The 72,089-nt window shown below is 44.4% G+C and overlaps 1 protein-coding gene across 1 annotated transcript; it reads right to left on the bottom strand.

The window, feature by feature from the left end:
• Positions 1–36,427: 36,427 nt before the first annotated feature.
• LOC109889536 (teashirt homolog 3-like) lies at positions 36,428–57,484 on the bottom strand. Its single transcript, XM_020481026.2, has 2 exons — positions 57,136–57,484; positions 36,428–41,021 (listed from the first exon to the last, which is right to left on the bottom strand). Exons 1-2 carry the CDS (start codon positions 57,173–57,175, stop codon positions 37,456–37,458), a joined length of 3,606 nt encoding a protein of 1,201 aa, XP_020336615.2. The 5' UTR covers positions 57,176–57,484; the 3' UTR covers positions 36,428–37,455.
• Between the last annotated feature and the right edge of the window lie 14,605 nt (positions 57,485–72,089).

Genomic DNA, 72,089 nt, shown 5'->3' with positions numbered 1-72,089 from the left:
ATGTAAGTGTGTACTGCATGACAGAGTAATAGACCGTTTCGTCAACATGAAAGAGAGGAGGATGGCATTGGCGTTTCTCTACAAGTAGGGTGAGTCAACATGTTTTTCTACTTGCACGAACGTGCTCGCACGCACACACACATGTACACAGATATCAGAAACATGGACAGTTACATCATATGTAGCTTACGTTGATTGGACTAAATTGCTTTTGGTATCTTTCAGTTGTCACTGTATTTGACTAAGAATAGGTGATTTGAAAATGTTGAAGTTGAAATGGAATAGTGGCGGCAGCTCCTGTTTTCTTTGCAACTTGCGGTAACTCTCCATGGTTCTAAATCAATAGTTGTTTAGTGGTCAGAAAATGTTGTAAACATGAACTTGCTTGACCATGCTGTACGTCATGTAACTGTTTGTTAAATGCAATATGCTTTGTGGTCTTCACCGGGGTTGTTCTCCGGGTTTTGTGATGAAACAAAGGTGTGGTTGAATTTATGTATTTTTATTGTCTCAGCCTTTAGGCCTATATATCACGGTGGCAAGGCAAATGAACTAACAGGTTATAGAGCAAACAACGCAATTGTCACAACAACAGTAGAGGGACAAGCTCAGACGAACAGTGCAGTCCATCCCTGCCTTGAAAACACTGGTCTGGGGAGCACCAAACATCTGAGGAGACCAGAGCGAAAGAGGGATGTCACAAAACACTGCACTAAATTACACAAAAAAAACAGTGCGCAAACAAAACACAAGCATGTAATACAGGGTGTAGACTCATATACACAACACAGGTATCCTACACTACACACACACTTGCATATACAGACCCATTACTCACTCTCAACAAACATACACAAAGAGAGAGACTAGGTGTGTGTTTACCGTGATCCAGGGTGGAGGAATATCATCTGGTTGTCATCATCAGGCATGGTGTTGGCACAGCGGCTGTTTGTTGAGATCACACTGGGACGCATCACTGTCATCAAAACCTCTTTCCACTGGTCCGGTAACTACGCCAACACAACAGGTTCATAGACATTGGAGTTTGATACCCCGGGTCAGGACTGCGCTGAGGAAGGTGGAGGGATACATACAGTATATAAGGAGTTGTGTAAGGCACAAGATGAGTTAGGGAACATTCATTACCCCAAAAGCATTAGAAGAAAGTTACGTCAAGGTCAAAGGAGACTCACAGGTAAAAGGTGACTCCTCTGCCTTGTAAGTGTAGTGGTACAGGGCTATGAAGTAGAAACCTGACTCCACGTTGTCAGACATATATTCTTTACACACACACTGACCCGTCTCCCGAGAACAACTGCAGAGAGAGAGAGTAAAAATAGGAAATGTCATAGAGTTCAATTGGAGTTGAAATCTTTTAACATCTTAGTGTCACTTTTAATACTGATGCCGTATCAAAAGAGGCAATATGGATTATCATTTAGCCAAATAAGTGATAACATACTGCATGTTGGTCTGAGCCGAGCTGTACCAATCCACACCTCTAGTCAGTCAGTATGGCTCAGGACTGAACAGCCAGCCTGAACATGCCCAACCCTCGTTGTGGAGAGTTATCCTCCTGTAGGTTCACTTCATCCCTTATCTAACCTACTTCTACACAGTCAGTATAGAACCATCCTCTGTATAGAACCATCTTTCTAACCAAATAGACAGCAATTGGTTAACTTCAATAACTATACTTGACAAATGTCTTAATAACAATGCCTCCATACAGCGTCAAAGCAATTAGAGTATCTCTCAGTACCACTAATGATTCAGTTATGGGGGTGATTGATAGAAGTCATGGTTACCTGCAGGAAGTCCCCAGAGCGCTGTGCATAGAGGAGAGCCAGGGTACTTGGAATAGAGTGGACTCCTGTATCTCATATCTCTGTCATATCTCATATCTCATATCTCCCACCACATAGTGAAGGTGCTCCTGTATGGAGGGAGGGATCGAGAGAGAGAGCGAGAGCGAGAGCGAGAGCGAGAGAGAGAAGGTTAGAGGTCATTCTCTTTTATTGTAACTGCACAAACAACGAGTAAAAGTAATCAAATCAAGGGCCTCCCGGGTGGCGCAGTGGTTAAGGGCACTGTACTGCAGCGCCAGCTGTGCCATCAGAGTCCCTGGGTTCGCGCCCAGGCTCTGTCGTAACCGGCCGCGACCGGGAGGTCCATGGGGCGATGCACAATTGGCCTAGCGCCGCCCGGGTTAGGGAAGGCTTGGTCGGTAGGTCTGTCGTAACCGGCCGCGACCGGGAGGTCCATGGGGCGATGCACAATTGGCCTAGCGCCGCCCGGGTTAGGGAAGGCTTGGTCGGTAGGGGTGTCCTTGTCTCATCGCGCACCAGTGACTCCTGTGGCGGGCTGGGCGCAGTGTGCGCTAGCCAAGGTGGCCAGGTGCACGGTGTTTCCTCTGGGGCATTGGTGCGGCTGGCTTCCGGGTTGGATGCACGCTGTATTAAGAAGCAGTGCGGCTTGGTTGGGTTGTGTATCGGAGGACGCATGACTTTCAACCTTCGTCTCTCCCGAGCCCGTACGGGAGTTGTAGCGATGAGACAAAATAGTAGCTACTACAACAATTGGATACCACAAAATTGGGGAGAAAAAGGGGTTAAAATAAAAAAAAGTTATCTGTATTTCAAAGTATGCGGTTAACAATATTGGTTATTTAGTTTGATCACATCTTTACTAATGCTGCAGAAATGTGCTTGAAAGCAGTATCCAGATCCATCGGCTGTAGTAATCACAATATTGGTTTTCCATATCTAGGAAAACCAAAGTTCCAAAGGTTGGGCCTAATGTATTGTATAAAAGGTCATACAATACGTTTTGTAGTGATTCCCATGTAGCCGATGTAAAGAATATTTGTTGGTCCATGGTGTGTAATTAGGAGCAAACAGACTTAGCGGTTGACACATATATAAAATAGCTTATCTCAGTTACTAATTAGCATGCAACCGTTAAGAAAATCACTGTAAAAACTGTTAAATCCCTGTGGATTGATGAGGAATTGAAAAATTGTATGGTTGAGAGGGATGATGAAAAAGGAATGGCAAATAAGTCTGGCTGCACAGCCGATTGGCAAACATATTGCAAATTGAGAAATTATGTGACTAAACTGAATAAAAAGAAGAAGAAACTACACCATGAAACAAAGAAATAGTTCATTAAGAATGATTGTAAAAAGCTATGGAGCACCTTCAATGAAAAAAGGGAAAATGGCAAACTCAACTCCATCATTCATTGAAACAGATGGCTCATTCATTACAAAACCGACTGATATTGCCAACTACTTTAATAATTTTTTAATTGGCAAGATTAGCAAATTTATGCATGTCAGCAACAAACGCTGACACATTTCACATTCAAGTATATCTAACCAAATTATGAAAGACAAGAATTGTTATTTTGAATTCCGTAAATTGAGTGTGGAAGAGGTGAAAAAAGTATTGTTGTCGATCAACAATGACAAGCCACCAGGGTCTGACAACTCGGATGGAAAATTACTGAGGATAATAGCGGATGATATTGCCACTCCTATTTGCCATATATTCCATTTATGCCTACTAGAAAGTGTGTGCCCTCAGGCCTGGGGGGAAGCAAAAGTCATTACGCTACTTAAGAATAGCAAAGCCCCCTTTACTGGCTCAAATAGCCGACCAATCAGCCTGTACCAACTCTTCGTAAAGTTTTGGAAAAAATTGTGTTGACAACAGACTTTCAGCACACTTATAGGGAAGGACATTCAACAAGCAAATTACTGATGATTGGCGGAGAGAAATTGATGATAAAAAGACTGTGGGGGCTGTTTTGTTAGACTTCAAGTCGGACTTTTGACATTATCGCTCAGTCTGCTGCCGGAAAAAACTTATGTGTTATGGCTTTACACCCCCTGCTATATTATGGATAAAGCCTTACCTGTCTAACAAAACACAGAGGGTGTTCTTTAATGAAAGCCTCTCCAACATAATTCAGGTAGAGTCAGGAATTCCCCAGGGCAGCTGTCTGGGCCCTTACTTTTTTCAATCTTTACTAATGACATGCCACTGGCTTTGAGAAAAGCGTGTCTATGTATGTGAATGACTCAACACTATACACGTCAGCTACTACAGCAACTGAAATGACTGCAACACTTAAAGAGCTGCAGTTAGTTTCAGAATGGGTGGCAAATAATAACTTAGTCCTAAATATTTCAAAAACTAAAAGCATTGTATTTGGGACAAATCATTCACTAGACCCTAAACCTCAACTAAATCTTGTAATAAATAATGTGGAAATTTAGCAAACTGCTTGGAGTAACCCTGGATTGTAAACTGTCATGGTCAAAACATATTGATACAACAGTAGCTAAGACTGTCCATAATAAAGCGCTGCTCTACCTTCTTAACAGCACTATCAACAAGGCAGGTCCTACAGGTTCTAATTTGGTCACACCTGGAATACTATTCAGTTGTGTGATCAGGTGCCACAAAGAAGGACATAGGAAAAGGGCAGCATAGCTGGCCCTTGGACATATACAGAGAGAAACCATTAATAATATGCCTTTCAATCTCTTCTGGCTCAAAATAGAGTATAGATTGACTTCATCATTATTTGTATTTGTGAGAGGTACGGGGTACATGTTGAGAGGTACATGTTGAAAGCACCGAGCTGTCTGTGTAAATGACTAGCCCACAGCTCAGACACCTATGCGTACCACACAAGACAAGCCACCAGAGATCTCTTCACAGTCCCCAGGTCCAGAACGGACTGTGGGAGGTGCACAGTACTACATAGAGCCATGACTACATGGAACTCTATTCCACATCAGGTAACTGATTCAAGCAGTAGAATCAGATTTAAAAACAGATAAAATATACTTCATGGAACAGCTGACTGTGAAGCAACACAAACATAGACACATGCATACACACACATGATAACATACTCACTATACACTCACGTACACATTCATTTTGTGTTGTAGATATGTGGTAGTGGAGTACGGGCCTGAGGGCACACACTTAGTGTGTTGTGAATTCTGTAATGAATGAATGTATTGTAATGTTTTTAAAATGGTTTAACTTCCTTAAAGTCCAGCATATTAAATACAAATACAAATTTAGTTTGATCTCTCTTCACCCCATCTCATCTTCCCCAGTGAGCCTTCCCTGTCTGTTCTCAATCTCCCTCTCCCTCCTCCACCACTCCCTCCCAGTCATGCTGGTCTTGCAAATCCTCCTACCCTACTAACCCCTCGTTAACTTAGCTACCAAGCTACAATGCTCTTGGTTAAACCAAAGATACTGGTAACTTTTATATGTGGTTAAGCATTAGCTAGCTACTAAACTGGCTAGCTAGTTAGCTCCTAGCTAGCCACTAGCTGAGACCAAATAACACCTATTTCAATTTCAACATTAATATCATAATTGATTAGTTGGTTCGTTATGTTCTCTACTGAAAAACTATAAAGCTTACCTTTTTATCGTCGGCCATCGTACCTACTTCACGACCATCACCTTGCCTTTTACCATAAACATCCACAGCCACAAAATCAAAATTGTCAGTATCGTAAAAATGAATGAAAATAAAAATGTGCTTTTTGTCTTATTTTAAGGTTAGGGTCATGCATAAGGTTAGCAGTGTGGTTAAGGTTAAATCCGATTTTAAGAAGATAAATTGTAGAAATAGGCAGGATTTTCCTTACTGAAAGAACTGGCTTCTGTCAAACAGTTGTGGCAAACCTTTGGCCAATCTTTGCAAATTTGCTCATAGCTCATATTTTCACATGCAAATGGGTTTTGTAGCAAACTGTTGCAGTAAATTTGCGGCAACTTGTGAACTTCTGGCAAACAATTCTGGCAAACATTCTCTTTGCTGCAAATTCAGTATGAATATGCTAATTAGATCAGGTTTTTGGTTACTCTGTGATAAACAACATTGAAATGTATCTACATAAACCAAATCACAAAAAAGAAACGTACTTCCCAGAGAAGAAAGTAAACATACCAAATGTAGTAAATATACTAAACAACGTATATTCAATGTCTTTAACAGATTGAAATGACCAGCATGGTAATAAAGAAAATAGCCAAAGGCTGGATATTTCCCAAATAAATGGTTTCATATTTTTATGTAGCTACGACATTTACATGAGAGAAATGTGAACACTACAGAGATGTTGACCTTAGGATGTTTAAAGGGGAAACGTATCACACCCTGATCTGTTTCACTTGTCTTTGTGATTATCTCCACCCCCCTCCAGTTTTGTTTCGTCAAACCTACCAGCAGTTTCCCCTCTGTTCCTATCTCTTGATTATTCCTGTTTTCCCCGGTTTTGACCTTTTCTGCCCGCCCCTGAGTCTGCCTGACTTCCTGTACCTTTGCCCCACTACTCTGGATTATAGACCCCTGCCTGCCTTGACCTGTTGTTTGCCTGCCCCTGTTGCTGTAATAAACATTGTTACTTCGACACAGTTTGCATTTGGGTCTTACCTGAAACGTGATACAACTACAGAATGTATTACAGAGCCAAGTGATAACTAAGCAATAGATTGACCAATATAAGTTTAAAAAATAATGAACAATATTTTCATCATTAAAACAAAAAAAAACTAAATCAAACCCAGTTCAGAACTATTGCCTTTTTGAATGAACTGTGGAAGTCCTTCGTCCAAAGCTTGATAAATGAATCAGAAAACAAAACTAGGATACTGAAAACAATGTATATTTTGGCGTCTTAAAAGCTAAGTTTAGTTATGCCTAATTTGGCAATTCATGTTATTTTTCCAAAATGTATTATTATTACTGAAAGAAATGCTGGGTTAAAAATACCCTATTTCGGATCTGTCACGGCTTTCTAGTGGTGAAGGAGAGTCGGACCAAACTGCAGCGTGTCGATTGCGATCCATGTTTATTTAAACAAACGTAAACACGACTAAACACGAACACTACAAAAACAATAAACGAAACGAAAACCGAAAACAGCCTATACTTGTGTCAACTAACATCAAACAAGGACATCAAGACACTCAGGACAAATAGGACAATCACCCACGACAAACTCAAAGAATAATACGCTACAATCCCAATACTAACACCAAAACCCCAAGACAAAACACACCCCAATACAAAAACCCCATGCCACACCCTGGCCTGACCAAATACATAAAGATAAACACAAAATACTTTGACCAGGGCGTGACAGGACCATTTCGACAACCCAGCACTGGGTCAATGTTGGACAAACACAGCATTGGGTTAATTCAACCCAGCCTTGGGTTGAGCACTTGACCCAACTGCTGGGTAAATGAGACTATATTGCTGGGTTAAAACAACCCAGTGTGACATAAACCCAGAGCATTTTGATGAGGGATTGAGTCAGCAGTTAGGTGATACTTTACGTAATCCTGGGGTTATTTTCATTGTCATGCTAATTTCTATTTTGCTTGCATATTTTTTGTCATCGCTACCATCCCAGCCCCTCCATTTCCTACACACAAGATCAAGATGCAATGTTGAATTTCAAATAATTAATTTCTATTCCCTGCTTTTCAGAACATACATCACATCAAAGAATGTACAAGAATGATATGCCATTTTTAAGTAGCACAATGAAACAAAGATAAATATATTATTTCAAGATAAGATTTTATAAGATAGGGTTGATTATTAGAATTTGTTTATATTTTTCATGAACCAAACAGTCCGAACATCAGACTAAAGCCTCAGTTGAAATTGATGTGCACACTCATATTGCAATTTGAGAAAAACAAAGCTTGCACGTGTGTGACACTGTCTGTCTTAAGTGGTATTAACACAGATCTGTCTATCAGACAGTGCCAGAGCTAATCAATAGATATTCACATTCAGTGACACACTTTGGCTATCTTACTGTAGCTGACAGCACACACACACTCACAATGCTGTTTTGTTGTACATTTGGATCGAGTTAAAACCTTGTTACACAGAACAAGTATAAAAGTATAAAATATTATATTTGAAGGTCACTCTCCTAATAACATGGACTAATGACTCATTACTTAATAACTGGATTTCATTCATAAAGCACTTTTCACAATCCCCAAAATGTAACATTTTAATTTAAAATGTATTGTTGTGATAGAATGAAAATGTACCAGAAAGCGCTTCAGTAGTTGAACAAAAGGCAAACGAACCGCATACCTTTACTGTAGGCAAAACGCAGGTACAAATGTATTAAAAAACAAACCTAAAGTCAATCTGAGAAAGTCAAACGGACCTACTGTATAAATGGTGCCCTAAGAGCATATTAGCATCAAAATGAGACGCTGGCTCATCCATCCATGGATCTATTAATTCACTGAAACACATCAGCCGGAGGTCTGTGCTTCCTCCTGTCACTTTTCACACTACATACAAGAGCAGATACTTATCCATTAATGTTCAGTGGAAAAAAGACATGCTTGCAACAGTCTTCCTGTGGGGGATTCTGTTCCTGGCAGCTGATACACCATGGTCTGTAGGAATTCCCATGCTGGGGCACAGTGGGAAAGTTGATATCAAACACATAATAGGACTTGAAGTACACATCCAGTGCCCCAAGCAGTGTACCTTGCTCTGATGCCTGTTCACTAATGGCTGTAAACACCTGTGAGCAGTCCCCAAGAGCCAACACAAATGGGTAGGGTCTGGTCACCTCTGCCTGGTGCAGGTACTCAACCATGTTGGTCCCAACCTGTTAGAGAAATCATTTGATTTTAGAATATGAGGACTTGTGCAAAGCATGGAGGCACACTGACAATACCATCACACAAAATGGATTTTGTATTTTTATGCGAGAAATGGCGGTGGAAAATCCGTTATGCGCAAATATTGATATAGTAACCATCATATCAATGTAAACTTGAGGTCACGTAATGATATGTTGTGTGGTCCTCCCACTATGACTCGGGAAAGCATGCAATTTATTTGGCTACAACTTAAATAAATTATGATGAACTTCAGAGGATAGTGAATCTGCAAGGTGATGAGCTTGACTCTCCTTTCCAATAAATATTGAGGGTCTTATTCTCCAATCAAATCAAATCAAATTGTATTTGTCACGTGCGCCGAATACAGCAGGTGTAGACCTTACAGTGAAATGCTGAATACAGCAGGTGTAGACCTTACAGTGAAATGCTGAATACAGCAGGTGTAGACCTTACAGTGAAATGCTGAATACAGCAGGTGTAGACCTTACAGTGAAATGCTGAATACAGCAGGTGTAGACCTTACAGTGAAATGCTGAATACAGCAGGTGTAGACCTTACAGTGAAATGCTGAATACAGCAGGTGTAGACCTTACAGTGAAATGCTGAATACAGCAGGTGTAGACCTTACAGTGAAATGCTGAATACAGCAGGTGTAGACCTTACAGTGAAATGCTGAATACAGCAGGTGTAGACCTTACAGTGAAATGCTGAATACAGCAGGTGTAGACCTTACAGTGAAATGCTGAATAGAGCAGGTGTAGACCTTACAGTGAAATGCTGAATACAGCAGGTGTAGACCTTACAGTGAAATGCTGAATACAGCAGGTGTAGACCTTACAGTGAAATGCTGAATACAGCAGGTGTAGACCTTACAGTGAAATGCTGAATACAGCAGGTGTAGACCTTACAGTGAAATGCTTATTTACAAGACCCAACCAACAATGCAGTTAAAAAAATACAAAATAAATAAGAATAAAACAGAAAAGTAACAAATAATTAAAGAGCAGCAGTAAAATAGTAGCGGGGCTATATACAGGGGTACCAGTACAGAGTCAATGTGAGGGGGGCACCGGTTAGTTGAGATAATTGAGTTAGTATGTACATGTAGGTAGAGTTATTAAAGTGACTATGTATAGATAATAACAGAGTAGCATCAGTGTAAAATATGGGGGGCAATACAAATAGTCTGGGTAGTTATTTGACTAGATGTTCAGGAGTCTTATGGCTTGGGGGTAGAAGCTGTTTAGAAGCCTCTTGGACCTAGACTTGGCGCTCCGGTACCGCTTGCAATGCGGTAGCAAAGAGAACAGTCTATGACTAGGTTGGCTGGACTCTTTAACAATTTTTAGGGCCTTCCTCTGACACCGCCTGGTATAGAGGTCCTGGATGGTAGGAAGCTTGGCCCCAGTGATGTACTGGGCAGTACGCACTACCCTCTGGAGTGCCTTGTGGTCGGAGGCCGAGCAGTTGCCATACCAGGCAGTGATGCAACCAGTCATGATGCAGCTGTAGAACCTTTTGAGAATCTGAGGACCCATGCCAAATATTTTTTTCTCCTGAGGGGGAATAGGCTTTGTTGTGCCCTCTTTACGACTGTCTTGGTGTGTTTGGACCATGTTAGTTTGTTGGTGATGTGGACACCAAACAACTTGAAGCTCTCAACCTGCTCCACTGCAGCCCCGTCGATAAGAATGGGGGCGTGCTCGCTCCTCTTTTTCCTGTAGTCCACAATCATCTCCTTTGTCTTGATCATGTTGAGGGAGAGGTTTTGTCCTGGCACCACATGGCCGGGTCACTGACCTCCTCCCTATAGGCTGTCTCGTCGTTGTCGGTGATCAGGCCTACCACTGTTGTGTCATCGGTTAACTTAATGATGGTGTTGGAGTTGTGCCTGTCCGTGCAGTCATGAGTGAACAGGGAGTACAGGAGGGGACTGAGCATGCACCCCTGAGGTGTACCCGTATTGAGGATCAGCGTGGTGGATGTGTTGTTACCTACCCTTACCACCTGGTGGTGGCCTATCAGGAAGTTCAGGATCCAGTTGCAGAGGGAGGTGTTTAATCCCAGGGTCCTTAGCTTAGTGATGAGCTTTAAGGGCACTATGGTGTTGAACGCTGAGATGTAGTCAATGAACAGTATTCTCACATAGGTGTGCCTTTTGTCCAGGTGGGAAAGGGCAGTGTGGAGTGCAATAGAGATAGCCTCATATGTGGATCTGTTGGGGCGGTATGTAAATTGGAGTGGGTTTCTGGTTTCTGGGTTAATGGTGTTGATGTGAGCAATGACCAGCCTTTCAAAGCACTTCATGGCTACAGACCTGAGCGCTACTGGTCGGTAGTCATTTAGGCAGGTTGTCAGAGCGGTCGTCGTTACCGGCCTACTAGCCGCCACTGATCCCTTTTTCGTTGTCTGTTTGTTTTGTCTTATTAGTTTCACCTGTGTCCTGTTGTATGTGCTTGATGGGCTTCCTTATTGAAAGTACGTGTACCCGCCCTTGTTTTGTGCGGGATTGATTTTGTGTTACGTGTGTGCGTTAGTTAGAGGTGTTCATGTTCTGGACCTGGCACCCTGTGTTTTAGTTCGTCCATATTATTGTCCGCGCCCTGTTTTGTGGGCCTGTTGTTTTGTGCCGCATTAAAGTGCACCTTTTCCCTGTGGAACTCTCTGCGCCTGATTCCTTCCTCACCAACCTAGTCCCGCGTGACAGAATCCTGCACCTCTCATGGAATCAGCAGGAGCAGCCGCACCTCCTCTCCCATCGATGGACGAAAGTGTCCTCCATCATACCAGTATTCTCCACTGTATTGGATCGGCGATGGATCTGATGATGGAGAGGATGGATCGATGGGAGAGGAGTGGCCTTCCCACCTCATCTCCAGCACCCCCTCCACCAGCACCTCCTACCCCTGCTACCGCATCCGGCTCCGGGGCTCTTCGGCTGGCGCTCCCAAGGGAGTATCATGGCCTCTCCAGCACCCCCTCCACCAGCACCTCCTACCCCTGCTACCGCATCCGGCTCCGGGGCTTTTCAGCTGGCGCTCTCAAGGGAGTATCATGGGACGAAGGCTGGGTCTCAGGGGTTCCTCCTACAGCTTGAACTATACCTTGCGACCATTTGTCCTACTCTCTCAGGAGAGGAGAGCGTGAGCGTCCTCGTCTCCTGTCTGACAGGACGAGCCCTAGAGTGGGCAAATGCAGTGTGGAATGGCCCAGATTCGGCGAGGGATCACTACCCCGAATTCACCCGCCGATTCCGAGCTGTATTCGATCACCCACTAGAAGGTCGTGTGGCGGGTGAACGGCTGTTCCACCTGCGACAGGAGATGAGGAGCGTGCAGGATTTTGCCCTGGAGTTCAGGACCTTGGCCGCAAGGAGCGACTCTGGCCGCTCCGGACAGGGGGGCGATTCTGGCCGCTGCGGACAGGGGGGCGACTCTGGCCGCTCCGGACATGAGGGCGACTCTGGCCGCTCCGGACAGAAGGGCGACTCTGGCCGCTCCAGACAGGAGGGCGACTCTGGAAGCTCCGGACAGGATGGCGACTCTGGCAGCTCCTGACAGGAGGGCGACTCTGGCAGCTCCGGACAGGAGGGAGACTCTGGCCGCTCCGGACTGGAGACAGGCACAGGACTCACCAGGCTGGGGAGACCTACTGGAGGCCTGGTCCGTGGAGGAGGCACAGGATAGACTGGGCTGTGGGGCAGCACTGGAGATCTGGTGCATAGCCTTGACACCACTCTTCTAGGCTGAGTGCCCACTCTAGCCCGGCACGTGCGGGGAGCTGGAACAGGCCGCACTGGCATCTCCTGGCGAACTGAGGAAACCGTGCCTAGAGCCGCCGCGGGATATCCTGGCCCGAGGAGACGTATTGGAGGTCTGGAGAGCAGGGCTGGCACCATCTGTCCTGGCTGGATCCTCACCCTAGCCCAGCAGTTGCGGCGAGCGGGAATGTAGCGCACCGGGCTAAGAACGCGTACTGGAGATCTGTAGCGCCAAGCTGGCACAAGACGTGCAGGGCTGGGGAGGCGCACAGGAGGCCTGGTGCGTGGGCTGGCAGTCTTCACCAGATGGCTAGCACACACCTCAGGACGAGTATGGAGAGCTGACTCAGGTGACATCAAATCGAGGACATGCTCCGTCGGGCGGATGTCGTGCCTCATGCACCAACACAGCAGCTCTCTCATTACTCTCTCCTCCATTCTCCCCATCAACTCCTTCACTGTCTCTGCTTTGCTTCCTTCGCTCACCTCCAATTTCACTGGCTCTGGTTCCATCCTCGGCTCCGCCGACCTTCCCGTGTGCCCCCCCAAAAAAGTTATTGGGGCTGCCTCTCCTGGCCACACTGCTTGGTCCTTTGGTAGTGGGTAGTTCTGTAACGCTCCTCCTCCGGCGAATGACTGGACCAAAGCGCAGCGTGAGACGTGTTCATGATGTTTTATTAAAACCAGAACACTAGAACAAAAAATAACAAAGAGGAAAATGAACAGTTCTGTAAGGAAACGAACTATACAGAAAACAACAACCCACAAAACCCATGTGGGGAAGAGCTACCTCAGTATGGTTCCCAATCAGAGACAATGATAGACAGCTGTCCCTGATTGAGAACCATACCCGGCCAAAAACAAATACAAAAACATAGAAAAAAATAACATAGAATGCCCACCCTAGTCACACCCTGGCCTAACCAAAATAGAGAATAAAAGCCTCTCTATGGCCAGGGCATGACATTGGAACTCATGTGTTCACCAGAAACAGCTTCTGGTAAACTATTTGCCACTAGTGGCACTAAATATTCCTGCCACAGATTCAAATACAATCCTGAGAAAAATGTATGCCAGAAAAAAACCTCTGGCAAACTGTTTGACACTAGTGGCAATAAATATTATTGTTGCCAAATGTTTGCGGCAGATTCACCACTAGTGGCAAATATTTGCAAACTTATGGCAACATTTTATGGCACACTATTTAGTTAACAGCACATTTACAACAAACTTGCAGGATGTTTGCAGCAACAAATTCATTTTTATAAGGGTTAGCCATACTAAGTATGACTTTGTGGCTGTGTTTTCACCTGTAATAAAATTATAGTAAAAGATTGTAGTTGCGAGAGCAAGATTTTTTGATGTGAGAGTTGTGTGGGGATGTAATGTATTTGTGAGACTGCAGTACCTTCTGAGTCTTGACATGCAGTAAGTATCTCTGCAAAACAAACTCAAATCTCTGCTCTCAAATTCATATTTTGCTTGCAGCAATGATGTTTTGCTCGTTCAAAGTCACACTTGCCACTAAAATGTCCTTTCCGTGCTCCATCTGCCTGTGCTCTTGTGGGACCCATGCTCTGCTCCCTCGACCACATTCTGCTCTCTCTCTTGAGTGGTCTGTGTGTTTGCTGCATGTTTGCTGCACTCATCCTTGGCATTCTTGACACAGTGTTTGCTTGCTCAATGATGTTTCATCTTGCTCGACAGCACCATCTCGTGCAATGGTCTTTAGAGGCTGATTTGACAGCATACAGAGATACTTCAACTATCAGAGCATTATGGGTACTGTAGTACATCACTCTACAACTGCATTAGCATGTACTCCACTTTCCTCTCAGCCTCTTCGGTTATTTCCCTCAGCGCATCAGTGTAGGAAATAGTAGTCTCAGAGTGAGTGACAACTCTGACTGAATTACCCTTCACCACCCAAGAGATGCAAGTTTGGGTCAGTTACCATTAACATGCACATCCAGGGAGCTGTGGAATGGGGGTTGGAGAAAGGGTGTAGTTGTGCCCTGTTAATGTTGCTGCTGATTGGGTAGGCACTTTGCCATAGAGACAGAAACATACAGTACAGAACAGTAGGTACCCACCACACCATACTGTATACTATAGTCATGTTCTTATCAAATTTGAGTCATCTCATCAAATTAAACCTAATCTAATTTGAGTCATCTATCATTACAAATAAAGTTGTACCAATGAAACACTGACTATTTCCTGTCACATAATGTACTATACATTATGAAAGATATTGGAAAACGAATTAGGCAATAGGCATACAGGAAGATGACTTCTTCTTTTCAGAATTATGAGACATTGTTGAAAGGCAACAAAGCTTCAGTGAGTGAAAACATTGCCACATTGCATTCTCCCAAAAAGACAATTCTTTGGCCGACCTTATTGATTTCACAACGAAAGGCGGAGATCGATGAAAAGAAACAGGCTGAGACAAAGAATGGCATTTAAGGAGGGGGAGAAAGAGCTGACATTTTCTCCATCACTGTCATAACCCTCCGCCATAAAGCAGCCGCAAGTATTAAAACATTGTTCATCTGCGCGGGAGTATTGGTGTGATACTGCGTCTGAACTCCCAGAGCGCTCCCTAGGGAAGGCAGATTGGTGCCTGTGACATATCAGCGCCAGCATTTACACACACCTGCCACTCATCCTACTCAGCCCTAATATTCACTGTGGAGTCTGGAGAGTCTGTAGAAGGCAGATAGAAGGAGCACAGGATGTCTGTTGGACTGACTTCAAGATGCTTGGGTGTGGCATTGCTTAATCTGTATTGTACTTGAGTAATTAGGTATGCTCAGTACATCCGTGATCAATCTGCAGTGTGTGTGTGTGTGTGTGTGTGTGTGTGTGTGTGTGTGTGTGTGTGTGTGTGTGTGTGTGTGTGTGTGTGTGTGTGTGTGTGTGTGTGTGAGTATGTGCATTTGTGTTAACACACATTTTTAACACATGCATATGCCTGCGCATGCTTGTGCAATGCACATATGTGTGTGCATGATCCTCTCTGCCTGCAATCTGTTTTTAACTCTGTGTGACACACGGGTATTGCAGGCTCTAAGGGCCCAATCCCGAGTTAGAAATGTATGCCTTTCCTACACACTTCTTAGTATTTGGTATTCAGACTTAAAGCCAATGTTGCTTGATCCAGTACGCCATTGTGGAGCCCCCGGAGGCTTGCGGAGGCCAAATCGAGCTTGGTATGACGATGCTGTGAGCCTCCCAAATTTTGTAAGCATGTGGAGGGCTCTGTATAGCTCCACATTGACATGACTGCTTGATGGTAGGAGAGGGCGGGAGGTCCTGTATAAATACAAACTCATTCCCTTGACAACTTCCTTCACAACAGCTCTGCAACCTGCTTTCTGTACATAAAACAAATCAATTTAGTGTTATGATATGTTACGTATGGTATGTATTAATTTGTGGATTTCTATCAACGATTTCAAACAATATGTTACAAATTACAATTCATATTATATGCTACAAATTATATGTTACAAATTTCCCAAACATATGATATATTACAAATTCTAGCTAGGTGGCTAATGTTAGCTAGCTGGCTAATGTTAGCTAGGCTAGGAGTTTTGGTTAGGGTTAAGTTTAGGAATTAAGTTAAATGGTTAAGTTTAGGGTTAGAGGAAGGGTTAGCTAAAAGGGTTAAGGTTAGGGTTAGGGGGAGGATTAGCTAAAATGGTTAAGGTTAGGGGAAGGGTTAGCTAACGTGATAAGTTGTTGCAAAGTAGCTAAAACGTAGTAAGTGGTTAAAAAGTTACTAATTAGCTAAAATCCAACTTCCAACATGGCAATCTAGTTGTCCGTGATGAGGTTCAAACTCCCAACCTTTGGGTTGCTAGACGATCACCTTATATGCCCACCCATCCATTCAACTCAAGTTTTTTGCCTTAAGTAACCATCCATCTTTTGTAACTATACCAAACATAACATATCACACTAATTTGAGTTTCCTGGATTTACATGTACTATTCTAACGACCCTGGCTTTATTAGCTTGGATATCGACTCTGCCGCTTGAGCATGCTTTTGCGGCACAGTCGATAGCGCGCTGGACTTCGGGGTAGAAGGTTGAGGGTTCGAGACCTGCTCCCTGCTGTTTCATTATACTATGTTACGTCTCGTCTCGTCTATGAGACCAGACTGGAAATGCAGGTTGGAAAACGGTACGGTCTTATTACTCCTATGTCAAGTACCAGGAAATGGACTCCAACATCTCAGAAGAGAGGTCTTGTCTTTTCCTTTAGCCAGTTGCTTGTAATTAGCTGGATAGCTATAAAGATTAGCCCTGAATCACTACAAATGGTGTGGGGCAGACCAATTTATTGGATGTGTGTGGCAGCTCCCCGAAGCGCAAGAAGTATGAACGCTCTGACATCTGCGGAGGCCGCATCGCAGTAAATGCTGTACGGCCACTGCAGACGCCAGTTTAACTGTAAAGCATTAAAGGTTAAAGGCCATACAATTTAAATTCTGCATAATTGCAAAGCATTTCATAAACTCTCCTGAGTGAAAGTTGATATGTTGATATGCTTCTGTTTGCTAACATTTGTCTCCAGCGATCATAAGGTAAAACAGATCCAAAACAAGTGTAATTTATATTTACAATGCCCTTATTCAAACGTATTACAAAAAAAAAATGAAGTAATGCTTTATCCACTTTGGGACTGGTAGGTTCGCTAGACTGTATTCATGCTTCCCTCTTATGTAAAGGTGTTGGAATTGAGTCAAGGTAAGAATATGCATAGAGACAAAAGAGCATAAAAAGGGAATTAAGTGCCATTTGCATACTTAACTCTGGTCAGGAAATCCACCCTAAGATAATTACATAGATGATGTGCCCTGGAGTAGTCCCACTCATTGATCACTCATAGTTACTATGTGTTCTTTACAGGCCCTCCATGGTCATCTATGGCCAGCCTGTTTAATGGGTCCTAGTCAACATCTCCATGATGGTCCTCAACACTGAGAGAGAGGCAGGGAGTGAAAAAGAGTGATGATGAGAGGAGAAGATAAAAGAAGAGAGGAGGTTTATGACTGTTAATCTTGGTAGCACTCCTTTTATCTATCTGCTCTCGGTATCTCTTTCTCTCTGTGTAAATTATACCCCCTCTCCTTCTCTCCCTCCTTTCTCCCCCTCTCTCTCTCTCCACCCCCCCTCTCTCCTCCCTCCCTCCCTCCCTCCCTCTCAGGGATGTTTGATATCTCAGGGCGGATGCAGGAGACCACACAGCAGGTGAACCCTCTCTAATACTCCCCTGTACCATCTGCTGTTGGTCACGTGACCTCACCACCAACCCCGCTCTGCCTTCCATGACGCCTCATCAAAGTCTGGAACATCCATCAATCAAAACCAGGAGAGAGCAGTCAAAAGACGAAAAACAGATTACAAAGGTCTCGATAGAGAGCGAGGAACACGTTCAATTAGCATGCTGTTAACCACGGGAAATGATTTCTGTCAAAACTGTCCTTATTGCAATTACGCTATGTTAATTATGTATTTCATTAAGTAAAGTGGATTAGGGGTTGTGTTGATGAAATCATGCAGGGGTCTGCTGGAGGCTCAGGTATAGAGGACAGAGAGGATGGCAGGCATGCAGGGCTGGACTGATGTCTCTGACACTGGTCAGCCACACTGTTCTACACCCTATCATGCTCTACAAATACTGTGGTTTTACTCCATCCAGAGGTCTATTTCATTGCACTCATTCATAATTACAATTGTTTGCTGTTTGTCTGTCTACCTTTTACTACAAAGTGATGCTAGTGCAACTGTACTTACCTATATTGGAGTAAAATGAGTCGAGGAGGACATACATCCTGTAGTGGGATGTAAACGTCATCCCAATCCAGCCAGTCCAGTTTATTCTCAGGTGAAAACCATTGCACAAAATGCAGAGCACATTTCCCATCTCTATCTCCCACACACACTCTCTCTCCATCCCTCTCTCTCGCTCTCTCTGATGTTTTATTTGATATCCCACAATAAAGCCTCCCTTTGAACTGCCATCAATTGTGTATGGATTTTCCCTCCGAGGAGGAGAAGCAGAGAGCTGTCTGAAAGGCCTCCAGTCCCCCAGGCTGCCTGCCCGGCTTCATATTGATGCAGAACACTATTGCCATCCTCATTGCTGGATCAATCAGTCACGTCACTGTTGTTTTATGGCAAGGGCCACTTCACAGAGGAGCAGCCTGACAACATGACCACTGAGGATACTGAGGGTTGCTGAAAACGCTACAGGAGGATAGGGATGGGGGAGGAAGGGATAAGGGAGGGGGATTCAGATTCCAAACTTGTCAGTCATACAATTTTCCTCTCTCTTTCTCTCTCTCTCTCTCTCTCTCAATTCAATTCAAAGGGCTTTATTGGCATGGGAAACATATGTTTACATTGCCAAAGCAAGTGAAATAGATAATAAACAAAAGTGAAATAAACAATATAAAATGAACAGTAAACATTACACTCACAAAAGTTCCAGAAGAATAAAGACATTTGAAATGTCATATTATGTATAAATAGTTAAAGTACAAAAGGGAAAATAAGTAAACATAAATATTGGTTGTATTGACAATGGTGTTTGTTCTTCCCTGGTTGCCCTTTTCTTGTGGCAAAAGGTCACACATTTTGCTGCTGTGATGGCACACAGGTATTTCACCAAATATATATGGGAGTTGATCAAAATGGTGTTTGTTTTCTAATTCTTTGTGGGTCTGTGTAATCTGAGGGAAATACCGTACGTTTCTCTAATATGGTCATACATTTGTCAGGAGGAAGTGCAGCTCAGTTTCCACCTCCTTTTGTGGGCAGTGTGCACATAGCCTGCCTTCTCTTGAGAACCAGGTCTGCCTATGGCGGCCTTTCTCAATAGCAAGGCTATGCTCACTAAGTCCATACATAGTCAAAGCTTTCCTTAAGCTTGAGTCAGTCACAGTGGTCAGGTATTCTGCCACCGTGTACTCTCTGGTTTGCTCAGTTTTTTTGTTAATTCTCTCCAATGTGTCAAGTAATTATCATTTTAAATTTTCTCTTGATTTGTGTTGCTGTCCTGGGGCTGTCCTGGGGCTCTGTGGGGTCTGTTTATGTTTGTGAACAGAGCCCCAGGACTAGTTTGCTTAGGGGTCTCTTTTCCAGGTTCACCTCTCTGTAGGTGATGGCTTTATTTGGTGTTTTACGTTGTACACTGAGGATATTTTTTGCAGAAATCGGCATGCAGAGTCTCAATTTGGTGTTTGTCCCATTTTGTGAATTCTTGGTTGGTGAGTGGACCCCAGACCTCACAACCATAAAGGGCAATGGGTTCTAAAACTGATTCAAGTATTTTTTAGTCAGATCCTAATTAGAATGTCAAATTTTGTGTTCTTTTTGATGGCATAGAAGGCCCTTCTTGCCTTGTCTCAGATCGTTCACAGCTTTGTGGAAGTTACGTGTGGCGCTGATGTTTAGACCAAGGTATATATAGTTTTGTGTGTGCTCTAGTGCGACGGTGTTTCGATGGAATTTGTATTCGTGGTCCTGGCAACTGGACCTTTTTTGGAACGCCATTATTTTTGTCTTAATGAGATTTACTGTCAGGGCCCAGGTCTGGCATAATCTGTGCAGAAGATCTAGGTGCTGCTGAAGACTTTCCTTGGTTGGGGACAGAAGAACCAGATCATCAGCAAACAGTAGACATTTGACTTCAGATTGACTTCAGGTGAGGCCAGGTGCTGCAGACTGTTCTAGTGCCATCTCCAATTCGTTGATATATATGTTGAAGAAGGTAGGGCTTAAGCTGCATTCCTGTCTCTTCCCCACAGCCCTGTGGAAAGAAATGTGTTTTTTTTTGTCAATTTTAACCGCACACTTGTTGTTTGTGTACATGGATTTTATAATGTCGTATGTTTTTCCTTCAACACCACTTTCCATCAATTTGTATAGCAGACCCTCATGCCAGATTAAGTCAAAGCTTTTTTGAAATCAACAAAGCATGAGAAGACTTTGCCTTTGTTTTGGTTTGTTTGTTTGTCAATTAGTGTGTGCAGGGGGAATACGTGGTCTGTCGTACAGTAATTTGGTGAAAAGCCAATTTGACATTTGCTCAGTACATTCTTTTCACTGAGGAAATGTATGAGTCTGCTGTCAATGATAATGCAGAGGATTTTCCCAAGGTTACTGTTGACGCATATCCCACAGTGGTTATTGGGTTCAAATCTGTATCCACTTTTGTGGATTGGGGTAATCAGTCCTTTTGGTTCAAAATCTCTCTCTCTCTCTCTCTCTCTCTCTCTCTCTCTCTCTCTTCTTATATTGGTCACCCTGACCTGGTTTAGCTTAGGATACAGTCTGACATGCTTAAACATTAAGCAGTAACACATCAGACACCACAGGATGTCCCTGCCTTACCATGTGATGTTCACTACTTACCTACATACCTACCCCCTCTTCTGTCACATCGCCTGGGGGGCTGTAGGCACAGCTGGGGCCTCAAGGGCATGAGGAGTGTTTCCTTTCACTGGCTGTCAATCCATCAGAGAGGCAGCTCACTCACGGTGTGTGTGTGTGTGTGTGTGTGTGTGTGTGTGTGTGTGTGTGTGTGTGTGTGTGTGTGTGTGTGTGTGTGTGTGTGTGTGTGTGTGTGTGTGTGTGTGTGTGTGTGCGCGCCCATTCTCAGCCTGGGAGAGGTGGAGCAGAGATAGCAGAGTAGAGGGGAGCAGAGCAGACACCAAAGCCCCTCACTACAGTCATCATTCATTGTTCCTCACTAATGAACTCTGTGTGAACTTCCCCTTCTCTCCCCTGGAATGAAAGGTAAACTATTTGGCACCTCAATGTTTCACCTTTAAAGTGACCGATTTTTTTTCCCTCTACAATGCCTTTTTTATGAGCTTGAACCCTGTTTAGTGATTGGGATTGAAACTACTACCTGAAAAGATGAACAAACATTTATTTTCTGAATTGGTCCCTTTGTCCAGCTATGTGTCGTCCTTTTTCCCAGTCCCTGTAATTCCTCTCCCTGACAGAAGGCAACGGTTGCCTGGAGGAGGGTCAGGACACCAGTTGGCATGAATAGACACATTTTTGTCTCAGCTCCAACTTTCTCTGCTCTGTGTGCCTGCCTCCCTCCACTCACTGTATCTTCTCACTTTTTCCCTCCCTGCAGCCCTCTAAGTCACAGCAGCCATTCTCTACATTTGCTGGCAACTCTCTGTCTGTGACACACAGATAAATAGAAGACATTGTGCCAAAGCCCAGACTTGTATAAAGCTGTTCTTTAGAGTGACGTTTAAAACAACAGATCTATAGTATATGTCCATAGATCTATTATTGTATTGATTTGTGAACTCAGAATGACTGGATGTAGTGACCTGGGAAAGAAGCTTGATGCATTTCTATCTTCTTGCGGTCACTTCAGAATATATTACGTTTCCCCATCATTGGGCTTGGTGAATCAAATTGGCTTATTCTGGTAATAGCTTGAGGATAGGGTGCACATGTGTGTGTGTGTGTGTGAGAGAGAGAGAGAGAGAGAGAGAGAGAGAGAGAGAGAGAGAGAGAGAGAGAGGGAGGGATATCAGAGACATAAAACAAACTTGACCTGAGGGGACAGAGTTCAATGAAAGCAGAGTCTGGACACATGACTTTGAATGTGATTTGTATTGGTGAAAGTGACTCATGGCCAGCTGAAGTGTTATTAGGGAAACTCAGAGAAAAACAAAGACATTAAAGCAGAGAAAGGAGGAGGGAGAGAGTGAACAAATTCATCCTAAACAAGTGAAAAGCTCATTTAACACAAACATTAAAATATATGTCTTTAATTTGCCAATTTAAACGCTACGACCTACTGAAAGTAGCAATGATTATAGGCGGTATTTGTTTATCTAGAATGGGAGTAGGTACAAATACATAAAAAATCAATTATATGGTATGCAATTGAAAGGCAATGAAATGAGAGGCCTCCCTTCAATGACTCTTATCTCTCAAAGAAAGAAGCCAAGTAGGTCTAGTAGATGTCTAGGTAATACACAATGACTGTGGAGGTATACAATTGAGTTAACGTGACAAATAAACAAGTACTGTATACATACAGTAGTCCCTTCACACTCTGACGGTAGGTAGGCATTGTATCCATGTAAATTCCATGAGTTTCTGGACGTGATGTTTTTTCTAGCCATCTCTGTCACCAAGACAGGCCCAAGCCCTGGCACTGATCATGACTGAGTGGCTCTGCACCACAGTAATGACAGTCAGAAGGGATGGCTGGATGCGGAGACACATGTCTGTTCTGGGCTCTTCAAACGTCCACTCTAAACTCCCGCTATGTGTGAATAAAGAGGACAGGAAGTGGCAGTTTGGCAGCGCCAACCAGGAGTGTCACAGTCAATTGCGTCCCCTGCCAACTCCAGACACGTCGCATGGCCGAGGAGGTCACAGCGCTAGCTCCGCTTGATTGCCGCTTTTTTCGGGACACTCTGTCTCCTAGACGAGTCGGCGATGCCACCTACACGACACCACGCAGTCGGGAGGAGACAGACTGACATACGGAAGACGCAGAGGCAGAACGACAGCCCGTTTTTGAAGCTCTGATAAAACATGAGAATGTCTTGTCCGGTTACCCTGACGCACGGCGTCAAAATGTCTGCCTTGTCAAACCACTGTGTCTGTGGTGAAGAGCAGACGATGTCCTGAGCTTGCCTTCTCTCCTTCTCTGTCCAGAAGCTGAAGGATGTTTAAGACTTCTCAGATGGAAAGGGGGAATTCTCCGTTTTGGAATTACTTGGTTTATGCAAATATTGGCCTCTGTATGCTCTCCCTCTGTGGTATACAATAATGTCAACATACAGTAAATGTAAACTTAAAAGAATGTGTAATGCCTCCCTTGTTTATGCATGCCCATCCTTGACCCACATATATCTCGCAAGCATCTGTGCAATAGGCTACATATGTGTGAGTGTAAATAGTAGGACTAAAAAACCCAAACTACTGTAAACACATGCCAACAACATCCCATTGCTTATCAGCAACCCAAACTGGTCCCACATAAAATGCTTCATAATACAGAGGCTCAAGAACAAGGATTCCAAATTCACTGTTCCAAATGTCAGTTGTCTCAAACAGAATATGATTCTTGCATGTAATAATCGCTTGCCAAATAGAAGGCTAGATAAATTGATTCACTGGCGTTCACACTAATATAAGTTGATAAGAGCCTGTCTAAACCATAATGACAGTTGAGATTCATTTTGTCAGCCTTGTAATCGTGCCTTATTGATGTGGTTGCTTTGAAATGGCACATTGGAAAGAGCAGTCACAGCTACAGGCAACAGCTTCATATGATGGCCATGTCACCGGACATTGAATTCTATTCTGTAATGTGCTCCTGCTGCGATAACAGTTTTATACGCACACATACACACACACACGCACACGCACGCACACGCACACACACACACACACACACGCACGCACGCACGCACGCACGCACGCACACACACACACACACACACACACACACACACACACACGCAAGCACACGCACGCACACACGCACACGCACGCACACGCACACGCGCACACGCACACGCACACGCACACGCACACACACACACACGAACACACACACGCACACAGGTGCAGTTAAATTCATCTGATTTATGGAAGGGTAATGCAATTACAACAATGCCTTAGCTAGAGGAATCTTTTTGATCCACAAAAACTCACCAGAAAAACATGACAACAAATCAAATTAATTTATCTGCTAGTTTAATAAAAGTGGCATCAGATAGGTATCCATCAGAGGGGTGGCAGAGTGTGGATGTGGTGCCATGCAGGCAGCGTGGTCCCAGCCAGGAGAGGTGCAAGAGTCGGTCTGAGACGCACCCTCCATGCCAGTGTCCTGAGGGGGTGTGTCCTCATCACAGGTACAGGGAGGTCGGTAGGACCGGCTGTACTAAATCACACGCACACACACACACACACACACACACACACACACACACACACACACACACACACACACACACACACACACACACACACACACACACACACACACAGGCCCAGTGGCTGTCATAGCCAACATGGCAGGAAAACAATAATCTGTCAAAGTCTACACTTCCCATCAAATCAAAAATCATTGATTTGAAAAGGAAATTACTCCTTTAAAAATTGTGGGAAGGAGTGTACATGTGCACACTTCAGAAGGGACAGATTATTGGGATGAATGGAGGGAGGTAGGGATGCAGAGCAATGTGAAGAGTCAGTGTCAGTGTACTTCAGTGGATTGGTTCCCATACTATTGGTTCCTGTCAATCACATCATATCAACTTATCTGAAAGGACACAATAATATATGATATTGTCATGACATCACTTCATTACTTCAGTGCTCATAGCATCAACAAAGCTTAACACGAGTGACTAATATCCCTTAAATGCATTCTAGGCTTTTGCGCAAATATATATCCAGTTTAAAGTAAACAATGCCAGCCATTATCTAGATGTATTGTTCATGTATCTTCGACAGCAGGGCGAGTTGCCTCTCTAAAAAAGACAGCACGGTGAGCTGAGGCAGATTTTCCGTTCAGTCAGCATTTCTGTACCGCTGGAGAGATTGCTTAAGGTACCACTTAATGTGCTAGGAGACAGGATCTAATGGATTGATACACAGGTTTTGACATGCTATTTGAGCATGGAGCTCGCTATAATTGGTCATGTCATTGTGCATTAAACTAACGATATATAGAGTAGTGCCCTGAGATGAGTGTCTTTAGCAAATCTGTCAGATATCAGCGCAAAACGCTTCTGACAGCTATCTCAGGATGGAAGCGTCTTGCCGGGCCTCACTGCAACTCAGCAGCATGAATCCTTTTCCCCGCCACTCACAGAAAATGTGGGAAATCTGATTATTTTCTCCTCTTTGTCGCTTCTCAGCCTACTTTTTTTATGACGCCCTTGGCTTTTTCTTAAATAATGCTAAATCTTGAGTTTTTAAAAGCCTTTCCCGTATTATGAGACAGGCAAATTACCTTGACCCTGGCTATCTTCATAGGATGTGTTGAACCAAAGTTTATCAATTGACCAGTGGTGTAAAGTACTTAAGTAAAAAATACTTTAAAGTACTGCTTAAGTCGTAGTTTGGGGTATCTGTGCAAGGGGTGTGAACATTTAAAAGTTAAAACGTTGAAAAGAAATTAGGATCCTTAACGTTAAGAACAATCCCTAATGGAAAAACAATCACAGTGCAGCTGGCTCGCCTGCTCTTTCTAGTTGCTAATGATGTGAGTATGTGTCCACTCTTCAGTCTGTCGCGTGGAGAAAATCCTTGCCTATTCATTGATGACTGGTCCTGCATTACTGAAGTTGCAAGACATTGAAAGCCAAGAAGTTGCGGAATACAGCATTCCATTGCAAGATACAGCTTTTGATTGCCGATAGATATATATAGTTCTGTCTGCTAGCCCGCTTTGAGAGATGTGAGTGTTTGTGTTCTCGGAAGTTAAGGCAACTAATCAATCGCTTCCATTCCATGCTGAATCCCAGGAGTCAATGACTAGCGGAATATGGGTTGTATTTCTACCACGTCTTGGTAAGTCAAAAGTACTTTTTTAGGAGAAAGTGGTCTGCATGCAGGCAGCAGGCAGTTTAAGATTATTTGATTGACAGTTCTGGTCGCCTAGTGATGAAGTCCCGCTTCAGAAGCGACATTTCTTTGCATACAAGTAAAATGGCCATTCAGTGGAGCTTCAGAAACTATCCCCAGAGAAGGTTTTGTGTCGGTATTTAAAGAGCTGTAGTGTGCCCTTAATAAAGGCTCTGCATGGTCAATCTGTTGTCTGCAGTGGCTGTACAGCATTTCCTGTGATATGGCCTCTGCAGAAGTCATGGCATTCATACTTCTTTGCATAGCAGAGCAGAGCTGTTGTGAAGGAAGTTGTCAAGGAAGTGAGTTTTTATTTATACAGGACCTCCCGCCCCTACCTACCGTCAACCAATCATGTTAATGATGAGCTATACGGAGCCCTCCGCATTGTTCCAAAATTTGGGAGGCCCACAACGATGCGGTGCGGAGCTTGATTTGGCCTCCGCAAGCCTCCGGAGGCTTCGCAATTGCACCACACCCTCTGTACGGAGCCTCCGGACCACATATTCGGATTAAGCATAAATTGGCTTTTACAGGCAAACAAACAAACAAACATGCAATAGCCTGAGGCGCTTTCAAGGCTATGACTGCAGTAGATATAACTTCATTGCATTGTAAATTGATGTATAATTTTCTGGTTTTTGGGGGGGATCGTTTTAACTGAAAATCCCCCCCCCCTCACAATATTTTTGACAACTTCTACTTTTACTCCACTACATTCCTTAAGAAAATATGTACATTTTATTCCCATACGTTTTCCCTGACACCCAAAAGGAGTTACATTTTGAATGCTCAGGCAGGACAGCCATATTGTCAGACCCACACAACTATCAATATAACGAGTTGAATAGCAAATACTGCGTCAGTAAATTAGAAAAGCAAGAAAATTGTGCGTCTGGTTTGCTTAAAGGGATACTTCTTCAGAGCCAGATGAACTTGTGGATACCATTTGTATGTCTCTGTGTCCAGTATGAAGGAAGTTCATGCTAACTAGCGTTAGAGAAATACTAAGAAGTCTATAGGTATCTTCTAAAATGCTAATTGATGTCTAACATTTACTTTTACTTTTAACTTTTACTCAAGTATGACTCAAACCTTTTCCACCACCGTACTTAAGTATTTTTAAAAGCAGATATTTTTAGACTTTTTACTCAAGTAGTATTTTAATGGGTGACTTTCACTTTTACTCAACTCATTTTATATTAAAGAACGAATGAACACGCCAATTGGCAGGTGTGTTTTTCTTTGCCATTAGAAGAACAAGATTTTGGTCAGACTGATTCAGCGTTCGGTTAATGACTTCATCCCCTATGAGACACCGTAGACGCGGAACCCTATTTCACTTCCTTTAATACATTTTGACGTTTTAGCCGAGGATTTTTAGGTGTGCAATTTTACATCTAACTATTGTGTTTGGCAGTGGTGGAAAAAATACTAAAACATCATACTTAAGTCAAAGTAAAGATACCTTAATATAAAATTGCTCAAGTAAAAGAGAAAGTCACCCAGTAAAATACTACTTGAGTAAAAGTCTAAAAATATTTGGTTTTAAATATACTTAAGTATCAAAAGTAAATGTAGATGTTAAAATATACATAAGTATCAAAAGTAAATGTAGATGTTAAAATATACATAAGTATCAAAAGTAAAAGTATGAATCATTTAAAGTTCCTTATATTAGCATACCAGACGGCACAATTCTCTTGTTTTTTTAATTTACGGACAGCCAGGGTCACAGTCCAACAGTCAGATATCATTTAGAATCAAAGCATTTGTGTTTAGTGTGTCCGCCAGATCAGAGGCAGTAGGGATGACCAGGAATGTTCTCTTGATAAGTGTCTGAATTTGACAATTTTCTGTCCTGCTTAGCATTCAAAATGTAACGAGTACTTTTTTGAATACTTTTTCCACCACTGATATTGACAAGATGGTTGAGTGACCACTTTAACAATGGGAATCAACATGATATCATCTGAAAACGTCATCCTGGCAAGTTTTTGCAGAAAGGTGAACATTTTTTCTCAATGCATTGCAATCAATGGGAATAGATGAGGGTCACAGGGTTGATTTATATCTCAATACATTGCAGTCAATGGGAAAATATGAGTCTCACAGCCAGGGTTGACGTTTTTCTTTTTAATCTCATGTCTGTCTCTCCCACTATCTACTTCCTCCTACTCTCTCCCTCCTCCTTCTTTCACCCCTCTACCCTCTCTCACCCTCTCTCTATCTCCCCCTTCTCTCTCTCTCTCCCTCCTCCTCCATTCTCTCTCCCTCTCTTTCCCTCCGCCCACCTCCTCTCATCTCTCTCCCTTTCCCTCCTCTCACCCCATCTCGTCCTCACCCACTCCCATCTTTCTCTCCCCTCCCTCCTCTCTCTTCCCCCCTTCACCCTCTTCCTCTCTCCCCCTCCCTCTCTCTTCCCCTTCTCTCTCTCTCCCTCCTCCCCCTCGATCTCTCTCCCTCCTTCTTTCTTTCTTTCCCTCCCCCTCCTCTCATCTCTTTCACTCATCTCTCTCTCTTCTCTCCCCCATTCCTCCTTCACCCCCTCTCTCTCTCCCCCTCCCTCCCTGTCCCTCTTTTTTCTATCTGCTCCCCCCTCCATTCTTACTCCCTCCTTCTATCCTCGGATGGGGCCACAGTGTCTCCTGACCCCTCCTGTCTCAGCCTCCAGTATTTATGCTGCAGTAGTTTATGTGTCGGGGGGCTGGGGTCAGTTTGTTATATCTGGAGTACTTCTCCTGTCCTATTCGGTGTCCTGTGTGAATCTAAGTGTGCGTTCTCTAATTCTCTCCTTCTCTCTTTCTTTCTCTCTCTCGGAGGACCTGAGCCCTAGGACCATGCCCCAGGACTACCTGACATGATGACTCCTTGCTGTCCCCAGTCCACCTGGCCATGCTGCTGTTCCAGTTTCAACTGACCTGAGCCCTAGGACCATGCCCCAGGACTACCTGACATGATGACTCCTTGCTGTCCCCAGTCTACCTGGCCATGCTGCTGCTCCAGTTTCAACTTCCACCTGACTGTGCTGCTGCTCTAGTTTCAACTGTTCTGCCTTATTATTATTCGACCATGCTGGTCATTTATGAACATTGAACATCTTGACCATGTTCTGTTATAATCTCCACCCGGCACAGCCAGAAGAGGACTGGCCACCCCACATAGCCTGGTTCCTCTCTAGGTTTCTTCCTAGGTATTGGCCTTTCTAGGGAGTTTTTCCTAGCCACCGTGCTTCTCCACCTGCATTGCTTGCTGTTTGGGGTTTTAGGCTGGGTTTCTGTACAGCACTTTGAGATATCAGCTGATGTACGAAGGGCTATATAAATAAATTTGATTTGATTTGATTTGATTCTATCCCTGTCTTCCTCTCCTTTCATCTCTCTCTCCCGCTCCCTCCTCTCTCTCCCTCCTCTCTCCCACAGATAGGCCAACATAAAAACAGGCAGAATGATAAGCAGAAAGACAGACACAGGCAGACATAGACAGACAAACAAACACAGACAGGCAGACAGGCAGGCAGTTAGTCAGACAGACAGGCAGGCATGCAGACAGACACAGACAGTTTCAAGTCAATCTAAAAAATAAAAAACAATATCCTCTCAGAATTAATTCAAGAATTCATAAGAAAGCTCTTCATTTCTAGAACTGCAAGACCATTGTGTCCAATTGAGGTGTGAGAAACTATGAATAACCAGACAGTGACGATGACTTTCGGATTATTTATTTATTGATAATAATGTGGGTTAGAGATGTCTTCTTGATTGATGCTGGTCACCTTTAAAAGATGAGAAACGTGTTGAGAGTTTGCGATGGGCCCAGAATCTTTTTGTTGTGCGTTTCCCGATAGTATAGGCTCTTTCTGGTCATACATTTAGTGATCAAAAGTTACAAGTACAATGTGATATTATTTTCTTATTAAAAGCTGAAGGTTTTAATAATTGTTAGAAATATTTACCTTGTATTTCTTTGGTTATTGAAGAGGGTTCTGTTAATTTCCTTTTAAGAGAATTGACAGACAAATGGATCGCATTTGGAGCGCAATCAGGGGAGCGCAATCAGGGAGCGCAATCAGGGGAGAAGGGCCTTGGTCAGGGAGGTGACCAAGAACCCGATGATCACTCTGACAGAGCTCCAGAGTTCCTCTGTGGAGATGGGAGAACCTTCCAGAAGGACGACCATCTCTGCAGCACTCCACCAATCAGGCCTTTATGGTAGAGTGGCCAGACGGAAGCCACTTCTCAGTGAAAGGCACATGACAGCCCGCTTGGAGTTTGCCAAAAGGAACCCAAACAGAATGAACCCTTTAAGTGCTCTTCAATCTGTGATGAATGGGATATCAGAGACATAAAACAAACCAAGATGAAACCAAGATTGAAATCTTTGGCCATAATGCCAAGTGTCACATCTATAGGAAACCTGGCACCATCCCTACGCTGAAGCATGGTGGTGACAGCATCATGCTGTGGGGATGTTTTTCAGCGACAGGGACTGGCAGACTAGTCAGGATTGAGAGAAAGATGAACGGAGCAAAGTACAGAGAGATTCTTGATGAAAACTTGCTCCAGAGCACTCATGACCTCAGACTGGGGGTGAAGGTTCACCTTCCAACAGGACAACGATCCTAAGAACACAGCCAAGACAATGCAGGAGTGGCCTCGGGACAAGTTTCTGAATGTCCTTGAGTGGCCCAGCCAGAGCCCGGACTTGAACCCGATCGAACATCTCTGGAGAGACCTGAAAATAGCTGTGCAGCAACGCTCCCCATCCAACTTGACAGAGCTTGAGAGGATCTGCAGAGAAGAATGGGAGAAACTCCCCAAAATACAGGTGTGCCATGCTTATAGCGTCATATCTAAGGAGACTCGAGGCTGTAATCGATGCCAAAGGTGCTTCAACAGAGTACTGAGTACTGATTTGATTTGATTTGATTTACTGAGTAAAGGATCTGAATATTTCCGTTTTTTTTATATATACATAAAAAAATGTTTTAACACTGTTATTCGTTATAGAATAAGGGTGTAACGTAACAAAATGTGGAAAAAGTCAAGAGGTCTGAATACTATCCGAATGCACTGTAAATACGTTGTTTATTATCAGAACATGTATGTATTGTATTTAATGTGCTTTGAATGCTAATTGACCAGATATGTGTAAGGGTTTCCTATTGGTCAGTTGCATCATGGGTATTGCTATAAGAAGCCTGTCATCTCATTGTTTGTGGGACAGGACAGGAAACATGTCGGCATGCTGCTCATTCTTGTTTCATTAAAAAGCCTCACTCTTGGCAAGAAAAAACTATTCTGCATGGTTGCCTCCTCACAGTAAAATCCAACCGCTCGGTCACAGGAGGTCAAAAATGCTTTTGGGTCAATTGACTTTCAATTCCATATGTTAGGTCATGATGGTCCCTGGTCACAAATATGTACAATTTCGGAAGATTAAGTATTTTTAACCCTTTGAAACCGCTCCAATGAACCCCAATTGAGTCACTTCCTGTAATCAGACAGAGACAGGCAGACACAGACAAACAGGCCAGCAGACAGACTGACAGGCAGACAGACTGACAGGCAGACTGACAGAGAATTAGGCAGACAGACAGACAGACAGACAGACAGACAGACAGACAGACAGACAGGCAGACAGACTGACAGGCAGACTGACAGAGAGTTAGGCAGACAGACAGACAGACAGACAGACAGACAGACAGACAGACAGACAGACAGACAGACAGACAGGCAGGCAGGCAGGCAGGCAGGCAGGCAGGCAGACAGACAAAGACAGTTTCAAGTCAATCTAAAAATATTTGACCAATATCCGCTTCAGAATTCATTCAAGAATTTATAACAAGGCTCGTAGTTTCTACAACTGGTCAAAAATATCAAAAATGCTTTTGGGTTGACTGACTTACACATTTTTTACATTTGGGGAAAGCTGAAATTCAATGTACGACCCCTTGGGGACACTCTTCAACAATGTCATGAGTTGCAAGTCTTAAAGTCGCAGTACTTGAGGCGTCACTACAGACCCGGGTTCTATCCAGCCGCAACTGGGAGACCCATGAGGCGGCACACGTCCGGGTTAGGGGAGGGTTTGGCTGGCCGGGATGGGATTGTCCCATCGCGCTCTAGCGACCCGTGTGGCGGGCCGGGCACATGCACACTGACACGGTCGCCAATATTCCTCCGACATATTGGTGTGGCTGGCTTCCGGGTTAAATGAGCACTGTGTCAAGAAGCAGTGCGGCTTGGCAGGGTTGTGTTTCGGAAGGAAGAGGGGAAAGAGAGAGAAAGAGAGAGAGGGAGGGAGTGTGAGCGAGAGAAAGTAGGGTGTCATGTCTTTGATGCCTTTCTTCATGCATCCATATTGTGATGCTGTTCTTCCCCCAATGAATGCAATGTATTCACTTAGGCATCAGCCCTGTGACACTCAGCTGTTCTTAATGACTGCAAATGATTGACATAGGATACATTTGGTTGACACTTATCTTTTCCCATTGACTGCTATGTATTGACATAAACATCAACCCTGTGACACAATTTTTTTCCCATTGACTGCAATGTATTGAAAAAAACATCCACCCTGTGACTCATCTTTTTCCATTGACTGCAATGTATTGAAAAAAACATCCACCCTGTGACTCATCTTTTCCCGTTGACTGCAATGTATTGAGAAAAACATTAGCTACTGTGATATTTGACCTTTTTTGTAAAAACATGCCAGGATGATGTTTTCAGGCTGGTAATTGGCTGTGGGAATGCATGTCCTCAAAGATCGAAGGCATGTGAGAGGAGGCGGGATCAGGACTATTCTAGCCAATGAGAGGGCAGATATGTGTGTGAAAAACAGGCACAACACCGATATAAAGTCTTTTTCTCCAAGGTTGCCAAAATGCCACGTGTCCACTTATATCTCCTGAGGGGTCTAAAGCACTGCATCTCAGTTTTTGAGGCGTCACTACAGACACCCTGGTTCGAATCTAAACAGTATCACATCCGACCGTGATTGGGAGTCCCATAGGGTGGTGCACAATTGCCCCAGTGTCATCCGGGTTTGGCCGGGGTTGGCCGTCATTGTAAATAAGAATTTGTTCTTAACTGTCTTGCCTAGTTAAATAAAGGTTAAATAAAAAGTTCATCAAATGTTATTTATCACATGCGCTGAATCTACACCTTACAGTGAAATGCTTACTTACAAGCTCTCAACCAACAATGCAGTTTTAAGAAGAAAAAAGTGCTAAGAAATATTTGAAAAATAACAAATAATTAAGGAGCAATAATAAAATAACAGTAGTGAGGCTATATACAGGGGGTACCGGTACAGAGTCAATGTGCGGGGGCACCGGTTAGTCAAGGTAATTGAGCTAATATGTACAGTACATGTAGGTAGAGGTGGAGTGATTATGCATGGTAAATAAACAGAGAGTAGCAGCAGTGTAAAAATGGGGGCGGAGTGGGGACAATGCAAATAGTCCGGGTAGCCATTTGATTAGCTGTTGAGGAGTCCGGTACTGCTTGCCGTGCGGTAGCAGGGAAAACAGTCTACGACTAGGTTGGCTGGAGTCTTTGGCAATTTTTGGGGCCTTCCTCAGACACTGCCTGGTGTAGAGTTCCTGGATGGCAGGAACAACCTAACCATTACGAAACTTCTATTCAATCAAATAAGCCCCACGTAGCAATTATTTGGGGAGCATATTCAACACTATCATTGACCTCCATACAAAAAATCCTCACTTTGTGGTCTTAGTTTTGTGGACAGATTTTGGGTGGATTAAACCCTCTTCTTCTCTGGTTGAACCCTCCTTTTCAGTGAACAGATGTCAAGGGTCAAAGGTTAAGCCATCTCGGCACTACTCATGACCTCCTCTGTGCTGTCATAAAGCATCGTGTCACCTCGACTGGAGTGGCCGCAGTGTGAAGAGACACACTCACTAAGAAGCACACAAGGGTTCCAAGAAACGCAAAGGTCAGAGTGGACTATGTGACATGGTCGATAATCGAACGTTATCTGTAATCGGATTGGACCCATGAGTCCATTGTTGTCGTCACTGAGATAATCAACAACCAAGTTAGTTTCCTGAAAGTTGTTTAATACTTTAGTATTGTATAGAGTGTATACAATTTTCATCTTTAGGCCTACTTGGCCAAGATGATAAGGATTAATTCAATTAATCAAAGGCCCACAATGTCATTGATTTCAAGAATGATTTAGACAGTTTTATCTCTATGAATTTAGACATGAATATATACAGAAACATAGACCTACAAGAGAATTTCACACTATCACTAACATTTTGAGACAGGTGCAGGGTATCCTTGGCTTTATCAACATCAACCCCTGAAACAATGGCAGCCATTTTGCTTTCCTAAAGACTCTGCTGTCTTCCCTGTCTGTCAGCCTCTCTGTTCAGATTGTTGTGTTGGCTCTGATGCTCATCACACTGTCAGCCTGGGCTCTCCTTTCATTAGTTTGGGCCCTCTGTCCGCCACACTCACACAAATCACATTGACATCCCAACTCGTCAGATACACACAGAGCAATTTAACTGATATTCATTAGAGAGATGACAAGAGCTGATGGGCCTCTCTGGAGGAGGAGAGGGGATGAGGGGACTCATTTCTCCCTCTCTGTCTCTCCGTCTCTCTGCCCGACGCTGAGTGACTTTGTTTTGAGATCAGTGAGGCGCAGCACTGCCCATCCCTTCACCCGGCTCGGGGTTCCTCGAGACAAAGAAAATACATCTCATCTCATCTGAATTACTACAATAAAAACCATCTATAAGCATTCCACTCAATCCCCTGACACACGGAAATGTTGCTTTTCAAGGGTCTTTTTAAATTTAGTCTAAGGGATAAAGCAGTTGCTTATCCTCGCCAACTGTCTGTTTTAATGCTCATTCAAGCAGAAGTCAAACCATTTAGGGCTTTCCCTCAAGCTCCTCATTAACCCCCATAATGTAAACGGTCTTATCTTCGCCCTAAACCATCTTAGCCATCTTTCCCAAGATGTCCATACAATTCACTCACCCATCAGATCATAAGGGATAAACATAGGACCAAAAAAACACTTTGATTTAGGTCTATACCTTTGTCATAATATAAAGGTCTATGTTCACGCTGTAGTAGTATATTCCGCACCACAATGTTGTCAGTTGAATTATAATCAACTACTTAACTATACGATAATCAATGACTTATATGTTACGCCCCATCTTTCAATGTTCAGCCTTTGTTAGCTAAAGGCTTTATTCGGCTAATCTGAAGTGACTGATCACAAGGTTCTTGTGCAACGTTAGTGCAACATATCCCAAACGTCTGAGACGGAGCTGGAAGCAGTTTGAGGCGGTAATGAGTTTGTGTGAGAAGACGGGGTCAGGGCACAGTGTGTGTGTTAATTAATGTGTTCCCGGGTGAGAGGAACTGAAGCGAGATGATGAGATTTAAGAGAGTAAATGGTGTGCTGCTTGAGCCGACTGTCCTTGGTGAGAGAACAGGGGTTAGAGTCTGGGCAACTGCATCAGTCACCATAGTAACCAAGTCAACCTCAACCTAAGATTGCTTCGTTTAGACCAATAAATGAAGATTTTATGGCTTGTCAATGTAGCATTGTATCTGCATTAAAATATATTAATTACAAAGGACAATAAAAAAACTAATTATTTTGGTAACTAAGAGATCTTGTGCAAGTAAGTTCACTTTCTCCATGGCCTCAAGGACACAGTGTGATCGAGCAGTTAGCCTGTTGCAATGTCACAGTGATTCATGCCCTTGAGACAGAATAGGAGTGTTTCAAAAGTCTGTTTAAAAGGTTCAAGTTCCAGCGGTTTAGGTATACAACTATACAGTTGGAGTCTGGGTGTGAGCATCATATGCACGTCTGCCAAGGGATATCAACATTAAACCGGCGATATGCCAGCTCCTCTGCCTCTGTCCCTGGCTGCCTCATGATGATGGCATTGAAGCCCCGGTGGTAATCAGCCCACTCTGCCTGCTGTTGCACTCTCCTCCAGTGGCTTGTTTCAGGAACATCTGGTGGTTGACATGCAGCACCACCTGGCAGACGTCTCGGTGCAACACACTGTCTCTTAGCCACACACACACACACACACACACACACACTACAGTTGGTGTTTGGTAGGACTGTGCCTGTGCAGACATTACAGAGCCTAGACAGGGCTGAAGGCTCTGCAGTAACTAAGTGTGTTTTGTGGATGCCGAATCTGTTTTGTCGTGCTGGGGTGTGTTTGGGACCTGGTAACAATACAATAAGAGGTGTAATAAGCATTTGTGATATTTTAAGAAATACAAAACAGTTGTGTGCAGCACTTCAAGTCAATTTAATAATAGAAGCAACAGAGCATGAACAAAGTTAAATTTTATATATTTTCTTATCAAATAACATTTATAAAACTATTGTGCAAAACAATGTCATTTCTGTCTTCTTCAAAGGCTCTGCACCAGTGGATAGTCATAGTCCTCTTAAATTAGGAAATATAACAAGTATGCATAACTTAAACAGAAAGTGGTTAGCCTATATACTGTATGTACATTTGTACATAGACGTGGTTTGAGGGCCCCTGACATGATGATAAGCAATACTGCAGAGTCGACAAAACCTGCAACACAAACTATATATAAAATGTGATGTTACTGGCTAGTACAATGTCATTTATTTGTTTGGCTAATTCTCCCGAAGAGCACTCCCAGGTTCATGGCTGATCTCAGAGTAGAAATGCTTCATCAGCAAACCCCGCTTAAGGTGACAAAAGCCAACTAAAAACTGGAGTATCAAACTAGTTTTGAACTGTTAACTTGTTAATACATACATACATACATGTAGTTCAAAGAGTCAACAAATTCCAATAAACTTCACAAAAATGTAAAAATAACTACATTACAATATAATAAATCTCAAATGACTATATCTTACAAATGGAGAGTTCACCCAAAATACAAAATGACGTAAATGTGTCCTTATCTTCAGAGATGGAAACAAATCTAAAGTTTGTATCGTGGTCTCTCCTGGCCAATAGACAACTTGTGGTAAAAGGTAAGGAAAAATATGTAACTTAGTAATTGGGCGAACTATCCCTTTAAAAGCTGAATATTCATGATCTATATCTTCAACATGTGAAATTAACATATTTTGAAATGGAGAAAAATACAGACAAGCATAGGCCATGAATGTAAACACGTTGTGCTGACACTTAACAGTAGTTACTTTTGTCACACCTTCAACTGTTTTCTTTTAAGTTCTCTCTTTTTTTTAACAGCTTATATTCCAGTATGTCCAATGCTGGGAGCACTCAAGTGTTTCTATAATGAAATGTCAATTCTACTTCTAGTGTTTCCCCATCCCAGAGACATACAGGAGATGGTCCTCTGGGGACTTCCCATGGCTCTTGCTGAGGTGGAGCTTGATGGCATGCTTACTGGCAAACTTACGGATACACAGCTGGCACCGGTACACAGTCCCACTGCCCTCCTCTTGTGACTGAGAAGAGGGTGCAGAAGAGAAGAGGAAAGGGTCCAGGAGGGGCAGTTCATCAGACCCACCTTTCGAGGAGTCCCTCAGGGTCTGTTTGGGGGAGAGCTTGGCCAGGTCCTTCAGTCGGAAGCCCAGGTGGGCCTCCAGGTGGCAAATGTAGGCAGCGGGGGTCCGGATCTGTGAAGCGCACTCGCTGCAGAAGAACACCGGTTGGCCTGAGTCCAGGTTCTTGAGGAACTTGGTCCTGCCGGTTCTCCTCAGCTGGTACTTGACGTTGGCCAGCCAGTGACTGATGGTGGTCATGGAGAGGCCCGTGAAGCGGGACACGTGCATCCTCTCCTGGGGGCTCAGGTCGGACATGATGTACTTGCCCTCGGATGTCGGCCTGAGGCTGGAAGAGAACTGGGCCTGTAGGAGAAGCAGGTGCTGGGGGTTCCAGTTGGACTGACGGCCCTTCCTCTTATTGGCCATGGACCCCTCAGCCTCCTCTTGGGTGGTGGAGCCCACTACATCTGTGACCCGCTCTGTGATCCGCGTCCTGGAGGGGGGCTTGGAGACGTGGTGTGCTGATTGCGTCAGGTTCCTCAGCATGTCGGAGATGTCCGACAGAGCGTTTTCATGTAACGGGCTGCTGGATGTGAAGGGAGAGACCACTGTCATCTTAGCAGGGGTCACCATTGAGGAAGGGGAAACGGAGGAGGCTGTGGATGAGGGAGTCAGAGGGTCAGAGCCCATAGAGCCCCCTCGATCACGCTTCCCTTTTGTCAGGTCCATGGGCTGGTCATCAATGGACTGACTTATGCCCCGACAAGCCACAGGCTCTGGGTGTCTCTTGGTGTGCGTGGGGGAGGAGGCCACGGCAGCCCTCTCGGCCATACTCTGGCTCAGCCTGGACAGCAAACTGAGAGGGTCCTGGCTGGGCAGGGTGGGCTTGGCTGCCTTCCCCAGGTGGACATTCATCACAGATTGAAGAGCACTTAAAGGGTTAACGAAGGGCTGCTCCAGAGGGGCGTGGCCTGTTATGAAGGCTGTGCTGCAGCTCAGAGCAGTGGCAGGCAACGGAACCGTTTTTCTCCTGCTCGCTCTCGCAGACGGCGAGGCTCTGTCGCTATGGCTACTGTCACTGTTAGCCGGAGTCACCGCCCTCCACTCTCGAAGCAGGGACTCTGCTCCAGTGGACTCTGCGGCGTCACTTCCACAGGGGGGCCGGTGCACCTCTCTCTTGGGGGACACCTCTCTCTTGGGGGACACCTCTCTCTTGGGGGACACCTCTCTCTTGGGGGACACCTCTCTCTTGGGGGACACCTCTCTCTTGGGGGACACCTCTCTCTTTACCCTCCGCTCCACTTTGGCCACTTTCTCAGTCACCTTCTTAACCAGCTCCTCCATGGCCTGGAAGTTGTTGAGGTGGGGGAGGGGGTAGCTCTGACTAGTCGGTGGGGAGATCAGGGGCTGGCTCTTGCTGAGGGAAGAGAGCACCCCCTCTCCTCCAGTGAATAGGTACTTGAGAGGGGAGCTCTTCTCAGCACTACCCTGGGGCAGCTTCAGGGAGTTGGGGAACTGATATGCAGCGTGGATACTGGGGTATCCCCCGCAGCTGGGGTTGCCACTCTGGGCTTTGTTGATGGCCGAAGTCACCGTGTTCTCCAGGGACTTGAGAATGTCGAAGCCGCCCTTGGGGCTCTCCTTCAGGTCCTCCTCGGTCAGATAGTTATACTTGGTGGAGTTGTGAAACTTCTCCTCCACCTCCTCGTCCGAAACCTTGTCATGGCTGACCATGTCCTTGGTACACTCGTCCTCCATCTCCTCTTTCTTAATGTCTTTGAGAGGAGGGGAGATGGCCAGGGCTGAAACGGCAGAGGGTGGAGGGGGGGAGAATGTAGGAGCCAATGGGATTGACTGAACCCCCTCCTGTGTGGGGGGTGTGGCCTGTACAGTGCTGGGGGAGGCAGCCTCTGGAACAGACCTGCCTCCTCTCTTGCTGGGGGGGTTGCCATTGGTGACCCGGAGGAAGTGACCCGTCACCATCATGTGGGCGGTCAGCTCCTGCAGGGTATTGTGGGAACTTCCGCACTCCATGCACTTCAGGATCTGGGACTTGCGCGATTCGAACTGCCACGCATAGCTGGCGCCGTTCTGGTGGCCGAAGCGGTTGCTGGGGGTGATATAGGGGTTGGAGACCTTGTGGGAGGGGTCATTGGGGTCACCACTCAGGGAGGCTTTGGGTTTGGGGGTCACCTCTCTTGAACTTGGGGAGCCAGGGAGGTCCAGGCTCCCAGAGAGTGGGCCTCTCTTCCTTGAGATCATTTTGGCTGCCACAGGGGCCAGTGGCTCCTTCAGAGGCACTTTCTGGTAGTGTTTGGTCTTGATCATGTGGACGCTCAGGTCCTGCAGGGACTCGAAGGAGTGGCCACAGTACATGCACTTCAGCACCTTCGCAGCATCCTCCTTGCCTTCCATCTCCAGCAGGGAGCGCTTGCGAGGCTTGGACCAGTGCCCCTTGGCCCCGTTGGCTCCCCTCTCATGGTTGTCATCGCGGTAATGGCCCGTGTCGTTCATGTGCACGGTGAGCTCCACCAGGGTGTCGTAGGCGGCACTGCAGCCCTTGCAGCGGAACTTGCTGGCCCCGGTGAAGATGTTGCCGTACAGTCTGGGGTTCTGTCTATGGAGCTGCACTGTGCTGAAGAGACTGGGCTCTGAGGGATGAGGGTGGTGGCGGCTCTGAGAGGCCTGCTGCTGCAGGGACTTAGCCACTGCGGACTGGTGCCAGTCATAACTACTGCTGCTGCTACTGCTGCTGCTAGAGCTGCTAGTCCGCGGTGGCTTCTCCACATGTGTCAGTGTCTGAGTTGGCGTTGGGGTGGGGTTAAAGTTCAGGGGCGACCAATAAGTGTTGGTCAGGAAGCTGGAGTAGATGGTCTTCATCTGTTCCAGGGTGTCCAGCGCCAAGGGAGTGTCCAGCGCCAAGGGAGTGTCCAGCGCCAAGGGAGTGTCCAGCGCCAAGGGAGTGTCCAGCGCCAAGGGAGTGTCCAGCGCCAAGGGAGTGTCCAGCGCCAAGGGAGTGTCCAGCGCCAAGGGAGTGTCCAGCGCCAAGGGAGTGTCCAGCGCCAAGGGAGTGTCCAGCCTCACCCCTGCTCCGTTCAGAGGCTCTTTGACAAGCCTCTCCTCGGCGTCGACAGAGGTGGTCTCAAAGTCTGACAAGGGGTCGCTGGCATCGCTCACGTGTGATTCAATGTCCATCTCCTGAGCAGAGAGCTCGGCCCCAACAATGGAGTCCCGGTCACCCAGTGCCTCTTTGGTGAGGTCCTTTTCTGAGCCCTCTCCGTCCTCTTGAAAGTCCACGCCCTCTTCTTCCACCTCCTCCATCGCATGCTCCTTCATCTCCTCCTTCATCTCCTCCAACTCCTCTGGAGAGTAGGCTGGAGGGGAAACAGAAGAGAGGGTGTGTTATATGAAGGCCACTGAACACACTGACTAATTCTATTAATTTCATAATATCTGATCACTTTTTTTCTTTTATTGAACTACCCTCTCCCCTGGTTGGAGGACTTGGTGGAAAGCATGAAAATTATGTTACATTGAAATAATAGAGATTCACAGAGTATACAAAACATTAAGAACCCTGATGTTTCCATGACATTGACTGACCAGGTGAAAGCTATGATCCCTTATTGATGTCACTTGTTAAATCCACTTTAATCAGTGTAGATGAAGGGAAGGAGACAGAATAAACAAGGATTTTTCAGCCTTGAGACAATTGAGACATGGATTGTGTGTGTGCCATTCAGAGGGTGAATGGGACAGACGAAATATTGAAGTGCCTTTGAACGGGGTATGGTAGTAGGTGCCAGGCGCACTGGTTTGTGTCAAGAACTGCAACGCGGCTAGGTTTTTCCCACTCAACAGTTTCCCGTGTGTGTCAAGCACAGGAGTTTGGTGGCACCTTAATTGGGGAGAACGGGCTCGTGGTAATGGCTGGAGCGGAATTGTATCAAACACATGGTTTCTATGCATTTGATTTCATTCCATGAGCTCCGTTGCAGCCGTTATTATGAGCCATCTTCCCCTCAGCAACCTCTACTGGTATCAAGCATGGCCCACCACCCATAGGACATCCAAACCAACTTGACACCTGAAAAGCATTGGAATGAACATGGGCCAGCATCCCTGTGGAACGCTTTTGACACCTTTTAGAGTCCATTTGATAAACTCATGCTGTTCTGAGGGCAAAGGGGGTGCAACTCAATATTAGGAAGGTTTGAACACACTCCGTGTACAAAACATTAAGAGCACCATCCTAATATAGCGTTGCACCCCCTTTTGCCCTCGGCACAGCCTCAATTCGTTGGGGCATGGACTAAAAGGTGTTGAAAGTGTTCCACATAGAGGCTGGCCCATGTTGACGCCACTGTTTCCTACAGTTTGGCTAGATCTCCTTTGGGTGGTGGACCATTCTTGATACACACGGGAAACTGTTGAGCGTGACAAAACCCAGCAGTGTTGCAGTTCTTGACACAAACTGGTGCGCCTGGCACCTACTACCATACCCTGTTCAAAGGCACTTAAATCTTTTGTTTTGCCCATTCACCCTCTGAACAGCACACGCACAATCCATGTCTCAATTGTCTCAAGGCTTAAAAATCCTTATTTAACCCGTCTCCTCCCCTTCATCTACATGTGACATAAATAACGGTTTATAGCTTTCAACTCGATTCACCTAGTCAGTCTCATGGAAAAGAGCAGGTGTTCCTAAAGGTATGTACACTCAGTGTATATGGTTTCTTCCTATTTGTACTGGACTCCAAGTGAATTGTCAAAATCAACCAGTCACTTATCTTAATTCCAACCCTCAGATGTCCACAGACTGACCCATCTTTCCCACACAGGGTGTTAGTTGAACTATTGGAGAGAAAGTTTCTCTACTACGGGCGCCTGAGGACTCGCAGGGATAAATGAGCCATCTGTGCGGGAGGCGAGTGAAAGCCGAGTTGAGAAATGACAGTCATCCCATTTCACCTCATCAGCCGTTAAGGTGTTATTTTCCTCCCAGACAAGCCTGTGTTTATATACTACCCCAGCCACACATATAACTAGCTGATTCTCCTCTACTCTCTCCTTTACTTTGTTTATGGTGAGGTAAAACAAAAAACAATATCTTGGCAAAAACACAATGTGGCATTTTATTTATCTCAGGGCGCAACAGCTTGAAATGAAAGCTAAATCGGAAATTAATGAAGCTCAATCGTGCTGTGGCATTCTCCTCTGGGGTAATAAATGAGTTGGATCAACCTCCATCTGTCAGTTAATATGTCTGACGCCTCTTCAACTGCCTCTCGTCTGTCTGTCCGTCTCCACACACACACACACACACACACAGACAGGGACACACACACACAGACAGGGACACACACACAGACAGACAGACAGGGACACACACACAGACAGACAGACAGGGACACACACACAGACAGACAGGGACACACAGACAGACAGGGACACACAGACAGACAGGGACACACAGACAGACAGGGACACACAGACAGACAGGGACACACAGACAGACAGGGACACACAGACAGACAGGGACACAGACAGGATTTCCACTCATTGCTAATAAAGGGAAATATGATTTATGATGATCAGACTATTTAAAATGTTAGATCGACACCTTTCAAAGTCAACTAAATGGAAGTGAGGCACATGAGATTACCAATGGTGATGAGTATCACAGACAGACTAGAAGTGCCTTTTGGAGCAGGCTAACAGGTGCTTGGTGTTAGGCAAAACACACATACACAGGACATCAGAGACATTTCCTCAGAGAGAAACAGACATAAGAGTGCGAGGTTGAGTAAAAGACTATGGGCAACACATAAGCAACCTGTCACTTTGCATGTGTGCGCCCTCGGCTCACCTTAGACAGGTGTGTACGTTTTCTGGGTACCGATCACAGGGGACAGCGACCCTCCCTCAGCACCCCCCTTCCCGTCTTCAGAGAGTGACGGTCCCCTGTAGTGACAGACCCTCCCTCACTTGGGTCCCCACACACTGTCACAGCTAAGTGGGACAAATGTCTTGGCGAAGGACACGTCACCAGCCTCCTCCCTTTGCCCCTTCCCTTTCTGCCCACTTCATTATGGACCCCACCCCCCCCCAAAAAAACTATGAGCAAAGATGTTCTGAACATCCTGTATACTTATGACAGGCGAGCATTCTGGCTATGCACACACACACCAAATCACCAACCCCTTTACACACAAAAACATCCAGTCTAAAAATGTCATCGCTGGAATAACCCCCATATCCTGCTAACAGCTAATCTCAGGGCGGCTGGGCAGTGGTCTGATGTTGGCCCTGGGGCCGGTGGGTGTCAGCAGGCAGGCAGGCAGCCCCACTGAAAGGGCCAGTCTAATAGGGACCTGGCAGGTGCGGTCTAGTCTCCCATCCTGCCCGTAGATTTAGTTTGTCACTGGGTATCCATTACCTGCCAGTCTCCACTGATCTTCTGCGACAGCCCTGATCAAAAGATGTCACTGGGCCCCGTGCGCTTGGCAGGGCCTGGCACACCGCTCGTAAAGAGGGCCAAGCTGGGTGTAAATAAAATGACATGATCACTTCCCTGGCCTCATGTCCTGGACACAATTATGATAATGTGAAGGAGGGGGGTTCTGAGGAGGTAAATCGCTCACCGCTCGGGGGACAAACCAGCAGGGGAGATATCTCAGTCTTAGGTTTTTTTCTCTCCTCCGATCTCCGGATGGTGTTCGTGTGAGTGTCTAATTTGGAGGAAATACAGTCAGGATGAGGTGGCTACGTTAATGTGTTTGTATCCAGAGCAGCTGGTCACAGATGTCAGGTTCAATCACTGAGGTTATGACTCTGGCATTAGCAAGCAGGTTGAAAGAGAAGTCCTTAGTTCGCTCTTATAGTCTTGATCAATGACCCATCGTGAACATGTTTCACATATTCCTTTGAACCTTTGTTCTAGCTGTATATGACTACTTTTGGTGAGTGTCATTTTGGCAAGCCTTTCCTAACACAAAAATGTTAAAAAATATTAAGAACATAATTCCAATCTCCTAGTCTAGTCTAAAGTCTAGACAGCAAGGCTAAGATGTGGGCTGAAAGGGCATCGCAATAAAAACGGACGACCAGCAGTCAACGCTCCCAGGCAATTTAAAATGCAAAACAGTCATTACATCTGAGCACTATCTGTTAATTTGATCCCCAATGACTGATCATCCATCACCGTGGGTGACAACCACCATCCAATTATTCTCCCAAGCTTGACTGACAACAGAGGTGATTTATCACTCTAATGAAATGTGATGGGTGTGTTGGGTTCATTCTGAGAAGAATGCTGGATTATTAGGAATACACCTGGATGGAGAATTAACAGATAGCTAGCGACACTCTCGAGGATTATCAAAGGGTTATTTGTGGAGGTGTAAGGTTCGACATGGAACCATCTAAAGAACCCTTTGTGGTTCTAGCTAGCACCTTTTTCTTCTAAGAGTGTTCCGACGATCAGGAACAGGGAAGAAACATGGGATAAACAGGCACTGTGACTATACACCAAAAGTGAGACGCAAAACCAGGCCCTCTCTTCTGATGGTAGATGGTACACCCTAGTACATCATCAGTAATCATTTAGTCAAAGGCAGGAGTCACACCCTGTCCGGGAAAGGCTGGTGAGTGATGGAAGCAAGACACAAGAAAAGGTGAAGGCTTCAACTGAGAAAAAAAAGAAAGAAAACAAAAACATGCATCCTGAAGTAATCAGCTTTTAAGAACAGTAAGGGTGGATCTGTTCGCCCTCAGCTCCCTGCACTGCCCAGTGATCACCTCACTCAGCCTCCACACAGATGGGGAAACAGCCAGTTGAGCTGGGAGCCAAATCACACACAACACTGGGGTAAACAGGATGTGTAATCAAGACACTACTACCAGAGTCTGCACTTCAACCACTGAATGACATAGCAGCTTACAGCTAGCTACAGGAGCTGACCACAGAACAGCTTGAAAAGAGGGAGAGGAAGGAGAAGTCAAAAGGAGTAAAAAAAGGAGAGTGTTATATTTGTCGGTGGTCCAACCACCAACTAGCCTAAAGCGACAGACTTAGGCTATCATAGCTGGCACCGAAACAAATGTGGCTAATGGCTATTCATAGGAAAGGGATGCCATCATTAAGCTCTCTCGTTCTGCTACTGTACCACGTAACAATAACAGTTCCACAGATAGGAGGCCAGGGGTTGGCCAGCTAAAACAGCCAGCTAGAGTTAAAAACCGAGGAGGAATAAGGAAGAAGAGAGTGGATTCATTCATTGAACATGATGAGCCTGCCTCTATCCCACACATTGCTTTTGGTGAGAATTGGCTAACAATAGGTAGTTATAGCAGGGCTGCTATTTAAACAAATCCAAACCGTGGATAAATCTCTCCTGTCCCAATAGACTGCTTTTAGGGTAACTAGAAAAATAGGAGGTAAGTCTGAAAAATGTTAAGATATGCTTTAAAGTGGCAACATCCTGAGAGGATCACGAGGTGGTAGTGAACAACACTCTACAGTATGATCATAGATCACAGTAAGGGTACTGAGAGTGGAGAGAGGTAAGCAGGGCCTCACTACCCAGCTGTGGTGTTTCTTATTCCGGACATTTGTTCTTTAACTGGACCCTCTTGCCCTTAAAGCAACACAGTGCCTCGGCAGGGGGGCCTTACTTACAGGAAGGAGCCTTAAATAACACTTAGAACCTCCAGGAAGTAAGTCACCACAGCCTCAAAAATCACACAACCGCAAACCACCGACTTCCACTAGTTCCAGTTTCCCAGCAGTCGACTGACTCCAGGCTTTAAAATAGATTTGAATAATTCCATACCAAAACAGTCTTGTTTGGTTCTATCAAAATGTCCGAAGATCAGTGGGGAAAGTAAAATGAAATGTCTTCATTCCTTAACATTTGTCATGCTAGGCTAACCACTCATTGGTCTTGTGGTGGTATTCCCCTCGTGTCCTCTGTTGCTAGGAAGGAGGGAGTAGCACGAGGTGAAATTATACTCTGTCAGAAAAAAATGTGACTTGTTTCAGGAAACTAGGCGTATGTTACACGTCACTACTTCACAGGGATGCATTTGAACATAAATATATATTTTGTTTTAAATCAAAATGTGTTTTTTTGGGCAGAAACGCCATCTGGAACACATGAACATTCATGTGCCTTAATAACAAACGTGTATTCCAATCTGTAAATACAAATAAAATTGTTAAATTACGAGCCTAGTTGGTTTAGCCACGGAAAAAGTCAGGAACCTTCCCACTAGCCATGACTGGCTGAGATAATGGATGGACTGGACATGCTGGGAGATGAGTTTGGATTGGTCTGCCATGTAGCACGCTTCTGTCTATAAGGTGAGCTGCTCAGTATGTGTTGATAGCCCTTTCTACAGTGCCATTTTTGAAAGATATAACATTAGCCATCGAGAACTACAAACATTTTGCTACAATTCTCAACAGCATTGATGCCTTGAATTTAGCAGGTGCTATCGACAGATCAGTTGGAAAAGATGGAGTAATTTCTGCACACACCACTGTCAGTGTGAACTGGGGTGACTTGACAACACTGGCCAAACAAGATGTCACTACAAACAAAAACAGAGTTTAAATGGTTCCAGTCTGCTGTGAAGCGTTCATCCATTTATACAGGTAAGAGTCTAGCTACATTTTCAGATATTATAAGTCAGAAAGTCATTTTCATTGCAAGTTACGGCATACTATTAGCTAGCTAGTGAACGTTAGCTTGCTAGCTAGCTAATGTTACTTGTATGATCTGTGTAGTAATGTCATTAGAATCAGAAAACCATTTGCATTGCTAGTTGTAGCCTAATGTTTGCTCGCTAACATTAAAACCTAGTTTATTAGCTTTAGCTACCTGCAGATTCATACTACAGCTATGACAATGTTTGTATTGGTAGTAATATAAGTTGGAATTATGCCGGTTCATTGTTGAGCTAGCTAGCTACATGTCTAAACAAAAGACTCCACTTTGCCAGTTGATTACATCAAGTTAGCCAGGTGTGTCTGGGGGTGAGTACAGCCATCTATAGTATTTCATAAACATGAGTACATGTCTAGACATAAGTGACCCATCCACATAGATTTTATTTTATTTACTTTATTTTATTATACCAGAGACAGTAATGTGAACAGCATTGACAATACACCAAAATCAGATTAGGATATAGGGCAAGGGCTAGATAGTGTATTTTTACCTGGAGTTTATCTTATTGTAAGCTACTACTTTTACCACTTTTATAGTCTTCAAATCTTTGATTGTTTACTAAACTACTCACTCTGTTTAGTACATGGCCTCACATGTCAATCCTTAAAGAGATGGGTGGGGCTAATGCTTAAGAGGGTATAAACAATGCAGAAACATTCAAGGGCCATTTTCTCAAAAGTGGGGTTACAAGTTTATCAACTTTCAAAGGAGTTGTTCCTCAACTGCTGTGTATGATGTAAAATTTTCTAGCTCTCTACTTTCATCCAATGTAAAAAAAATAAAAAATAAAATAAAACACAATTAAACATTTTGCTACATAAGACCGAATCGAGGTGGTCGGTAACAGATAGGCTACAGGTAGAGTTTCTCTCAACCGTCAGTGGTGGTAAGACAGCATAGTCCAACACTCAAAATGGTAGAAAAGTGTTGGAAGTCATAACCTTAAGAGAAAGATTTACTAATATGTGGCTGTGTTTGATCGCTCAAAAAGAGATGCTCACGGCAGTCTATTACTGTACATCACTGTTCCTCCTATTCTGTTCCTATTTTCTACCCCCTAATGAATGATTGAATGCACTGTGTCCGCTGATTGTAGTGCAGGATGTGTGCTCAAGGAGATGGGAAAAACAGAGATTCCTCTTGCTCCAGGTGAGGCTCAATGCTGTACCATGTTGAGAGAGCGAGCGAGACTGGGAAAGCAGATAGATCAAACTGTGCTGTACTCCCAGAATGCTGCATTGTTGTGTTATGACTGGACCTACAACAGGCAGCTGTATACAGACCTTCAGGACCTGAGCTACACTGTGTACAAAACATTAAGAACACCTGCTCTTTCCATGACAGAATGACTAGATGAACACTATGATTCCTTGAGGTCACTTATTGAGGTCTTGTTAAATCCACTTGATGAATGAAGGATAAATGAAGGATATTTTGCCCTCAACACAGCCTCAATTAATTGGCGTATGGAATCTACAAGGTGTCGAAAGACATCCACAGGGCTGCTGGCCCACGTTGACTCCAATGCTTCCCAATGCTTTAACTTGTATAAAGTTGGCTGGATTTCCGTTGGGTGCCATTCTTGACACATGGAAATTGTTGAGCGTGAAAAACCCGGCAGCATTGCAGTACGACACAAACCGCCGTGCCTGGCACCTACTAACATACCCCATTCAAAAGGCACTTGAATCTTTTGTCTAGCCCATTCACCCTCTAAATGGCACACATACACAATCTGTCTCAAAGCTTTAAAATCCTTCTTTAACCCGTCTCCACCCCTTCATGTACACTGATTGAAGTGGATTTAACAAGTGACATCAATAAGGGATCATAGCGTTCACCTGGATTCACCTGGTCAGTATGTCATGGAAAGTACAGGTGTTCTTAATGATTTGTATAGTCAGTGTATGTGTGCCATTCAGATGGTGAATGGGCTAGACAAAAGATTGAACTGCCTTTGAACAGGGTATGGTAGTAGGTGCCAGGTGCACTGGTTTGTGTCAAGAATTGCAACGCTGCTGGATTTTTCATGCTCAACAGTTTCCTGTGTATATCAAGAATGGTCCACCACCCAAAGGACATCCAGCCAAGTTGACACAACTGTGGGAAGCATTGGAGTCAACATGGGCCAGCATCCCTGTGGAACGCTTTCGTTGTAGAGTCCATGCCCCGATGAATTGAGGGGTACTACTCAATTTTATTAAGGTGTTCTTAGAGCTGTGGCAGTCATGAAATTTTGACAGCTGGTTATTGTCATGCAAAATACTGACGGTCTCACGGTGATTAACAGACAGGTTTAGCATCTCCATACAAGCCTTTGTAACATCTACATTTAACAAAGTTGACCTACTGTATGTTATTTGGCTATGCACACCCTGTTCTCTCATCAAGTCATCATACTTTCTCAAGTTAATCTTGTCTTTACTAAGATGTCAAATTAGTTTTGATTTAGAATGGCCTATTATAAACATAATATATGTTGGGTACTCCTCTAGGCAGGTAGCCTAGAGGTTAGAGCGTTGGGCCAGGAACCGAAAGGTTGCTGGATCGAATCCTCGAGCTGACAAATCTGTCATTCTGACCCTTGAACAAGGCAGTTAACCCACTGTTCCCCGGTAGGCTGTCATTGTAAATAAGATTTTGTTATTAACTGACTTGCCTAGTTAAAGAAAAGGTTACATGTGCAGGTACAGGGAATGGAGGCCACTTTCTGGGTGGTTCGTTTCACTCATGTCAGGTTGCCTACTTATTATTTGTTGCCTGTTCCTGCAGTTACACCCAGCACTTAATTTGGGAAACCAAGTGAAATCTGTAGTAACATTTTTTCATAACTAAACTGTTAACAGCCCAGCTCTCTGCACACCAGATAAAGGAATATTATATAATGGCACAATCATTATTAAAATATATATATATATATATATATATATATATATATATATGCTTGGCCTTATATAAGCTCTTATATGTATATGGTGTTTTGAATTAATCACCACCTTAGAAAGGCTGTCCATTTCATTGTGTTTGTATTTGCATTGATGTCAGAGTGGTTGGAGGCCTATTTATTGCCTACCTCCCTACTCTTCTACATTTGTACACACTGTACATAGATTCTTTCCTATGTGTTCTCATCGACGGGACTGCAGTGGAGCAGGTTGAGAGTTAAGTTCCTTAGTGTCCATCGAGAGCATGCTCAGGATGCTCTCGATGGTGCAGCTGTAGAACCTTTTGAGGATCTGATGACCCATGCCAAATCTTTTCAGTCTCCTGAGGGGGAATAGGTTTTGTCGTGCCCTCTTCACAACTGTCTTGGTGTGCTTGGACCTGTTGGTGATGTGGACACTAAGGAACTTAACTCTCAACCTGCTCCACTGCAGTCCCGTCGATGAGAATGGGGTCGTGCACTGTCCTCTTTTGCCTGTAGTCCACAATCATCTCCTTTGTCTTGATCATGTTGAGGGAGAGGTTGTTGTCCTGGCACCACATGGCCAGGTTTCTGACCACCTCCCTATAGGCTGTCTCGTCGTTGTCGGTGATCAGGCCTACCACCGTTGTCATAGGCCAATTTAATGATGGTGTTTGAGTCGTGCCTGGCCGTGCAGTCATGAGTGAACAGGGAGTACAGGAGGGGACTAAGCACGCACCCCTGAGGTGCCCCTGTGTTGAGGATCAGTGTGGCATGTTGTTGGTTGCATCACTGCCTGGTATGGCAACTGCTCTGCCTCCGACCGCAAGGCACTACAGAGTGTAGTGCGAACGGCCCAGGACCTCTATACCAGGCGGTGTCAGAGGAAGGCCCTAAAAATTATCAAAGACTATAGTCACCATAGTCAGACTGTTCTCTCTGCTACCGCACGGCAAGCAGTACGGGAGTGCCAAGTCTAGGTCCAAGAGGCTTCTAAAAAGCTTCTACCCCCAAGCCATAAGACTCCTGAACATCTAGTCATTTATACTCTCTGTTGTCAGCTACGCATAGTCACTTTAATAACGCTACCTACATGTATATACTACCTCAACTAACCGGTGCGCCCGCACATTGACTATTGGTGACCCCCTGTATATAGTCTCGCTATTGTTATTTTACTGCTGCTCTTTAATTACTTGTTACTTTTATTCTTATCTGTATTTTTTTGAAACTGCATTGTTGGTTAGAGGCTCGTAAGTAGGCATTTCACTGTAAGGTGAACCTATACCCATTGTATTCATGTGACTAATAAAATTGTATTTGATTTTCACTAACATGTCCAGAGTGCATAAGAGGAGATTACCGTGACTCAACGGTCACATAGAGTTTTACTGTGGTCATATCTCATGACTGCCGGTGTGGCGGTAATATGGTCACAGCAATAACCCTAGGTGTTCTTAATGTTTTGTACACAGTGTATATTGGTTAATCTGACACTCAACCAGCTACAGTACAAAGACAAAGATCTCTCACACAAACAAATCTGAGGAGAAAGAGATAGAGACCCTCTCAGATGTTATGTTCTCACCACATCAAAGGGACAACCATTCAAGGCCCACTCCACTCCCAACAAACAGCTGCTGTGATGATCGCCTAGCAACGAGGAGGTGATGGACGGGGACCTAAGATGGATGGGCACCATAAATCACAACACCAGTGTCTATGTGTGTGGGGCGGGAGAGAGAAACAACCTTTTCTAATTGTGAGAGAGAGACGAAGCAGCGGAGCTGGCCTTGCCTTGACCCCTCACTGTACTCTTATTCATGATTGTGGAGTAACTGCCCGGAGCACAGAGGAGCAGAAGCCTGCTGACCTCTACAGGGCACAGTAAAATGGGAGGGTTTTGGTCAAACATCTAGTCCATTGTATTTCTAATTTACGCTACACTAATCAAACTGAATATCCATTAAAACTAACCATCACTTTTTTTTACGCCTAGGAAGCAAGGCACAATTTTCCCATTAAATGATTTTCAAGCACATTGTTAGCTTATAAAAGACGGGGACCGAGTTTTTTCAGAGGGCCGAACCCTCCAGGCAAAGCAATCTGGGTAGTGTAGTTGAGGGATAAATGTCATATCATCCACTATAGCTGGGCCATATGATTCGGCCCAACTGCTGTGGCCCGGGTGTCTAGTAACACTCCGCCAGAGAGCACGGTCATTCATCACACAGTGAGTGTCTGTCTAAGGCTTTCCACTCTGCTCGTCCTGCTCTCCAGTTACAGCCCTACACGGCCAGCCTAAATAATATTCTCCATGATAAATGGCACTATAAGCCTGGTATCCATCATTAATCTGCTTTTTACTCTTGGGGAGTGCTGGTTAGGACCACAGGATAGCAGAGCAGCTTGGGTTCATTTGGAGGCCAGCCTAGCATGAGTGATACCCATCATCCCGCTCATCAGTCGCGCACACCATCTCCCTCTCTCACACAGCCACACACACAAACTCCATTGCACACACGCAAACACGCAGCGTAACACAAGGTGTAAATTACACACACATATACATATTCACACACACTCAAACACATCATATATTCAATAACCAAACATCCAGAGACTCATGGAAGAATATTCTGTCACTCATCAAAACATCACGTAACTTAATCCTCTGTCATCTAAAAACCCTTCCCGTCATCGTCCTCCCCACCACCTTCTCTCCAGCATTTTGTACAGTACCATACTGTTGGGAGAGTCTTATAACCATGCTTTTTCCCCTTTGTTACTTTCTCTCTCCTCATTTTCTAACTAGACTCACTCTGCCTCTCTTTCTCAATTCCTTCCCCCCTCTCTCTTTGTTTCTCTCAGTCCCTCTCGGTCTACTTCTCTCCTCTTTCATTCTCTTGCTCGCTCTCTCTTTCTCCCTCCCTCCCTGTGTGTCTGCTAAAGCCAGTATGATAAATGACACACGTCAGTGTGTCAGGAACGAAGGGTGGGTCAGTGATAAATGACTCTGTTGAAAAGGAAATCGGCTCTTTGGCATGGCCGGGCTATTCTCCTCCTGGATTTGGTTTCAGGACCCCTGAAGACCAGAGCGGGCTCAGTTTCCTGAAAAGACCACACATCCCACTAGGCTCTGACGCGTTGCCCTCTGGGAGGGGAGCTGAGGGTTTGCGTAAGCAAGACCGCGCCAATTGTTGCCATATCGCAGCTGCATCTATCACAACAACGAATGGCGGGACTATTTTTATAAAGTATCTACGTAGGCCTACTCCACTCACATACATGAGGGCACTGAAACCTGATCTGAGGAGGGTAGAGCTGTGAAGATGCCAGTAGCACAATATTTTTTTCCATGGCAAAAATGAAGAAAAAAAATGAAGCAGATCAAGCTGGTCCTTTAAAAACGTGCTGCATGTGAAATATTGTGTGCTATAGCTTGGAAAATAAATCAATGTGATTCTGAATGACAATCTAATGTTTGTTTCCAACATTAGGGCTGTTTTCCTAAAGGAGTTGAGTGCGCTTCGTGTTTTGTTTTCTTGCCACGTTACTAACGAGTATCGTGATACTGGTATCGCCCCGGCCCCGGAAGAGGATGGCTTACTCTTTTTGTGATTCGGTTCACTCCCTTTTCTCTTTTGGAGCCCGGCCCAAGGTCTGACATCTGCCGAGTGGGGTTAAAAAAAAAAAAAAAAAACATTTAAAAGAGGAGCCCGTTCCACCTCCCTCCCTCCCAGTTTAAGGTGGCATTGTTATCATTACACTGGGTGGTGTCTGTCAATACCTGTGGGAAGCACTCAGTCAACCACCCCTCCTCAACGGCATGGCAGGCAGGTGCAGCGACCTCATTAGGTATGCACTTATCAGACACATAGATCACAGGCATGACTCAACCCCGCCGGAATCCAACCACAGTAACTTTCATTAGCCATGGGTGGCGTGGCCTACAAAACTACAAAAAAAAACGTCCTTGAGACTCACACCTGCACGGTCTAGTCCTACCTGTTAGTGGAACAATTATGAGCCCATATGCCCCCTCATTCCTGTAATGACAAATACAGAACACACACACGCAGTCACCCACAGATATAAAACAAAAACCATTTCTGTTGGTCTCTGCAATTCATATGTCAATAAGCATATTTGTAAGTAATCATATGTGGTTTCAATTTCAATTAGTATTTTTGTCCTATGTGCGCTGTAATGATAATATACAGTACCTGAGCACATTTCTGTCTCAGTATAAGAGATGCTGCAGTGACAACAGTTGTGAGTAACAATGAGGGGGGGGGGGGGGGGGGGGGGGTAGATGGAGGGGAGAGTTAGAGGGATGAAAGAGTTCAGAGGAACGATGGCCTATGACTGACACTCCTCACTGGGGCCTCTATGGTTGCAATTCCTTTCATCACCCCTGCCATCCAAACCACCCACCCACCCATGCACCCACGATGGCTGCCACAGCTGACCTGGCAGCTATAGGTCTGACCCTGCAGAAACAGGAGACCTCTAGCCATAGAGCCCAGTCTAAACCAGAACTCCCAGCGTCGCTGGGACTGCTCACAAAGATTACTGGAGCACGGGGAGGCCGGATTAGAGCAGGGGGCTTGATTTCACTAACCTGGCCTGAGTAGGAGACTCCATACCTGCCTGAATTTTTATTATTATTATTTTTTTATAAAAACAAAACTCACTCTCATAGAAACACATCACACCAAAACATGCACGCACGCAAGTACCCACGCAGGCACACACATACCAAATAGAGCCACTAACTGTGAGGATGCTAACTTAGGGGCCATCTTGTTAGGTCCCAGTCACTACACTGAGTACACTCACTAGAATGCTGTAATGTAAAACATCATAGCCCCTGGGCCTACAGCCTAAGCTAATCATAAGCTATGTGAATGCATCCGGAGTTTCTTTCCCAGCTGTTTGCGTTTCTCCTGTCAGGCTGCCCTTGGTTGTTAAAAGCACTCAAACCTGACCCACACAGGTACGCCCGGCCATTTGTCACCTGCAGCGGAAAATTGAGTTACAGCACGACCAAAGGCTAGCGCTGCGCCGGGAGCGGAGGCACTGTGTAATATCAACTTGATTACATCAAAGTGGTGGCAAACCTGGTTGGTTGAGGCCGGGCACACAGACTTGTCATCTCCAATCATTAAGCCTGTCAAGACTCCATCAGCCTTTCCAGCTAATTAGGTGAAGTCTAATGAAGCAAGCAAAACTTCGCCTTTTTCTAGGAAAATGCTGAGGGGGGAGGGGAAGGACAGCGGGTGAGAGATGGAGAGATAGAGAATATGAGAGAGAGAGAGAGAGAGAGGAGATTTTTCAGGCAAGTCTCAAGGTTGCTGTGGGCTTGCTTTCCCCCTAAGTCCCTAATCAAGGCCCATCATCTGTCATCCTTTTCTTTGCTCTCTCCATCACCATGCTCTGTGCTGCAATCAATTCATCATCACCCTTTGTGTGCCACTGAACAGTTGACAACTTTATAACTTGCAGCTGGAGGGACACACTGACAAAAAGGAGGTAAAAATAAAGAATAAATGAACAAAGAATGACATTAAAAGTTCCCCAACATTTCCACAACAAACACAGAATGGGTCTATATTACAACATCCCATGATCCTGCCTCAACAGAGACGAAACAAATGGACAGAAAAGACAAAAAAAAACAGTAGAAAAAAATATTTCTCGTTCTGAAATCAGAAAGCTTTCAGACATTCTTTATGCTCTCCCTCTGAGCGAGTGTGTACATTAGGCAGGGGCATTTTGATTAAATAAAAGCCTGGGCCAGCGTATGGCTAAACAGAATGGGAGCACTCACTCAGCCTGTCTCTGATTGACCATTAAAGCCATTGATGAATGGGCCTGTCAGAGAAGAGACAATTAAATCAAACATGAAACAAAGCCTTCCCGACTGCCTGGTCTAATAGAGAAAACCATTCCTCCCCTCCATTACATTGTGCACTTCTCATTTTACAACCCCCCTAGTGTGTATGTGTGTTTGTAGGCTGTGTCTGTGTGTGTGTGAGAGAGAGACTGTGAAACCACTTTACCCCTCTGCTTTTTGTGAGTCACTTGACCATTGCAGGGGGGGGTACACGATGCTTTCAAAGTGCTTTTAATGTGACGTCATGGGGCTGCATAACATGGGGGAATGATTTCCTGATGTAGATCAGGAAGAAACAGATCAAAGCGGATGACAGCTAATCAATCAACTGTCAAATCAGACATGGCAACTGTCGATTATACCTTCTTTCAGTCCACGGTCTCTTCGTCTGGACCCAATTGTTTGTTATATACAAATACAAAAGCATAAGTTATTCGTCCACCTCCCAATTCCAAAGTTAGCCGCTTGGATCAAATGTTCAAAGCCCCTAGAGACTCAGACAGTATTGGCACCGCCTTGGGCATTTCGCTATTACAGACGGAACACTTTTCACACATTTGAATTCTTCCACCAAGGTAAGTTAACGTTTACCGGGAAAGTAAACTATCCATGGGAACAATGGGAAGGGGAAAGTTGACTGCAGCCATCGGATGTGGGTGATACTGTCACAAATAGTATGGCTACTTTGTAACGAGGGGAAACAAATGGTAACATTCGAGGGATAGGCCTACAGTTACAGTACTAGTATGCTACTCCTGGGATAGTGGGTTCGTATTACAAAGTGTTATTACAAATCAAGTTAGCCTATACATCGAGTAGATGCACTAGTTTTCCTATGGGGGAAAAAAAATACTGGAAATGGAACTCCAAAGGTTTGAGATTGAGAACAACAAATCTTTGAGCTGCTATCGCTTCAAATAAAACCACTCCTGTCGTAGTGGGCTACGTACCTGCCGCGCGCTTGGGCGCTTCTTGTTTCCGCCGCGGCATGTTTGGTTTCCCAAAGAAGAGTTCTCTTTGGCCTCGTAGAATCCGAGCTGCTCCACTACACCGCGATTACGCCTTCATACACGACACAGTGACTATTCTCCGTAAGAAAACTAAGAGCATTGTTGTCAAATAGCACAGAAAAGTCCGCGGGAAAAACACAGCAAGTCGGGGGAAAAAAGGCGAATGTCTGTCGTCCCCCGCGCGCAATGACTGTAGTGGTCAACAGCGTTAAACGCGGCCACCTCGGATCCTCTCTTGTCTCATAGATGATCGCGTCACTCAAAACATGAGAATGGGCAAACCCACTGCTCCGTTAACTCTTTACACCTCGAGAGGGGAGGGACATTATGACACGAGGCAGTCCTATTTTCTTTACTGTCAACAATGTGTGGGCTACATCTATTGACTGAAAACAACAAATGACTAGTAATTAGAATGTAAAAGTCTAAACGAGATCACTGGGGGCCCAACTCTGACGTCACCCCATTGAAGTTGACATTTAAAAAGGTAAGGGTTAAGGTTGGGGTAAGGCTTAGGGCAGGGACATCCCAAGGTTCCCGGATAGCACTAATTATACTGAAAAATATAAACGCAACATGCAAAGTATTGGTCCCATGCTGAGCTGAAATAAAAGATCCCAAAAATGTCAAATACACACAATAAGCTTATTTCATTCCAATTTTGTGCACAAATATGTTTACATCCCTGTCAGTGAGCATTTCTCCTTTGCCAAGATAATCCATCCACTGGCATATCAAGAAGCTAATTAAACAGCAAGATCATTACATAGATGCACCTTGTGCTTGGGACAATAAAAGACCACTCTAAAATGTGCAGTTTTGTCACACAACACAATGCCACAGATGTATCAAGTTTTGAGGGAGCGTGCAATTGGCATGCTATCTGCAGGAATGTCCACCAGAGCTGTTACCAGAGAATTGAATGTTCATTTCTCTACCATAAGCCGCCTCCAACGTCGTTTTAGAGAATTTTGCAGTATGTCCAACCGGCCTCACAACCGCAGACCACCTGTAACCACGCCAGCACAGGATCTCCACATCCGGCTTCTTCACTTGAAGGATTGTCTTAAGACCAGTCACCCGGACAGCGGAGGAAACTGAGGAGTATTTCTGTAATAAAGCCCTTTTGTGGGGGAAAACTAATTCTGATAGGTTGGACCTGCGCCCCTGCCCGTCATGTGAAATCCATAGATTAGGGCCTAATTATTTACTGACTGTAACTCAGTAAAATCCTTGAAATTGTTGCATGTTGCATTTATATTTTTGTCCAGTAAAGAATAGTTTACGTTTTGATAGGGAAATATATTTTGTCTAGTCTAGGGCTATGTGATTAAAGGGTATAATGTTCTAAAGCAGTGGTTCTCAAACTTTTTATAGTCTCGTACCCCTTCAAACATTCAACCTCCAGCTGCGTACCCCTCTAGCACCAGGATCAGCGCACTCTCAAATGTTGTTTTTTGCCATCGTTGTAAGCCTGCTACATACATGCTATACGATGCCTGTATTTAGTTTTCATGCTAGTGAAGGCCGAGAATCCACTCTCACATAGGTACGTGGTTGCAAAGGGCATCAGTGTCTTACCAGCATGATTTGCCAAGGCAGGATACTCTGAGCGCAGCCCAATCAAGAAATCTAGCAGTGGCTTCTGATTAAATTCAATTTTCACAGAACCGCTTGATGCAATTTCGATGAGGCTCTCTTATTCAGATATCGGTAAGTGGACTGGAGGCAGGGCATGAAAGAGATAACGAATCTAGTTGTTTGTGTCATCCGTTTTGGGAAAGTACCTGCGTAATTGCACACCCAACTCACTCAGGTGCTTCGGTATATCACATTTGACAATTGTCCATAAGCTTGAGTTCATTTGCACACAAAAAATCATACAATGATGGAAAGACCTGTGTGTTGTCCTTGTTAATGCAGACAAAGAAGAGCTCCAACTTCTTAATCATAGCCTCAATTTTGTCCCGCACATTGAATATAGTTGCGGAGAGTCCCTGTAATCCTAGATACAGAAAATTCATGTGAGAAAAAAACATCACCCAGATAGGCCAATCGTGTGAGAAACTCACGAGAATTCAGGGTCCTTGCTTTAATATCCATTTTCACTGTAGTGTCCAAAACGTCTTTCAAGCTGTCAGGCATTCCCTTGGCAGCAAGAGTCTCTCGGTGGATGCTGCAGTGTTGGCGGCGGGAGCAACTGCTTGCATGCACGTTACCACTCCACTATGTCTCCCTGTTATGGCTTTTGGGCCATCAGTACAAATACCAACACATCTTGACCACCAAAGTCCATTTGATGTCACAAAGCTGTCCAGTACTTTAAAAATATCCTCTCCTTTTGTCATGGTTTCCAGTGGTTTGCAGAAGAGGATGTCTTCCTTAATTGACCCCCATAAACGTAACAGACATATACCAGGACCTGTGCCAGGCCCGCCACGTCTGTTGACTCATCCAGCTGTGACGTATCGATATCTCTGGCTTGTATGCGAAGCAGTAATTGTTTCAAAACATCTCCTGCCATGTCACTGATGCGTCGTGAAACAGTGCTGTTTGATGAAGTCATTGTCTGTATAGTTTTTTTGGCCTTTGCTCCAGCATTGTCCCAGCCATATCCGCGGCAGCAGGAAGAATTAAGTCCTCCACAATAATATGTGACCTGCCTGTCCCAGTCACTCAGTAGCTCACCATATAAGACGATTCTAGCCCCTTCTTATGAATGATATCTGTTGCTTTTATACATGTCTTACTACTCGAAAGTCGTCTTAATTCTCGCTCAAAAAACTTGCATGGCTTATTTTTCAAATTGGCATGTTTCTAATTGTCTACACAAGAGTGAAGGTTGCATCAAATTGTGAGATAGTACTTGTGCACATATAACACTGTGGCTGAGGAAAGGCACTACTCCCAATATAAGTGAATCCCAAATCAATGTAGTTCTCATCATATTTGCGCCTCCACGATGGTCCAACTTCCCTGTCAGTTGTTCGGTGCTTTCCCGGGTAAGGGGGCAGTAGCTCTACTGCTGCATCAGATTCACAACTGTCAGTGTCCATGCTAGCTGGGCTAACAACAAAATGTGGAATTACTGATGCTAGCATTGGATGTGCTCGTGGAAGCAGAACAACTTGTGTCGTCGACAGGTGCTGTACTACCAGTATGTGGTATGGTATGTGTCTCTATGGATGTGGGTCTTACTAAATGAACTGTTTGAAAATGTCAATAATTTATTTTTTAGAATTTTAAAAAAACATTTTATTTTTTTAAATGTGAATCACATTTTTATTTGGCGTACCCTCATTTGGGAATACCTGTTCTATGGTATTCTATTTTAACTTTAATAAAACAACTACAAATAAACCACATTTTCAGTTCAAATTTGCTTGATATGCAAAAGGTCATAGGTGGAAATGTAAAAGGTGGAAATATTGCCTGCTCCTCTTTTTATAATAATACTGATATTATAGTACATTTGAAAACTTAATTCACAATGGCTTGTCAACAATTTCCAAAATGAGATTCCAACTTGTAAAATCTTTTGTACGTTATTTTCTATATGGTAGCCTATTGTAATGTGAAGTAATTCAAGTGTGATTAGACTAGAGGGTGGGTATCGTAGACCTATTTCAATTACGTGGATATGTCCCTCCCACTTTCCTTGAAAGCATTGATCAGAAAGTATAGTGCTACTTTTTCTATTCAACTATCAGTTATAGAACATCATCAAAATGTAGTTTTTAGTGTTGGAACCAGGGTAATGATTACATGGCCATGTTCATTTCCCCCATCCATTTGGCTTGGGACAATCCTTCAAGGGGGGTAAGGTCCTTGGGATCCCCTTGTGCTTTTGACCGGTACTGACCCCTGTCAGCAAAAGCTGCACACACACACACACACACACACACACACACACACACACACACACACACACACACACACACACACACACACACACACACACACACACACACACACACACACACACACACACACACACACACACAAATTAAAGCATAAATCCTCCTGATCTGGCCATGCCCCCTTCTAACAGCACAGGGACTGCAGTCTCAGCCTAGTCACTTTAACAACATGAAATTACAACCCAAATGGGATGTCAGGGGTTAGAAGTGTCTCTAGCTGCAGCATGTGAATATAATTCCTCCCATGGATTTACCCTCATCATGACCTCCCGAGGAACAACAAGTAACCGACAGTGACTGGCTGATTGGCATTTTTACTGCCAAATTAAACCATCTCAGGGACTGTCGGAGGTGGGGAAAGCATCCTCTCCAAAATTAGTGAGCCATCATGGTGACAGAAAGTTACAGGAACATGGTGTCATCTTGACTGCATATCGATTAACCCATAAATACTGCAGCATCTGGGTGCTTTTCCTCCACTGTAAAAGGGAGTTATCTGTGCCATATGTCTTGGTGGGGGAGACTGTAGAACGCCTGGACATGAAATACCCCTAGCCTATACGTAACCTTGTAGATAACTTACCTTGTAATTAAATGGGAAAACAATAAATATGATTTACATATTGTAGTACAGACCCTACAAACAAAAATGAGTTGTTAGGAAGTCCCCGGAACGTTAGGAAATGGTTGCCTAAAGTGGTCAGGACGTTGTGTCATGGTCCCCTGGAGGTTTTGTGTAGTCCCCGAGGACGTTCTTGGCACATTGTGTCATGGTCCCCTGGAGGTTTTGTCTAGTTCCTAGTTTGTCCTGGGGATGTCCCCGAGGACGTTTTGAGGATGTTCTTGGGACATTGTGTCATGGTTCCCTGGAGGTTTTGCCTAGTTCCCGGTTTGTCCCAAGGACGTCCCCGAGGAAGTTTTTAGGACATCCCCATTACATTTTTAGGACATTCATGGGATGTTGTGTCATGGTCCCCTGTAGGTTTTTGTCTAGTTCCCAGGTTGTCCCGGGGACGTCACCTGATGGTCACAAAGAAACATTTTCCCCCAAAACATTTTTACCCAGGGAACACGCACCCTAGTTTCATACACATCACCCCTTGTAATTGTTGCCAAGCCCATCAAGGCCCTGATGGGTGGACCACAAATCAATTCTCAGCGCTTTGTCTTTTGACAATGCTAGGGACCCACAAAAACAGTGTTCTCAACTTACATACAGTATTTGAAACACTGGCATACAGTACATGATTACAGTCCTCACCTGGGATTTGAACTCATAACCTCTCGGTTCACAGCATTCTGAGCTTCCTGCTACGCCACCATGTCTGTAGCAATGACTAATTTCACCTGTAGTAGGCCTATTCCTACACTTTGCACTTCAAAGTAAATCTCAGCTTTGTTAAAAACACACTCAAGAAAAACTATAATATTTATCTTAGGGATTCATGAGTAACATTAAAACATAATAATATGCCCCACCCACATTAGACAACTATACTGAAAACCCTAACTCAAATTGTTGAAATACTTTAAGTAAATTAAATCAATATGAGAATAGTCACATTAACGGATAAATAAAATACCAGTGCAGATGGCACGATTTCACTATGTGCAGAGATGTATTATACGTAATGAATGTGTAAGGGATTCTCCAAGCTTTGTGGCGCAGCAGAAATATTAGCATACCCCAAATCCAGAGGTTGTGGGTTCATATTGAAAAGTCAGTACTAAGTGATCATGTCAATTGTAATCATACTGTCATTGATTACACTATTTTAGCTGAACAGTGTACTAAAACTACCCATACCATTTCATTACTTTACTTATAATGTTATGGGACACCTGGAACCATCACATGACAAAAACCTCCAGGGGACCATGACACAACGTCCTAAGGACGTTCAGTGGACCATGACACAACGTCCCAAGAACTTGCTAAAAACTTCCTCGGGGTGTCCCTGGGACAAATTAGACAAAACTTCCAGGGGACCATGACACAACATCCCAAGAACGTCCAAAAAACGTCCTTGGGACAAACTAGGGACTAGAAAAAGGTCTCCCAGAGAACGTTCCCTTGGGACCATCACACAAAGTCCCAAGGACTAGTAAAATGAAAGTCCTTAGAACGTCCTAAAAAGGTCCTGACATGGTCCTCAGTGACTTCCTGGTAATTCACAGGGAACTAGACAAAGGACCCCCAGAGAACATTCCCTCAGGACCATCACACGACGTCCTAAGGGCTAGTAAAAGGAAAGTCCTGACATGGTCCTCAGTGATGTCCTGGGAACTTACAGGGAACTAGACAAATGTCTCTAGAACGTTTTCAGAAAGTCAGTGAGTCACATAGCTGAAACCCTTAAGGTACCTAATGGGATTGTTGCCGAATGTCCTCAGGATTTCCTCTGTTTGCTGGGGGTACTGTAAATGTCCTTGAATCATGGGCATAAACATAAAGGCCTACATAAAGGCCTAGATGAATAATGAAACAAAGCATATAGTATGTTCTTGATAGAGTTAAAAAGCATGGAAATCATAATTTTCTTGTTTCTTTGATAAGACGAACATCACTTCATTTTCACTCTTGTTTCACGTGGTGTCAACCACTATCATTTAAATCAGGTCAAGTTCTTCTGTTTTGGAGATTATATGTATATATCTTTCTTTTTGTACAAGGCTCATGTGCTCCTCTTTGTGCGTCAGGTAGCCATGAGCATTACCATAAAAGAGTCTGTCAGAGCCGCATTGATTTGTACACATACATTCAACCAATCAATCTAAAAGTTGAGATTAAAAAGCACGCCCTGATTCTTTCTTCTATTGAAATCTTCTGAAAAAATGGGGAGAGGCCTTTCAATTTCACAGCCTCCAGAACACTCAAGTATTCATTGCGCTCCACTTTTCTCTTTCAACTTCTCTGCAGGAGGCAGGACTATGCATGCCGCTCTGTTTCAAGATACGATTCAGCCTTCAGAGGAGTGCTGAACCTGCATGTGATGAATACAATTTGATTTGATCCCTCAATACCATCAGATGTTACTTATTGGCAAGGCACCCAGTTGTGGGCCCATCCAGAGATAACAGAGTGTGCTGCACCCTGACTGTGCTTCTTCTCCCATTTAAAGAAGTCACATCAGTCCCAATTGGATATAACAAACAAAAAAGTCGAATTAAACTAAAGTAGTAGAAGGAAAAGAGATGTAATATTTGTTTTTGTGAACAATTACCTGGTTATTTTCAGCAAAATGATTGGAAATAGTGACTTAGATAAATAGTGGTCGTATTCACACTGTATCTCAATGACGCGACATTCATACAGATGGACGTTGGAGGCGGCGTATGGTAGAGAAATGAGCATTCAATTATCTGGTAACAGCTCTGGTGGACATTCCTGCAGTCAGCATGCCAATTGCACACTCCCTCAAAACATGAGATGTCTGTGGCATTGTGTTGTGTGACAAAACTGTACATTTTAGGGTGGCCTTTTATTGTCCCCAGCATAAGGTGGACCTGTGTAATGATCATGCTGTTTGATCAGATTCTTGATATGCCACACCTGTCAGGTGGATGGATTATCTTAATTAAAGGAGAAATGCTCGCTAACAGGCATGTAAAAAAAATTGTGCACACATTTTGGGAGAAATAAGCATTTCGTACATATGGAACATTTCTGGGATCTTTTATTTCAGCTCATGAAACATGGGACCAACACTTTACATGTTGCGTTTATATTTTTGTTCAGTATAAGTAACAGTACTACTTAGTTACTGTTCAGAATTATGCCTCTATCGGGTGTGTTTCCATGATCTGATCTCTTGTTTCCTCATTTAGTTCTCGAGGCTGTTTGGAGAAATGTCATCAGCGGCCTCCATGAAAATGTATAGAGGTCGCCCCTCTATACATTGATCGCTTCTGTGATAGCAAAGCCCATAGAGGGCTTTCCCGTCTAGTGGCAAGTGTGCCCTCTATACATCTCTATGGGTCTGTGTACCTGCGGCCTACAACCAGAAATGGCGGCTCGAGAGAAAGATTTTGAATGAAAAGACAGGAATCTGTGCCCAAGAACGCCAAGGCAATCTGTCTAAATGACTATCGCCCCATAGCACTCACATTTGTATCTATTTATTTAACTCGGCAAGTCAGTTAAGAACACATTCTTATTTACAATGATGGCCTACCCCGGCCAAACCCTAACCCGGACGATACTGGGCCAATTGTGTGCCACCCAATCACGGCTAGTTGTGATATAGCCTGGAATCGAACTAGGGCCTGTAGTGATGCATTTAGCACTGAGATGCAGTGCATTAGACCTCTGCACCACTCTGGAGCCCCTATTGCAATGCTGTTAATTGACTACAGCTCAGCGTACAACAACATTGTGCCCTCAAGCTCATCACTAAGCTCATCACCCTGGGACTGAACACCTCCCTCTGCAACTGGATCCTGGACTTCCTGGCTGGCTGCCCCCAGGTGGTGAGGGTAGACAACAACACATCTGCCACACTGATCATGGACTGCAGCAAAGGGCGGGCCAAGCACGCCCAATCCACATTGAAAGTGCTGTAGTGGAGCGGGTTTAGAGTTTCAAGTTCCTCGGTGTCTACATCACTAAGGAATGATTATGGTCTACACACACCAACACAGTCGTGAAGAAGGACCCTCAGATCCTCAAAAATGTCTACAGCTGCACCATTGAGAGCAACTTAACTGGCTGCATCACTGCTTGGTAGGGCAACTGCTTAGCATCTGACCGTAAAGGCACTACAGAGGATAGTGCGTATGTCCCAGTACATCACTGGGGCCGAGCTCCCTGTCATACAGGATCTGCTACTTTCTTCGATTGAAATCTTCTGAAAGAAATTCATCCAGAACACTCAGTGTCAGAGGAAAACTTCATCCACCCAAGTCATAGATTGTCCTCTCTGCTATCGCATGGCAAGCAGTACCAATCAGTGGTCGAAAAAGTACCCAATTGTCATAGTAAAAGTGAAAGTCACAAAGCCAGTAAGATACTACTTGAGTAAAAGTCTCAAAGTATTTGGTTTTAAATATACTTAAGTATCAAAATTAAAAGTAGAAATTATGTCAAATTCCTTATATCAAGAAACCAGACGCACACATTTTTTATTTATTTTTATTTACAGATATCCAGGGGCACGCTCCAACCCTCAGACATAATTGACAAATTAAGCATGTGTGCTTAGTGAGTCCGCCAGATCAGAGGCAGTATGGATGACCAGGGATGTTCTCTTGATAAGTGTGTGAATTGGACCATTTTCCAGTCCTGCTAAGCATTCAAAATGTAATGAGTACTTTTGGGTGTCATAACAATGTATGGAGTAAAAAGTACTTTTAAAAAAAAAGAATGTAGTGAAGTAAAAGTTGTAAAAATATACATTGTAAATGAAAGTACAGATACCCTAAAAAACGTACTACTTAAGTAGTACTTTAAAATATTTTTACTTTAAAGTACTTTAAAGTACTTTTCACCACTTCTACCGATGCACCAAGTTTGGAACCAACAGGACCCTGAACAGCTTCTACCCCCAAGCAATAGGAATGCTAAATAGTTAGTTAAATAGTTAACCAATAGCTACCAGGACTATGTGTATTGACCCTTTTTGCACTAACTATTTTGACTCATCACATACGCTGGGGAAGGGGGGGGGGGCAGGTAGCTGACTAGTGGTGGTTATTTAAATGTACATTGGGTGGAGGCAGAGTAAATCTCCATTGAGGTGGGGGTTAAACATTTTAAATGTCCATAGGGGGAGCAGCAAGGTGGTCTGGGGGTAGAAGCTATTGGCCATTTTTTCCCATGATGCTCCTACAGTATACTGCCCCCATCTGAGTGATGGAAGTGGGCAGGACAGTCTGTGGCTCAGATGGCTGGGGTCCCTGATGATCTTCTTGGCCCTCCTGCATCACCTAGTGATGTAGGTGTCCTGGAGGGCAGGCAGTGGGCACCCAATGGTGTGTTAAGCTGAGCGTACCACCTTCTGTAGCACCTTGCGGTGAACGGTGGTGAAGTTGCTGTACCAGGCTGTGATGCAGCACTCGATGGTGCTCCTGTAAACACTGTGAGGGCCCTCGGGGACAGGCCAAATTTCTTCAACATTCTGAGGTTGAAGAATCGATGTCGTGCCTTCTTCACCAGGGTGTCCGTTGGGTTTGACCATTTCAGCTCCCCGGAGATGTGTACACTGAGGAACGTAACGTTTTTGACTGTCTCCACAAAGGCTTTCTCCTGAAGTCCACAATCAGCTCCTTTGTTTTGCTGATGTTGAAGGAGAGATTGTTTACCTTGCACCACGCCGTCAGAGTGCCTACCTCTTCCCTGTAGGCCGTCTCGTCGTTGTTGGTAATCAGGCCTACTACTGTCGTGTCGTCAGCGAACTTGATGATGGAGTTGGAACTGTGTGAGGCCAAGCAGTCGTGGGTATACAGGGAGTACAGGAGGGGACTGAGGATGCACCCTTGTGGGGCCCCCATGTTGAGGATCAGTGTGGATGTAATGTTGCCTACCTTCACCACCTGGGGGCGGCCCATCAGGAAGTCCAGGACCCAGTTGCATAGGGAGGAGTTCAGTCCCAGTGCCATGAACTTTGTGGTGAGCTTAAAGGGCACTGTGGTATTGAAGGACAGATTATCCTCACATGTGCATTCCTTTTGTCCAGGTGGGTGAGGGCAGTGTGCAGTGCAATAGCGGTTGCAATGTCTGTGGATCTGTTAGGGTGGTAGGCGAATTGGAGAGGGTCAAGTGTGTTGGGGACGGAGGAGGTGATGTGGTCTTTGACTAGCTACGGGTCGGTAGCTATGGGTCAGTAGTCATTCAGTTCAGTTACTTTCCCTTTCCTGGGCACGGGAGGATAGTGGACACCTTGAAGCAGGTGGGGATAACGGCCTGAGCTAGAGAGAGATTGAAAATGTCCGAAAACGTGCACATGCTCTGAGGTTGTGGCTAAGAATGCCGTCTGGGCCCGGCAGCATTGTGAGAATTAACGAGTTTGATTGACTCCTCCGTGGAGACCGTCAGCACGTAGCCCTCGTTTTCCTCAGGGGCTCTCCTCTGCAGCTCAGAGTTGTGATGCTCGAAGCGGGAGAAAAAGGTATTTAGCTTGTTCGACAGGGTAGCGCTGGTGTCCGTGACGTCACTGTCTTTCTGTCCGTCATCCGTGATCATTAGAAGCCCCTGCCACATATTCCTCGTATCCGACGTGCAGAATTTCTCCTCCACTTTGTCCCTATACTTGTGTTTCGCCATCTTGATCAATCTGTGTAGGTCGTATTTGTACTGTTTAACCATACAATTGTCCCTGGTCACTTTCCCGTATTTATGAGCAGCATCTCTTTCCTTCAGTTTCCAGATAAGGCTGCCATCAATCCACTGTTTCTGATTCGGGTATGTTATGAAAGACACCATTGGGATAACATCCTCTATGCATTATTTGTGTAAATCTCGTGACTGAGTCGGCGTATTCATCGATGTTATCTCCAGAGACCGTATTTGTCGGCACCATCTGACCTGTTATCTCCAGAGACCGTATTTGTCGGCACCATCTGACCATTTATTCCTTGTGTTATTATTTTTCTATTATTTCAAAAATGTTCTCTCTGCATCGTTGGGAAGGGCCCATAACTAAGCTTTTCACTGTTGGTCTACACCTGTTGTTTTACAAAGCATGTGACAAATAACATTTGATTTGATTGGCTTACAGTATATATGGCTAATTAAGCAGCCCATATGATAGTGTAGCACTTGTAGGCTAGCACAGGAAAGCAGTGCCACAGATGAAAGGAGAAACTCGTGATCAAACCCGAGTTAGTAAGCAGCCTATCTTTGGTAGGGTGTGAGTGGCCTGCCTTGCTCCCTCCGACAGTCAAACAAATGGTAAGACTTAGAGATTTTGTTTCATGAAAGTAATACAAAGTAATATAACGCGGAACTTTCCACACAAAGCGGTAAAGTAACACGTTTTGTTCAATGTAAAAAGTAATATATTTCTTTTTTCAAGTAACTAATCCCAACACTGGATACAGTACATGTGTCTGTTTGTCCAGGCATGTACAATATGTGTGTATCATTGTGTGGGCGTGTACTCTGTAATGCATCGTCCTGTAGAGAAGAGTGATTGCTTTATTCCGGCCTCTGAGGGCTACAGGGGCCAGGGCTGTGTCTTTGGGCAGCTGTATGGATGACTTGAGGAGGTCTCCATCATTCATAAAGCCCAGTCCTACATGTATAATTGATCTAGCAAAGAAGCAGGATGGCAACAGCACTTCATCAGTCCTACCACTCCACAAATCACATGGAGGTATCCCCCAGGAGATATGTGACATCGTGGTCAACGCAATGTCCCTCTCAAACACCAGAGGCGGGTCTAGTCATATGGTAGGGCCTAGTGTTCCCAAACTGTACTGGACTGGTGTCACTGTTCAACATTGCTTATTAGATTGGGGATGAAGAACAACAAAATGGCAAGAATATAATTCCTTTACATGCGTTTTGTAGCTATACAGTCGTTGTGCAATGCATGATTTGAAGTAGGTACCCTTTTCAGGTGTAGCTGAGCATCAGGTCATTGCAATGACAAGTTCAGTATCTTGTGTTTGCTTGCCAGCCTAGTGTTGTTGTGTGGGAGATTAATTAATGAATGCCCAAAACCAACCAGTCAGTAATGTCCCGTAGCTTTAGCAGTCTCTGAAGTTAAACAGATTTCCTAATACATACATAATTAAAGCTACCTTTACTCATTTTGTTTCATATATGCATTTCTTACAATGAATAATCTGATTTCCATAAACCAGCGCTATATGACGTGGGGTATTTTTTGTAACTGGTAGCAGGAACATGAGATTTCATTTTTGAGTTTTCACAGTCACACCTACCTTTTAGGCATTGCCATTGAGCTCTCATCATTGCTCATTGTAAACCTTCAGAGGAACATTTCCAGCACCAGATGAATTAGTTTTACCCTGAAAATAGAAAAGCTTGGGAAGCGGTGGAAAACTGATGAGGATTCAGAATTTGTTAACCTATCCAAACTTATCCTATCCCGTCCTATCCTCTTCCCGTACTTGATTATCCTTCTTCTCTTGTATTTAGCATCAACTGTTTTTATGCAGTCTCTACAGTGTTCATCATATTGTTCTTCCCTTGTCACCTTTCTTCCCTTTACTGTTCTTAATGTGCTTGCGTAGTTCAGAGACTTCTGCTCATGTCTTCGTAAAGAACATTACCATTCACACACTGTGCTGAGTGCGACAGTGAAAAGGTCTTAACATTTCTCCCGTGCAGAAAATAGTTCCTCCATACACAACAACAGCTAACACTCTGCCAATGCCCAGGCATATTATTAGATGCATTTGTGATAGGAGAGTAGCTTTTAGAATTAGGCTGTAGTGCAGTGCTACTAGCCTTTAGACTGGGTACCAGGATGTTTCTGCTCACATGTTTGGCATGACAATTCTACAAGGAGTTGGCAAGAGAACAGAAACAGACCGCTGCCCAGGCCATCGCGCTACTACTGTAATGTTAAACCACCTTAACATGAGTCTTATCAAGTTCTGATTATCCTACATGGTGTATGTGGCAGAATAGATGGTACCTCCGTTCTAATTCTCATGTTTCTGATTGTAGAGGTGGAACTCAAGACGATTGATCAAGTCTTTTCTCTCCCTCGTCGCCCAAAGGGCCCTTTAAATATTCAGGTAGATTATGAATTGTTACACCCCTATCTATTTATATCTCTTATGTTGACAGAATTACATTTATATGGAGAGTCAAGGTGAAGGATTTAATTTAAGGGGCGCTATTGCTCAGATCATTTGGGAGAAGACGGATTAAAGGACTAGGATCCCACTGGGCACAGACGTCAGTTCATTTAGTTTTGAGTTGGTTGAGTTCAACTTGAAATCAACAAAAAATGCCACCACAAAATTCCCGTACGTTGATGACGTTTTGCAAATCAGATCAGTTTTCTACAATGATTCAACATCCTCACATTTAATTTTTTTGTTGAAATTACATGGAAACAACATTGATTAAACCAGTTTTTGCTGGTTTAATCAATGTTGTTTTGGTCACATTTTCCATGAGCTGAAATGAAAGATCCCAGAAATTTTCCAAACACACAGAAAGCTTATGTCTCAAATTTCATGCACAGATTTGTTTACATCCCTTTATAGAGCATTTCTCCTTTGCCAAAATAATTCACCTGACAGGTGTGGCATATCAAGAAGCTGATTAAACAGCATGATCATTACACAGGTGCACCTTGTGCTGAGGACAATAAAAGGCTGCTCTAAAATGACCAGTTATGTCACACAACACAATGCCACAGATGCCTCAAGTTTTGAGGGAGTGTGCAATTGGCATGCTGACTGCAGGAATGTCCACCAGAGCTGTTGCCAGATAATTTAATGTTTATTTCTCTACAATAAGCCGCCTCCTCGTTTTAGAGAATTTGGCAGTACATCCAACCGGCCTTACAACCGCAGACCACGTGTAACCACGCCAACCTAGGACCTTCACATCTGGCTTCTTCACCTGTGGGCTCGTCTGAGGAAGGGAGGGATGGTGCTGAGGAGTATTTCTGTCCGTAATAAAGCCCTTTTGTGGGGAAAAACTCATTATGATTGACTGGGCTTGGCTCCCCAGTGGGTGAACCTAGCTCCCAAGTGGGTGGGCCTATGCCCTCCCAGTCCCACCCATTGCTGCGCTCCTGCCCAGGTCCACCTGCCCACGTGAAATCCATAAATTATGGCCTAATGAATTTATTTCAATTGACTGATTTCCTTCTATGAACTGTAACTCAGTAAAACCTTTGAAATTGTTGCATTGTGTGTTGTTTTAATAAGAACATACTGTATAAAACAGGCATCACTTCTGATGTCAGTCTACAGTGTCAGCCAATGCTGTCAGTTTGGATATTGTTAGCCGTTGGGTTTCTCTCTTCTCCTTCCTGTCTGAGACAG

The sequence above is a fragment of the Oncorhynchus kisutch genome, linkage group LG4, assembly GCF_002021735.2.
Source record: "Oncorhynchus kisutch isolate 150728-3 linkage group LG4, Okis_V2, whole genome shotgun sequence".
Lineage (NCBI taxonomy): Eukaryota > Metazoa > Chordata > Actinopteri > Salmoniformes > Salmonidae > Oncorhynchus > Oncorhynchus kisutch.
The sequence above is the reverse complement of the archived record's forward strand: the minus strand, read 5'-3'. Positions and strand labels throughout refer to the sequence as shown.

Bases quoted from the DNA above. Each gene is read 5' to 3' on its own strand.
- LOC109889536 (XM_020481026.2), bottom strand. From the start codon at position 57,175: ATGCCGCGGCGGAAACAAGAAGCGCCCAAGCGCGCGGCAG. The intron at 41,022-57,135 runs GTACGTAGCCCA...TTTCCCCTCCAG, and splicing joins AGCGCCCAAGCGCGCGGCAG to CCTACTCTCCAGAGGAGTTG.